Below are 72089 nucleotides of genomic sequence, written 5' to 3'. Positions count from 1 at the left end.
ATGGTGCACACTGACCACACAGACCCATTCTCTCACATGTGGGCCTACCAGCTTTCTCCTGCTTGATTTGAAGCCGCTAGAATTTATGAGTATATATACGTCAAACACGGTACCTCGTAAGACGTATATATACGGCCGCAACAGTCAAAGGGTTAAGTGATGAACATATTCTCTTACAATAGTTAAATAACACAGGATGACCAATTTCGAAGATATAACACACCACCACTACCACCCTCTACCACCACCACTACCACCCTCTACCACCATCACTACCACTCTACCACTACCACCACCACCCTCTACCACCGTCACAATCACTACCACCCTCTCAACCATTGCCACCCTCTCAACCGTTACCACTCTACCACTATCACTACCACTCTCCCACCATCACAATCACTACCACCATCACTACCACTACCATCACTACCACCCTCTACCACCATCACTACCACTCTCCCACCATCACAACCACTATCACTATCACCCTCTACTGCCATTACTACCATCTTCTACCAAAATCACTACCACCCTCTACCAACATCACTACCACCCTCTACCAACATCGCAACCACTACCACCCTCACAACCACTACCACCTTCACAACCACTACCATCCTCTACCACCATCACTACCATCCTCTACCACTACCACTCTTGTACTTTGCTACAATTTCTTTCTTAAATTCCATTGTGTTTCTCACTTTCTTTACCAAAAGAATTTTACTAGGAACTTTCTTTGGCGGCCATGGTTACTTATTTTGCAATTGCATTAATAATTAACCACCAAAAACAATGGATTATGAGCAGAAGCTTCCGCACTCACCCAGAGACACAGTCAGACTGACCCGCAGGCTGCCGGTGGCGGTGGGTTGATGTGTCCCATACGACTGATAAGCGAAATAACGGCTGATAACCGGAAGCCAAAAAACTGGCCAATAATCGAGTTGGCCGATAAGCAGAATGGCCGATAACTGAGAGTCCACTGTATACAAGATATGATATAGCACGTATTGAAAGTAGTTTTAGATTATGTATTGGTGGATAAAAAGTTGGTGGGTAGGCTTCAGGATGTACATGTTTATAGAGGAGCAACGGATATATCGGAGCATTATCTTGTTGTAGCTACAGTTAGAGTAAGAGGTAGATGAGACCAGGGGAAAGTGGCAACAGTGAGTGAGTGAGAGGTGAATGCTTATAAACTAAGTGAGGAGGAAGTTAGGATGAGATATAAGCAGCTATTGGCAGAAAGGTGGGCTAGTGCAAGCATGGGTAGTGGGGGAAAAGGTTGAAGAAGGATGGGATACTTTTAAGAATGTAGTATTAGAATATGGTGCAGAAGTTTGTGGCTATTGAAGGGTGGGTGCAGGAGGAAAGGAGTGATTGGTGGAATGATGAGGTAAAGGTTGCAATAAAAGAGAAAAAGGTAGCTTATGAGAGGTTTTTACAAAGCAGAAGTGATATAAGAAGGGCAGAGCATATGGAGAGCAAAAGAAAGGTGAAGAGAGTACAGGAAGAGAGCAAATGATAAGAGTGGGAGAAGCAGTCAAGAAAAGGTTGATGGGTAGGCTCCAGGATGTACATGTTTATAGAGGGGCAACTGATATATAGGATCATTATTTAGTTGTAGCTACAGTTAGAGTAAGAGGTAGATGGGAAAAGAGGAAGGTGGCAACAACAAGTAAGAGGGAGGTGAAAGTGTATAAACTAAGGGAAGAGGAAGTTCGGGTGAGATATAAGCGACTATTGGCAGAAAGGTGGGCTAGTGCAAAGATGAGTAGTGGGGGGGTTGAAGAGGGTTGGAATAGTTTTAAAAATGCAGTATTAGAATGTGGGGCAGAAGTTTGTGGTTATAGGAGGGTGGGGGCAGGAGGAAAGAGGAGTGATTGGTGGAATGATGAAGTAAAGGGTGTGATAAAAGAGAAAAAGGTAGCTTATGAGAGGTTTTTACAAAGCAGAAATGTTATAAGAAGAGCAGAGTATATGGAGAGTAAAAGAAAGGTAAAGAGAGTGGTGAGAGAGTGCAAAAGGAGAGCAGATGATAGAGTGGGAGAGGCACTGTCAAGAAATTTTAATGAAAATAAGAAAAAATTTTGGAGTGAGTTAAACAAGTTAAGAAAGCCTAGGGAAAATATGGATTTGTCAGTTAAAAACAGAGTAGGGGAGTTAGTAGATGGGGAGATGGAGGTATTAGGTAGATGGCAAGAATGTTTTGAGGAACTTTTAAATGGTAAGGAAGAAAGAGAGGCAGTAATTTCATGCACTGGTCAGGGAGGTATACCATCTTTTAGGAGTGAAGAAGAGCAGAATGTAAGTGTGGGGGAGGTACGTGAGGCATTACGTAGAATGAAAGTGGGTAAAGCAGCTGGAACTGATGGGATCATGACAGAAATGTTAAAAGCAGGGGGGGATATAGTGTTGGAGTGGTTGGTACTTTTGTTTAATAAATGTATGAAAGAGGGGAAGGTACCTAGGGATTGGCGGAGAGCATGTATAGTCCCTTTATATAAAGGGAAAGGGGACAAAAGAGACTGTAAAAATTATAGAGGAATAAGTTTACTGAGTATACCAGGAAAAGTGTACGGTAGGGTTATAATTGAAAGAATTAGAGGTAAGACAGAATGTAGGATTGCGGATGAGCAAGGAGGTTTCAGAGTGGGTAGGGGATGTGTAGATCAAGTGTTTACATTGAAGCATATATGTGAACAGTATTTACATAAAGGTAGGAAAGTTTTTATTGCATTTATGGATTTAGAAAAGGCATATGATAGTAGATAGAGGAGCAATGTGGCAGATGTTGCAAGTACAGTGGACCCCAGCATAACGATTACCTCCGAATGTGACCAATTATGTAAGTGTATTTATGTAAGTGCGTTTGTATGTGTATGTTTGGGGGTCTGAAATGGACTAATCTACTTCACAATATTTCTTATGGGAACAAATTCGGTCAGTACTGGCACCTGAACATACTTCTGGAGTGAAAAAATATCGTTAACCGGGGGTCCACTGTATATGGAATAGGTGGTAAGTTATTAAATGCTGTAAAGAGTTATGAGGCTAGTGAGGCTCAGGTTAGGGTGTGTAGAAGAGAGGGAGACTACTTCCAGGTAAAAGTAGGTCTTAGACAGGGATGTGTAATGTCACCATGGTTGTTTAATATATTTATGGATGGGGTTGTAAAGGAAGTAAATGCTAGGGTGTTCGGGAGAGGGGTGGGATTAAATTTTGGGGAATCAAATTCAAAATGGGAATTGACACAGTTACTTTTTGCTGATGATACTGTGCTTATGGGAGACTCTAAAGAAAAATTTCAAAGGTTAGTGGATGAGTTTGGGAATGTGTGTAAAGGTAGAAAGTTGAAAGTGAACATAGAAAAGAGTAAGGTGATGAGGGTATCAAATGATTTAGATAAAGAAAAATTGGATATCAAATTGGGGAGGAGGAGTATGGAAGAAGTGAATGTTTTCAGATACTTGGGATTTGACGTGTCGGCGGATGGATTTATGAAGGATGAGGTTAATCATAGAATTGATGAGGGAAAAAAGATGAGTGGTGCGTTGAGGTATATGTGGAGTCAAAAAACGTTATCTATGGAGGCAAAGAAGGGAATGTATGAAAGTATAGTAGTACCAACACTCTTATATGGGTGTGAAGCTTGGGTGGTAAATGCAGCAGCGAGGAGACGGTTGGAGGCAGTGGAGATGTCCTGTTTAAGTGCAATGTGTGGTGTAAATATTATGCAGAAAATTCAGAGTGTGGAAATTAGGAAAAGGTGTGGAGTTTATAAAAGAATTAGTCAGAGGGCAGAAGAGGGGTTGTTGAGGTGGTTTGGTCATTTAGAGAGATTGGATCAAAGTAGAATGACATGGAAAGCATATAAATCTATAGGGGAAGGAAGGAGGGGTAGGGGTCGTCCTCGAAAGGGTTGGAGAGAGGGGGTAAAGGAGGTTTTGTGGGCCAGGGGCTTGGACTTACAGCAAGCGTGCGTGAGTGTGTTAGATAGGAGTGAATGGAGACGAATGGTACTTGGGACCTGACGATCTGTTGGAGTGTGAGCAGGGTAATATTTAGTGAAGGGATTCAGGGAAACCGGTTATTTTCATATAGACGGACTTGAGTCCTGGAAATGGGAAGTACAATGCCTGCACTTTAAAGGAGGGGTTTGGGATATTGGCAGTTTGGAGGGATATGTTGTGTATCTTTATATGTGTATGCTTCTAAACTGTTGTATTCTGAGCACCTCTGCAAAAACAGTGATAATGTGTGAGTGTGGTGAAAGTGTTGAATAATGATGAAAGTATTTTCTTTTTGGGGATTTTCTTTCTTTTTTGGGTCACCCTGCCTCGGTGGGAGATGACCGACTTGTTGAAAAAAAAAAATTGGAGTGGAATAAACAAGTTAAGAAAGCCTAGAGAACAAATGGATTTGTCAGTTAAAAACAGAGTAGGGGATTTAGTAGATGGGGAGCTGGAGGTATTGGGTAGATGGCAGGAATATTTTGAGGAACTTTTAAATGTTGATGAATAAAAGGAGGCAGTAATTTCATGCACTGACTGTTGAGGTATAACATCTTTTAGGAATGAAGAAGAGCAGGATGTGAGTGTGGGGGAGGTGCGTGAGGCATTACGTAGAATGAAAGAGGGTAAAGCAGCTGGAACTGATGGGATCATGACAGAGATGTTAAGAGCAGGGGAAGATATCGTATTGGAGTGGTTGGTATTTTTGTTTAATAAATGTATGAAAGAGGGAAAGGTACCTAGGCTAGGAATTGGCAGTGTGTGTGTATAATTCCTTTATATAAAGGGAATGGGGACAAAAGAGATTTTAAAAATTCTTCTTTCAACAAACTGGCCGTATCCCACCGAAGCAGGGTGGCCTGAAAAGAAAAACAAAAGTTTCTCTTTTTTTAACTCTATTAACCCTTAAACTGTCCAAACGTTGATCTACGTTTTTTCAACATTTGAAAGTATAGTATGTAAAAAAATAGATCTTTTTTTTTTTTGTTTTTTTTTAATGTTTGAAAACGTGTAAAAAAAACTTTGATCCACGTTTCTTTTTTTTTTTTTTTTTTTTTTTTTTTTTTTGTTATATTTGAAAATATGTAAAAAAAAGTAGATCTACTTTTGGAGCATTACGCATATGAATGTAGATCTGATTGGACAGTTTAAGGATTAATGTATGCAGGAGAAGGGGTTACTAGCCCCTTGTTCCTGGCATTTTAGTCGCCTCTTAGGACACACATGGCTTACAGAGGAAGAATTCTGTTCTACTTCCCCATGGAGATAAAAGGAAATAAACAAGAACCAGGACTAGTAAGAAAATGAAAGAAAACCCAGAGGGGTGTTTATATATACACTTGTATAGTGTGACCTAAATGTAAGTAGAAGTAGCAAGACGTACCTGAAACCTTGCATGTTTATGAGACAGAAAAATGGACACCAGCAATCCTACCATCATGTAAAACAATTACAGGCTTTCGTTGTACACTCACTTGGCAGGATGGTAGTACCTCCCTGGGTGGTTGCTGTCTACCAACCTAGTACCTATGAAGGGTGTGTAAAAAATTATAGGGGAATAAGTTTACTGAGTATGGTAGTAGGTTGGTAGACAGCAACCACCCAGGGAGGTTCTACCGTCCTGCCAAGTGAGTGTAAAACGAAAGCCTGTAATTGTTTTACGTGATGGTAGGATTGCTGGTGTCCATTTTTCTGTCTCATAAACATGCAAGGTTTCAGGTACTTCTTGATACTTCTACTTATACTTAGGTCACACTACACATACATGTACAAGCATATATATACACACCCCTCTGGGTTTTCTTCTATTTTCTTACTAGTTCTTGTTCTTGTTTATTTCCTCTTACCTCCATGGGGAAATGGAACAGAATTGTTCGTCTGTAAGCCATGCGTGTTGTAAGAGGTGACTAAAATGCCAGGAGCAAGGGGCTAGTAACCCCCTTCTCCTGTATATATTACTAAATATAAAAGGAGAAACTTTTGTTTTTTCTTTTGGGCCACCCCGCCTTGATGGGATACGGCCGGTGTGTTGAAAGAAAGAAGTTTACTGAGTATATCAGGCAGAGTGTATGGTAGGGTTATTATTGAAAGAATAAGAGGTATGACAGAGAGCAGGATTGCAGATGAGCAAGGAGGCTTTAAAATGGGTAGGGGATATGTGGATCAGGTGTTCACATTGAAGCATATATGTGAACAGTATTTAGATGAAGGTAGATAAATTTTCATTGCTTTTATGGATTTAGAAAAGGCATATGATAGAGTGGATAGGGGAGCAATGTGTCAGATGTTGCAAGTGTATGGAATAGGTAGTAAGTTACTTAATGCTGTAAAGAGTTTGTATGAGGATAGTGAGGCTCAGGTTAGGGTGTATAGGAGAGAGGGAAATTACTTCTCAGTAAAAGTAGGTCTTAGACAGGGATATCTAATGTCTCCATGGTTGTTTAACATATTTATAAATGTGGTTGTAAAAGAAGTAAATGCTAGAGTGATGGGGAGAGGGGTGGGATTAAATTATGGGAAATCAAATACGAAATGAGAGTTGAGACAGTTACTTTCTGCTGATGATATTGTGCTTTTGGGGGATTCTTAAGAAAAGTTGCAAAGGTTAATGGAAGAGTTTGGGAGGGTGTGTAAAGGTAGAAAGTTGAAAGTGAATATAGACAAGAGTAAGGTGATGAGGGTATCAAATGATTTAGATAAAGAAAAACTGAATATCACATTGGAGGGAGGGAGTATGGAAGAAGTGAATGTTTTCAGATATTTGGGAGTTGACTTGTCAGTGGATGGGTTTATAAGGGATGAGTTAAACCATAGAATTGATGAAGGATAAAAGGTGAGTGGTGCATTGAGGTATCTGTGGTGACAAAGAACGTTATCCATGGAGGCAAAGAAGGGAATGTTTCAGAGTATAGTGGTACCAACACTCTTATATGGGTGTGAAGCTTGGGTTGTAAATGCTGCAGCGATGAGACGGCTGGAGGCAGTGGAGATGTCGTGTCTAAAGGCAATGTGTGGTGTAAATTTTATGCATAGAATTCATAGTGTGGAAATTAGGAAGAGGCATGGGGTTAATAAAAGTATTAGCCAGAGTGCTGAGGTGGTTTGATCATTTAGAGAGAATTGAACAAAGTAGAATGACTTAGAGAGCTTATAAATCTGTAGGGGAAGGAAGGCAAGGTAGGTGTCATCCCCAAAAAGGTTGGAGGGAGGGGGCAAAGGAGGTTTTGTGGGCTAGGGCTTGGACTTCCAGCAAGCATGCGTGAGTGTGTTAGATAGGAGTGAATGGAGATGAATGGTTTTTGGGACCTGACAAGCTGTTGGAGTGTGAGGAGGATAATATTTTGTGAAGGGATTCAGGGAAGCTGGTTATCTGGACTTGAGTCCTGGAAATGGGAAGTACAATGCCTGCACTTTTAAGGAGAGGCTTAGGATATTTGCAGTTTGGAGGGACGTCTAAACTGTCATATCTGAGTGCCTCTGCAAAGACAGTGATTATGTATGAGTGATGATGAAAGTGTTGAATGATGATGAAAGTTTTTTCTTTGTTTTTGGGTCACCTTGCCTTGTTGGGAAACGGCCGACCTGTTAAAAAAAAATTTAGGGCGACTGCCTGGAACTTGTCAATGTTCGATCAGGGGTTCAGAGTTCACCTATACCTTAAGAAAATTGCAATAATTTATTATGGTTCTTCTTATGCATTGATTTAGGGGCCAAGAGGAAGATATGATCATAAATATTTTTGGGGTGAGAGAAATGCTGTAAAAATCTGTAGTTGGTGATGCAGTTAGTCACCTGTTGACACAACCTGGAAAGAAGATTGTATCTCTCAACTTAGTAGTTGATGTGACACTAGTGAATTCCTGATAAGTTTGAAGCTCACCCATTACTTGAAATCATAGACTGTGTTCATGAGACACACCTACTGTATTCTTGTATTTATCTTCCTATCTCTTTCTACCCATCCCCCTCTACTTTCCCCCAATCACTACCCTCTCCCTACCACTATCCCCACCCTCCACTACCACCCTCCACTACCACTCTCCACTACCACCCTCCACTACCACCCTCCACTACCACCCTCCACTACCACCGCCCTCTACTACCACCCTTCATTACCACCACCCTCCACTACAACCATCCTCAACCTCCAGTACCACTACCCTCAGCCTCCACCCACCACCCCCACCCTCCACTACCGCAACCCCCACCCTCCACTACCACCACCCCCACCCTCCACTACCGCCACCCCCACCCTCCACTACCGCCACCCCCACCCTCCACTACCGCCACCCCCACCCTCCACTACCGCCACCCCCACCCTCCACTACCGCCACCCCCACCCTCCACTACCGCCACCCCCACCCTCCACTACCACCACCCCCACCCTCCACTACCACCATCCCCACCCTCCACTACCACCATCCCCATCCTCCACTACCACCACCCCCACCCTCCATTACCACCACCCCCACCCTCCATTACTACCACCTCCACCCTCCATTACCACCACCCCCCACTACCACCATACCACCCCCACTACCACCACGTCCACCATCCACTACTACCACCCTCCACTACCACCATCCCCACCCTCCATTACCACCACCCTCCACTACCACCACCAACACCCTCCAGTACCACCACCCCCACCCTCCATTACCACCACCTCCACCCTCCATTACCACCACCCCCACCATCCACTACTACCACCCTCCACTACCACCACCCCCACCCTCCACTACCACCACCCCCACCCTCCATTACCACCACCCCCACCCTCCATTACCACCACCTCCACCCTCCATTACCCCCCACAACCACCACCCCCACCCACTACCCCCCCCCCCCACCCCCACTACCACCACCCCCACTGCCACCACCCCCACCCCCACACTACCACCACCCCCACCATCCACTACCACCACCCTCCACTACCACCACCCCCACCTTCCATTACCACCACCTCCACCTTCCATTACCACCCCCCCACCCCCACTACCCCCACCCCCTGCTACCACCACCCCCACCATCCATTACCACCACCCTCCACTACCACCACCCTCCGCTACCACCATCCCCACTCTCCATTACCACTACCCTCCACTACCACCACCCCCACCCGCCAATACCACCACCACCACCCTCCATTACCACCCCCACCCTCTGCTACCACCATCCACTACCCCCCCCCACCATCCACTACCCCCCCCCCACTACCACCATCCCCACTCTCCATTACCACCACCCTCCACTACCACCACCCCCACCCTCCATTACCCCCACCCCACACTACCCCCACCCCCTGCTACCACCACCCTCCACTACCACCTTCTCCACCCTCCATTACCACCACCCCCACCCTCCATTACCACCACCCCCACCCTCCATTACCACCACCTCCACCCTCCATTACCACCACCTCCACCCTCCATTACCACCACCCCCACCCTCCATTACCACCACCTCCACCCTCCATTACCACCCCCACCCTCTGCTACCACCACCCCCACCCCCTGCTACCACCACCCCCACCATCCACTACCCCCCCACTACCACCATCCCCACTCTCCATTACCACCACCCTCCACTACCACCACCCCCACCCTCCATTACCCCCACCCCACACTACCCCCACCCCCTGCTACCACCACCCTCCACTACCACCTTCTCCACCCTCCATTACCACCACCCCCACCCTCCATTACCACCACCACCACCCTCCATTACCACCACCCCCACCCTCCATTACCACCACCCCCACCCTCCATTACCACCACCTCCACCCTCCATTACCACCACCTCCACCCTCCATTACCACCACCTCCACCCTCCACTACCACCATACCCACCTTCCATTACCACCACCCTCCACTACCACCACCCCCCCCTGTCCACTACCACCATACCCACCCTCCATTACCACCACCCTTCACTACCACCACCCTCCACTACCACCATCCCCACCCTCTATTACCACCACCCTCCACTACCACCACCCCCACTATCCACTACCACCACCCTCCACTACCACCACCCTCACCATCCACTACGACCACCACCCCTGTCCACTACCACCATACCCACCCTCCCACTACCACCATCCCCACCCTCTATTACCACCACCCCCACCCTCCACTACCACCATACCCACCTTCCATTACCACCACCCTCCACAACCACCATCCACTACCACCACCACCCCTGTCCACTACCACCATCCTCACCCTCCATTACCACCACCCTCCACTACCACCATCCCCACCCTCTATTACCACCACCCTCCACTACCACCACCCCCACCCTCTACCACCACCACCCCCATTATCCAGTACCACCACCCCCACCATCCACTACCACCACCCCTCCTGTCCACTACCACCATACCCACCCTCCATTACCACCACCCTCCACTACCACCACCCCCACTATCCACTACCACCACCCACCACAACCACCCCCCCCACCATCCACTACCCCCCCCCCCTGTCCACTACTGCCATACCCACCCTCCATTACCACCACCCTCCACTACTACCATCCCCACCCTCTATTACCACCATCCTCCACTACCACCACCCCCACTATCCACTACCACCACCCCCACCATCCACTACCCCCCCCTGTCCACTACTGCCATACCCACCCTCCATTACCACCACCCTCCACTACGACCATCCCCACCCTCTATTACCACCATCCTCCACTACCACCACCCCCACTATCCACTACCACCACCCCCACTATCCACTACCACCACCCCCACTATCCACTACCACCACCCCCACTATCCACTACCACCACCCTCCACTGCCACCACCACCACCCTCCACTACCACCATCCCCCCTGTCCACTACCATCATACCCACCTTCCACTGTCAACTGTGCCAACAAGGAAAATTTGTATGTTTTCCATATAAGATAAAGGATAATAGAAAGCAAAACTAAGGAAGAGCTAGTAATGGCTATGCTAGGGTAAGAAGGTAATCAGATAAACTATGCTTCGTGGCTGATGCATCTAATGCACATGATGGATCCCTGTAAAGTTAGGCTTTGTACATGTAAATGTCTCAGTTCCTTAACATAATAAACTTGGATTCTGAGTAAGTTCCAAGGCAGAATTGTAGCTGATGCATTGTCACATTAGATGAAAATTGACCATAAAAGATCAGGTAATAAGACTTTATGAAGAGCTTAGTCATCTGACAGTGAATAACAGTTATTGTAGGTGTTCACTGAATTCTGTATGAAGGGGGTGCAGACTTTACTCCTGGTCCTGCATCCTAGACAACTTTGATCAGTATTATAGATTTCTGGTTTTTGGGGACCTTATCATATCTATTCTTGAAGCTGTGTATTGAGCTTGCCTTCACCACTTCCTCATTTAACTCTACCTTTCAAACACTCTAAGATCAAGGAAGTATGTCAAAACATCCCTGTGGCTTCCTCTTATTTTTTTTTTGTACTCTATAATGTCTCTCCTAATTCTTCATTTAGCACTTATCTTGATAATGATGATTCCCTCTGCTATGGCAGTCAGGTTGTTACTGCACCCTCATTGCAGACCTCTCAGTTCTGGAAATAGTCTCATTGCAAACCTTAAGACATTTTCAGACTACTACATGTGCTTGATCAAGTAGACTTCATACTGAAATTATGTAGTCCATGATTGGCCTATGTCTTGTACAAAGCTTTAAAGGATTCTTTACTCGGGTTCTTGAATGCTGTATTGATATTTTCTAGTTTAGTGCATGCCACTGAGGTTATCCAGTGTATATGTATCTCTAGCAGCATGCTTACCTCCAGGTCCTTTTACTTTGATGTTTACATCCTCTGCCCTCCTACGCTGTACTTCAGTCTGTGTTACTTGTATTTGTTTGGACTGAAGATCCATCAGCTGCTTGCTGAACCTTATCTGTTGCCTTTCCAGATCTTCCTGCAGCTTGTTGCTTTCCTCTCCTTTTCCTATATTTCTCATTATTTTTACATTTTCAGCAAACAGACACAAAAGACTTCCTACCTTCTGGTAGGTCATTTACATATGTAGTACTCTGTTATTAACAATAGAATCCCTAGTGCTCATCTTTGCAGGATCCCATTCATTACTTGCCTAGCCTTACTGTTACTCTCTCCCACTGATTAGGTACTCCATTCTTCACAAAAGTGCTACCCTTCATTTCTGTCATTTTGAATTTCTGGACTAATCTCTGATGCAATACTGTTGCCTTTTTTTTTTTTTCAGTTCAGTTCAATTCAGCGGCCTGGTCACAGACCAGGCCACGGGGGCGTTGACCCCCGGAACTCTCTCCAGGTAAACTCCAGGTATCAGTCTCTCACATTGTATCATTTTAGCTTATAAAACTCCAGCAAGTTCATAAGACAAGATCTCCTATAACTTTGTTATATCTTTGATAAGTTGTGATTTTTTATCTACTGGAGCCCAGCCTTGGGCCAGGCTTGTTTGGTGATTGCTTGGTCAACCAGGCTGTTGCTGCTGGTTCACATATCCATCACAGTCTGGTTTACTCTTAAGAATCTCACCAGATACTCCAATATCCTTTAACTTAAAAGTTTCCCTAAATTTTTTATAATATACATGTTAAAGATACTGGCTTGTAAATTGTCAGGACTGGTAACTTTTTATGTGAGGGAAAGGCATTCATTTTCAATATGCCACCTCAGTTTGAGGCATGGGGACAAGGTAAATTTAATTACTTGTACTCGCCTAATTGTGGTTGCAGGGATCGAGACTCAGCTCCTGGCCCCGTCTCTTCACTGATCGCTACTAGGTCCTCTCTCTGCTTCCTGAGCTTTGTCATACCTCGTCTTAAAGCTATGTATGGTTCCTGCCTCCACTATATCACTTGCTAGGCTATTCCACTTCCCGGCCACTCTGTGACTGAAGAAGTACTTCCTAACATCCCTGTGACTCGTCTGAGTCTTCAGCTTCCAATTGTGACCCCTTGTTTCTGTGTCCCCTCTCTGGAACATCCTGTCTCTGTCCACCTTGTCTATTCCATGCAGTATTTTGTACGTTGTTATCATGTCTCCCCCGACTCTCCTGTCCTCCAGTGTCATCAGTCCGATTTCCCTCAACCTTTCTTCGTAGGACATTCCCCTGAGCTCCGGAACTAGCCTTGTTGCAAACCTTTGTACTTTCTCTAATTTCTTGACGTCTCAGTAGTACCAGTTACCAGTAGATGACTACCAACCGTCTGTGTGAATCACTGACTGTTATTCACGTTGCTGCTGACCATAGCATATTTTTGAACGCCGCTCACACGCTAGGCACTGGTGGGTCAGTCTGAGAGAGCAGAGAGAGATAACTGGTTACTGGTAACTGGTACTACTGAGAGACCTGCTCAACCAATTGTGGGTTCCAAACTGGTGCTGCATATTCCAGTATGGGCCTGACGTACACAGTGTACAGTGTCTTGAATGATTCCTTACTAAGGTATTGGAACGCTATTCTCAGGTTTGCCAGGCTCCCATATGCTGCAGCAGTTATCTGGTTGATGTGTACCTCTGGAGACGTGCTCGGTGTTATGGTCACCCCAAGATCTTTCTCCTTGAGTGAGGTTTGCAGTCTTTGTCCACCTAGCCTATACTCTGTCTACGGTTTCTTTGCCCATCCCCAATCTTTGTGACTTGGCATTTGGCAGGGTTGAATTCGAGAAGCCAGTTGCTGGACCACGTGTCCAGTCTGTCCAGGTCTCTCTGTAGTCCTGCCTGATCCTCATCTGATTTAATCTTTTTCATTAACTTCACATCATCTGTGAACAGGGACACTTCAGAGTCTATCCCTTCCATCATGTCATTCACATATATCAAAAATAGCACTGGTCTTAGGACTGACCCCTGTGGGACCCTGCTCATCACAGGTGCCCACTATGATACCTCAGCTTTTACCTTGACTTCTTGTTGCCTCCCTGTCAAGTGCCCTTCCTGTTATACGTGCCTGATCCTCCAGCTTCTGCACTAATCACTTATGAGGAGCTGTGTTGAAGGCCTTCCTGCAGTCCAGAAAAATGAAGTCAACCCACCCCTCTCTCTCGTGTCTTACTTCTGTTACCTTGTCATAAAACTCCAGAAGGTTTGTGTGACACAGAATTTCCCTTCCATGAATCCGTGCTGGTTATCGTTTATGATCTTGTTCTGTTCCAGGTGCTCCACCACTCTCCTTCTGATAATCTCCATGACTTTGCTTACTATACACATCAGAGACACTGGTCTGTAGTTTAGTGCCTCATTTCTGTCTCCTTTCTTAAAAATGGGGAGTACATTTGCTGTCTTCCATACCTCGGGTAGTTGCCCAGTTTCAAGGGATGTATTGAAAATTGTGGTTAGTGGCACGCACAGCATCTCTGCCCCTTCTCTAAGACCCATGGGGAGATGTTCGAACCCCTCACCTTTTAGGTATTGAGGTCACTTAGCAGCTTCTGCACCTCCTCCTCTGTTGTTTGTATGTCATCCAGCACCTGTTGGTATATTCCCTGTTGGTGTTTCCCTCTGTGCTGTATTCTCAGAGCCCTTCCTGTCTCTACTGTAAATACTTCCTTAAAACTCATGTTGAGCTCCTCGCATACCTCGTGATCGTTTCTTGTGAGTTCCCCGCCTTCTTTCCTCAGCCTGATCACCTGGTCTTTGTCTGTTGTCTTCCTCCTAATGTGGCTGTACAACAGTTTCAGGTCAGACTTGACTTTCAATTCTGTTATTTTCATACTGTCGCTGGGCCTCCCTCCTTACCTGTGCATGCTTGTTCCTGGCTCTTTGACTAATCTCCTTATTTTCCTGTGTTCTTCACCTTCTGTACTTTTCCCATTCTCTATTGCACTTAGTTTTTTGCCTCCTTACACTGTTGGGTAAACCAGGGGCTCGTTCTGGTCTTCCCATTATTTCTGTTGCCCTCAGGAACAAACGTTTCCTCTGCCTCCTTGCGTTTTGTAGTTACATATTCCATCATTTCATTTACTGACTTTCCTACCAGTTCTCTTTCCCACTGAACCTCTTGCAGGAAGTTCCTCAAACCTATGTAGTCCCCCCATTTATAGTCTGGCTTTGCCCATTCAACTCCTGTTACCCTCTCCACTTGTAACTCTACTGTGTATTCAAAGCACAGAACCACGTGGTCACTAGCTCCTTGTGATGATATTCTTGTGTCATACTCAACTAGTGCATCATCTCTGTCAGCCCCAACACTGGTCTGCTCATACCAGTTATCTCATGCATGGTAGTTAAAAGATGAACTCCATAATATTAATAAGAAATAATATAGGTGATGTGTAATATTATCTTACATAAAGGTACGTATAATACAATACACAGCATATATTATTGCCTAAATCACTCTTATTTACATATTAACAGGTGTTAATATTGATCTTCCCATCCACTTCTGACACACAATTTTATTAAATTTCACGATCCAGCCAGTAAGAAGTCCTTGGTTCCTGGTGTGTGTATGTCTAGGCTTACTTTGCTTGCTCTAGCTCAGGCTTTTGCATCACTTTGCTCACCTCATCCAGCATATCACCTGCACCAGACTCAATATACCACACAAAAATACAAAATTGCTCCTGTAATGTTATTCTTAATGTATTTTGCTACATAATACTTTTTTTTTTTTCCCTCTCCAAAATCTGACCCTCAAAAATCACCCTGCATCCTACACAATGAGGGATATATTTCATGCTAAATTTACATACCGTTATATGCCCCAAAATATGACATGTACATCAGAGATTTGTCTTCGTATTCTAAGTAGTTTTATTTTTTATTTTTTACATAGTATTTGCTATTATGAAACCTCAAAAAATTTAAAATGTACAATTGCAAATTGTACATGGGATACATTTATACAACATGTATCGTGTCTTACTCTCGTGATTACCAATACTAGTAAAACCTCTTATTAATGAACTAGTGTGGGGGAAGCAGGTGTTAATGCTGATTGTCTGCAAATCCATCCTTATTAGCATGCAAAAATCCTGGCAGCAACATATTTTAAGCTTAAGATTATAATGTTTTCAGTTTTGTCAGAGCTAATTGCATCAGGCACTTGTTCCTGGTAATTTACCACATATATTCATAATACAATTGGATAGCAAGAGGCTAGTAACCCCTTCTGTATAAATTACTAAATTTAAAAAGAGGAACTTTTGTTTTTCTTTTCAGGTCACTCTGCCTCAGTGGGATATGGCCAGTTTGTTAAAAAAAAAAGTCATAATACATATACAGCGGTACCTTGATTTATGAGTTTAATTCGTTCCATGACCACGCTCATAACTTAGTTTGCTCGTATATCACTTCAATTTTCCTCATTGAAATTAATTGAAATGCCATTAATCCGTTCCAGCCCCCAAAAAAACAGCCCAGGGACGGGAGAAAATACTTCAATATAACACTAATATCAACTCTGTCTTATTTATCTATCAGAATTGATCTAATATGACATAATAAACGCTATAACATAGAAACATGATATATATAGTAGACCCTTCGTTTTCATCATTAATCCGTTCCAGAGAGATCAGCGAAAACTGAAATCGGCAAAAACTGAAACCATTTTCCCCGTAAGAAATATGTAATGTAAATCCAATTAATTCATTCCAGACACTCAAAAGTATTAAAAAAAAATTTTTTTTAGGTTAAGTATAGATTTACATGCAGAAAAGAATGAACATTCAGCATGACGCTTACCTTTATTGAAGACTCTTGGTGTATGGAAGACAGGGAGGAGGGGAGAGGGAAGAGAGGTTATTCTTTAGAAAGGAAATCCCCCTCCATAAGGACTCTTAAAGAGATGCCAGAAACAGCTCTGGACCAGTTTTTTGTGCGACAGGGGTCCAGTGACTCTCAAGCTGGTCCTAGTGGTAGTAAAAGACAAAGAAGGGAAGTGACCCCGGATAAGGACTTGGTACTTAAAATTTCCCTAAAATGGGACATGGCACTGTCATTGTAAAAGTCGCTGGCACAGATTGCAACAGCTTTCTCAGGGTGATGTTCCTCCACAAATGTTTGCACCCTACTCCACATTGTACAAATCACTACCACCCTCTGCCACCATCACAACCACTATCACCCTCTGCCACCATCACAACCACCCTTTACCACCATCGTAACCACTACCACCCTCTACCACCATCACAACCACTACCACCCTTTACCACCATCACAACCACTCAACCACCATCACAACCACTCTCTACCACCATCACAACCAGTACCAACCTCTACCACCACCACTTTCATATTTTCTACAATATTTTTCTTCAATTCTATGGTGTTCCTCACTTTCTTTACAAAAGACTGGCACTAGGAGCTTTTTGGGCCCATGGTGGCTTATTTAGCAGTCACACACAATAAACAAGTGCCAAAAACAATGGATTATTATGAAATGCTTTGTTTGACCTCGCAGGATATGTTCACTCTCTGAGAAACAACACGAGACTGGCTGAGAATGTGTGGGGGAGGCAGCTTTGTGTGCGCGCTGGACACTGGACAGGTTTCGTACCATTGACGAAAACGGAGGCAATATTTTGACGAAAAAAAGTTGCCGAAAATTGGCCATAATATGGCGAGTGTCCAGGACCAGGCCGAGCATATAAAAACATTCCTGTTCCTTCCTATATCATGTTCTTTGGTCCTGGATAAGAGAAAACAGAGCTTGTGAGAGGCTAACTGCACTAGATCATTAGTGCAGTGATATTTGAATATCTCAGAAGTAAGTTATTGACTTATTTCATGAAGCCCACCATTTATTACTGAAGTAAATGCAATAATATTGACAGGAATCATAAAAAAAAATGATTGTTCTACAATTGGCTTGTGGAATATTGGAAATATTCCAAATATTTTGGGATTTGTGTGGAAGTAAAGGGTAAGATTTTTTGCAAATGTCAAAAAACTTAGCAACTTTATTTTTTTTGTACAATAACTAAAGATAATTACACGATTATCTCCAGTGAGAACATCGCGTTAGCATTGTTTTATGAGTACCAAGTCCCAAAACTACCTTTCATTGTGCCATTTAGGCCAGGGTTCTTGCCAGATGTCATTTTCAGTAATTTTGCTTTTTCGCTCATAACTCGGATTTTGGCTCGCAACTCGAAGCAAAAAATCGACTGAGCAACGGCTCGTAACTCGGAAAACTCGTAAGTCAAAGTACCACTGTATGTAGAAACATCAATGTGTAAAGATATTGCAGTACTTTTACCAAGGTAAACCTTGTCCTTACCCTCTCCTACCTTGGTGTACCTTCAGACTTTATTTATTTATTTATTTATTTATTAACAATTTGAGCACACATACAGAGGTATGGTAGGCTCTTTGCATACTTTTATGTCATTAACTGTTAGAACCTTTTTTTTTTTTTTTCTTTTTTTTTTTTTTTTTTTTTTTTCTTATGACTTGGTCCTTGATAGTCATTTCTTGTGGCTGCATTGTATCTGTGGTTCAGTTTTAGATTTCTGTTCTAAAGTACATAATTTTTTAAATGTCTTTCAACTTCCCTTTTTTTTTTTTTCCAACATGCTGGCCATCTCCCACTGAGGCAGGGCGACCCCCCCCCCCAAAAAAAAAAAAAATCACCATCACTCACACATATCACTGTCTTTGCAGGGGCATGCAGATACAACAGTTCAGATATCACTCTCAATAGCAAATATCCAAGTGTAGGCATTGTATTTCCCACCTCCAGGATTCAAGTCCAGCTAACTAGTTTCCCTGAATCCCTTCACAAAATATTACCCTGCTCACACTCCAACAGCTCATCAAGTCCCAAAAACCATTCGTCTCCACTCCTATCTAACATGCTCACACATGCCTGTTGTATGTCCAAGCCCTTTGCACACAATGCCTCTTTTACCCACTCCATCCTTTTCTAGGGTGACCCCTACCCCCTCCTCCTCTCCTCTATGGATTTACATATTCATTCCTAGCTCTCAAGCTTTTTTTCTCTCTATTTTTGCTCTTTTATATTCTCTGAATTTCTTCTCTCTTGTACTTTCCCTTGGCTTCTTTACATTCTTGGTTGAATCTGAACTCCCTCCATTTATATCTTATTTTCATGCTTGATATGAACCTTTCCTTTTCATCTTGTCACTTTAGCTCGACACCATCCATCTTTTTTTCTGCTATACCTACCCATTCTCTCTCCCACTGTACTTCTCTGTAAGAACCTTCTTTATATTTTATGAATGTTTATTTTTCAGGTGGTAGGAGGAGTAGTGAGTAATATTGAATCTCAGGTTGCTGAAATTGAATCTGAGCTAAAACTGAGAGAGTCAGAAATGAGTGAAGAAGTACGTGGAAAGGTGTTAGCTGCTATAGGGAAGGCACGTCTTCTTGTATCACAAAAAATTCAGCAATTTCAAGGCCTCTGTCATAAGAACATTGTAAGTATTGTACTTTTTTAATACAGTATTAAGTAAACCAGAAGCTTTTATTAAAGTTATTGTTTGGTATTGGTAATATCTCTCTGTATTTGAAAAAAATTTATATCTAAATATTATTGTTACATTGGAGAGCTTTAATGAAATGTACTTGGGCTTTTGTGCGACTGAGAGCTAGATATAGCTATTTATGTTTTGGAATTTGTAGTATACTATTGCTTGTGGTATATTTAGACCTCTGATGAAAGTTGTTACAAGTTTATATTTTTATATTGAGAGTGAACAACTTTACTGAAGGGAATGAGGTCTTCATTTTATTCTTGCTTATTGTACCAGGTATGTATTAACTCTTTCTGTGGCCATCTTATAGGACTACGTCATTGAGGCCAGGGTTCGCAAGTAGTTCTGTGTCATGAGCTCGGTTCATGCAGATATGCTCTGACTGGTAAATTTTAGCCTAGATATGAGAGAATGGGGTCTGCATAGTGAGTGTACATAGTATAAAAAAATAAACTTACCCCAAACAGTGCATCATGGGAAAAGCAAACTCCGTCCATGTGCTAGGTTTAAAATAGCAACTTTTAGTTTTGTAGGATAGTTTTACTGCTCAGTATACCTGCTAGGTATACTGAGCAGAAAGAGGATATGGCTGTCAAATGTTAGTTACACTGTATTGGTGGGGAATTTCCTGTTTATGAGCAGGGCAGACACGATTGCCAACTCTGGTGATTGGAAGATTCTCTAATTTTAATTGTTTTTGTATGTCTGGGGCACATTCTGTGAAGTGTGACTGCTCAGTCACGAGGGATGATGGCAGTTTTTGGCCTGAATTGAGAGTGGAATGTTGGTGGACTGTCACTAGGTCTACCATCAATATGAATTCCTGTGCCTAGTGGTCATTCAGGTATGTTTTGAGATTCATTGGCTATAATGAAAAGAATTTAATTCATTGTTTTCTTTGGAAGGTTTGTATTAGAGGAAGAGGCTCCCAGGATGTCTTTTTCTTGCTGTGAGATCAGGGTATGCATTCAACATTAGTTTTGTTGTTTGTTATCTTTTGGCAGATAGCATGCAGATGATTTGTGGCTTTGCTGCATTGCTGGTACCAGAATAGGCAAGTCAAATGCTAGTATTGGGTTTGAGGAGCAGAAGATTGTTCAGAAGTGATTCTGATGCTGTTGTCACCTGGGGTCCAGGAGAATAAACCTTGTTAACCATGAGGTGGTGAAAAATGGGGGCAGCTCTTAGAATAAATAAAAAAGAAACCACTTACCCACTCTAAACCATAGCTAACCTTGTCATTCTTATATCCCCATGCCAAATGACCTGCCTGTGTTCCAGGAGGGCTATCAAGCACGTGTTAAAATAATCCAGTTCCCACCGGGTTGAGTGACAACCACCACAGGACTACCATGGAAGGCTGTATTAGAACAGGACTGACAATGATCTTTTTTCCTTATGCCTAAGAGCTGAATTTCAAATTTCATGATTAGAAACTTACCTATGTCTGAATCCAAATGAAGAAAGAGGAAAAGGATTGGAGGTATATAGATTTGGTCCTAGAGAGGGAACTAGAGGTCCACTTCAGATCTAGAGCCCCTCACGACTTCAAAGGACCCTCTCTGAAGAGCTCTGATAAAATAGCCTTTGTTCTACAGATGAACTACTGTAACACTTCATATCTTGTTAGTGACAAATGAATGCATCGGAAGAATTCTAGTTGATTAACTTAAAGTACGGTTTTAGAAATGCTATGTTAGTCATAAAGAAAAAAATTAAATTAACAAAAGAACATAGTAATTAGTAGAGATGATACAAAATCTCATTTGAGGCTCCTCCATATACATGTACAGGAGGGCCTTGCTTATACAGCAGGTTAAGCTCCAGGCTGCTACTGTAAAGTGATTTTTAGGTTTCAGACTGCTACTGTAAAATGAACAGCTTCTTTACACTTTCAAATACACATAAAAGCCTGATAACATTTACACTGTCATATATTAAGTAAGCAATACAACTAGTCCTAAAAAGTGAATATACAGTAGACTGTCGATTAACTTGAATTTTTTTGCACGTTTTTTCCATTACACTATTGCCAAATTGTGGCATATTTTCGTCCGACACTTTGTAAAATTTATTTTACACGTATGGTTTACGTGTGGTGGAAATGGCTAGAGTTTATGGATGACTGAATGACTTCACTGATTTACTGACTGACCTGCTGACTTGATTTGCTGAGTGACTTCACTGATTTATTGACTGACCTCACTGACCTACTGACTTGACTGACAGTACTAGCTTGACTGACTGTATTAACCTGACTGACTGACTTACTGTCTGACTCACTTGACTGGACTGACAACTGATTTACTGACTCTACTACCATCTACCTCATCCCAAGATGCCTCTCCACTCCCTTCACAATCACTACCAAACCCCAGCAACCACAATTTAAAGTAAGGAATATTATTTTTCTTGCATTTTTACCCATAAGCAATAGAAAAAACATAACATTGAACAGCAATTTGCATTACCATTTTTATTTTTGTAAGATTTGGTGACCTTAAGGAAAAAAAAGTCGTTTTGCTTATTTTGGGGGTCCCAAGAATGTAACCCTGTTTTTCCCACACGTTCTTCAGTTCCTTTAGCACGGATTCATCTAACACTGCATTTTCAGGAATGTAATTACTGTGTTAATTGATGGTCTACTCTATAGTACACACATTACTTTCCTTAAAATATTTTTGTCCTTAGCTTGTAGTAAGTGGTGAATATATTTATTGTAGGAAGTCTGAATAAATGAAGAATAAGTATAATTGAAAACCACTGCATTAGCGAAATGCTATAAATCGAAGCACTGTAAAGCAGGGCCCACCTGTAGTTCAGTTTTATGTAAAGTGATTGAAAAAGTTCATTCAAAATTGAATAACATTAATTGTGAAGGCTTTTCATGAGCTATGCAATTTTATAATAAAAATAATAACAACAATAATAATATCTTTATTTACTACAAGTACTTGTACATGGTATACAGGCCTAACTGACATCAGTGACATACTACTATATAGAAAGCTGCTTGTTGTGCAGAGCATTTAAGGCAAATTAGGTCAGTTTTGTCCCAGGATGCAACCCACACCAGTTGACTAACACCCAGGTACCCATTTTATACTGATGGGTGAACATGGTCAGCAGGTGTCTTATGGAAACACATCCCTGATATTTTCCAGCCATCTTATAGTGCTGAGTCACTAATCTGATGGTGGGTTGTGTGCTTCACTAAGAGGCTAACCCATTTTTTAGTCTAAAAAGCAGGGAGATTTCCCCGCCTGTCAGAATTTGTGACATCCCCTAATCTGTGGCTTGGAATGTGTTATGAGTATGGTTTGCAATGTAATTAAAACATTATGGCTTTGATTGTAATGATTATATTTGTAATACAATGGTATATTAATCACACTATTAGCAAACTAGTGTGAATAGCCTATTTTTAATACAGTAGGGCCCCGCTTTTCGGTGTTTCGCCTTATGGCGTTCCCCTAATACGACAGTCTCAAATTATGACCAAAACTTTTTATAGGGCAAGTGGTCTTTCAAATATGGTGTGGGCTACCCAGTTTGTTTACATTCTCCATGAGCACATCTCTATCTTATGTAATAATAATCACTCTTGGGCTCATTAAATGTCTAATTTTACATCAAAATAGACATTTTCATTAATCCATATGTGATATTTTCTTCAAAATTATATAAGAAACACATTACATAGCATATAAACATGCTGTTTATATATTATGGAGGTGTGGTTGCCGGGTGGAGGGAAAACATTACGTAATACTAATAATAATCACTCTTGGGCACATTAAATGTCTTATTTTACATCAAAATAGACATTTTCATTAACCAATCTATTATATTTTTTCAAAATTATATAAGAAACACGTTATAACATATAAACATTTTATGTTTATATACTATGGAGGTGTAGTAGCCGGGCAGAGGGAAAACATTACATCACTCCCCTTAATACATAACGCTTTTGTTTACAATTCTCAGCTTGAATTATTCATTACTTCTTCCTTTGTTTATGATGGCATCTAAGGTAGTTGTTTGAAACGATTAAACTCGGTGAACATGGTATGTTGATGGTAATAATATGGCTCTGGGCCACATTAAATATTGTGTAGTTGTGTAGGTAGGTGTAGGTATGTAGCCCAGGCGGACTACATACCTACATTATTATTATAACTGACAATTATATGTATGTACCTGTACCTAAGTAAACTTACACACTGTGCTGGCATGCAGGTACACAATAAAATCACTAAGAGTGTCTTATTAGTCATGAAGATGCCATATTAATAATAATAATAATAATCACTGAGGAGCATTAAATGTCATATAAAATGTTAATATAGACATTTTGCTTAATCCATCTAAATACACCCCACAGTTGAATAAATTAACATAAATATGAGAGGTGGTAGCCAGGCGACTTGTAGGACTTGTGGTAGCCAGGCGACTTGTAGTCCAACATCAGAGACAACGTGTACACTATAATATTACTGGGGGTAACTAGAAAATTATTCCTTTCGTATGCCTACACTCAGGGCGTCATTTCTTCTAAAAATGGTGTTACGTGAGAATGGGAGTGTTTCTCTCTATTTACTGTATTGAATCAACGTGAAGACAACTTGTACACAATGTAAAATGACCAAAACCAGACGTGTTCGTCTGGTTTGTTTACACGTGTGGGTAGGGTAGGGTGGTGAGGGCTGCCCTTCCTGGTTATCCATACTTCCTAACCTGACTTCATACAAATAAAACTCACCTCACCCTACATTAAGACTACAAAAATATTTTAAGGTAATTAATGAGTGTGCTATATATGCATTTTATCACTCTAGGGAGCTTAATGTTGTAGTAGGTATAAGTGCCAGTGGCCAGGCAGGATGCCATACCTCCCACATGACTTTCTACAAATAAATACTTTTCACCTCTCACCCTACATTAAGACTACAAATATTTTGAGGTAAGTAATGCATCTACTGTATATGCATTTTATCACTCTAGGGAGCTTTAAGCATCGTAGTATAGTATGTGTGGGTGGGGTGGCCAGGAGGGCTACCACACCTGACTTCTTAGAGTAAATACTACTCACCTTTTGCCCTACATTAAGACTACAAATATTTTGAGGTAAATAATGAGTGTACTGTGTGTGTATTTTACTTTTTAATGCCAAGTTCTATTGCTAGCTTAATATATGTTAGTGTGAACTTGTTATCTGGCATTTATATGCATTTATAAATGGAAAAAATGGAGTTCTGCTTTCCGGCAATAGCCTGGAACCTAACCTGCCGAATAAGTGGGGCCCTACTGTATAGCCAAATATTGGGAATGATGACAGGCACTAATATAATTTTTATGATAAAAGTACTGAGTAAGCAAACAATTCTAGTGGTTTGTTAATCATCCTACTTGCCCTGTGTGTAGCAAAAGCTAATACTTACAGTTTATATTACTTTCATTTTTATCTTAGGCTGGAACTATAGGCGAGGAATTTCCTACAACTTGTGAAGATCTAGCTGGGTTTTGGGATATGGTATCCATCCAAGTTGAAGATATCAAAAATTCTCTAAAAGAAATTTTGCTGCTTCGTGCCAATGGATGGAAGGAGGTAATTGAGCTGTCTTTAGTCTGTGCATTTATCTGCGAAAGTTACGTGTAGTTATTGTTGTAATTTATGTAAACGAGTCATAAAATAATGCTAATAGGATAAGACTACTTCTGATATTACTCATCTTTCTGCTACAGGTAAGCCAAGATACTACTGATGGAGTTGATAAAAATGTCACCACTGGTCATGCACGCAGGAAGCCTGCACCTAGACCATCAAGGCCAGCTAGGTCCACAAAGGCTAGCATTGAGAAAACAGAGGAGGGGAAGACTAGGGATGAAGCCCGCAAGAAGATGCTAGAAGAAAGACGGAAGGCTATGAAGGAAGCAATGAGAGCCAAGAAAGCAGAAGCTGAAGCAAGACAATCGGGAGTAGACAGTGAAGCTCCTGTGGAAATTTTTATCCCAGAATGCAAGTAGAGGAGTATGAATGTAATTGGCATTTAAGTCCTTGAAGGTTTAATTTGTGATAAGTATGCAAGTGGGTGTTGATAGTGATGAGCGTCTGTAAGTAGTACACGTTTCCTTAAGCCTGGTCTTTTTTTTTTTTTTTCTCTCTCTCTCTCTCCACTGAGTGCTACAGGTGTCAGCTTTAATGGCTATAAGCTAGCTGAATAAGTCAGGTGAAGTAATGTGGAAAATTAAGCCATTATGAGCTTGTTTGAGGTGGGTGACAATATCACACATTTCTAGAATATAGAAAACCATATTTCATCTGTGAATTTGCATCAACTCGAGAAATGTTCTTGTTTTCTGATAAATAATGGTAACTATTCAGCGTTGGAATTTTTGTTAGAAATTTTAATCTTGGGAAGAAAAAAAAAAAAGGACATGACAGTAGATGAGTGTTATATTAATAGTAGGATTTCTTTCCATGTTAAAATGTTATTACTGGCTTCAGTGCCAGATCATTTTTACACATTTAATCATAGTAATGCTGTCTTGGAACTGCATGATGTTTGTTTCCTCTGCAAATATTTGCAGATATACAACCTGCAGTGTCACCAATACACCTCTTGTTGCTGCAGTCAATTGTATACATGTCTCTATAATCAAGCTCAAATTATCTCTTGTCATCTTTTCCTTGTGGGTAAAGTGCTGAATTGAAACATAAGTTGAGAAACTTATGAATACTCAATTGTGCACTTTGGTAACACTAATTATGAAGATCGTACTAAAATTTAGGCAGATGAAATTAAAAAATTTTCTCTTGTTTAGTCAATTTTGTTTATCATCTGATTATTTCAAAAGCTTTCATTCATTATTTTTTAAATTGGTTTCTGCTTCAGATAAAAATGTTTCTGGGAATTGGTTCTAATTAACTACACAGCAACACAGCCAGTCATTATACTGGGGTCTCCAGTGAATGTGATGTGTTACTAAAGATTATTCTGTTTCCCCTTACTCATAGTATCAGAGATGGCAAGTCACAGATAGGTTTACGGCTCGCACCTGCAGCTTTGTTTTACTAACACCAATGAGGTATATTTTTGGGACTTCACTATATAGTGACCATGCAACCACATGTAACAAAATACTTCTCTTTAGGCACATAGGTTGTGAAATGGAGATTTGCATCCTAATTTCTAGACAACACACATCAAACTTCCATTCTCTGATGACCAAAAATTTTAAATATCTTGCAGAGCATACAAAGATCTTAGATACTAAAGTGAAATTTCAGTTTATTAGCTGTTACTGTTTAAGCAGCCAGAATGAAAATTACTCTGTACATAAGCCAATGCATAGTTGGCATGCATTCAAGAGTTTTGCTGTAAATCGTTTGGAGTTTTTTTTTTTTTCAAGCATACAATTAGTCGCCCATTATCTGGCAGCTTTACATCATTATTCAGTTGCTTTGATTTTATTATGCCCTAATATTATCTGGCAATCTTGTCCATTTTCTTTATATTTTTTCACAAGGCACTTTAATCAATTGAAATTTTATGGTTGATTGTCAGTTTAAGCTCATTGTGTAGCCCATACCCAAATTTGTTTAAAGTCTTTCATATGAATGTTAATATAGAGTAATAGTTAAGAGAGTATAGACTCTCATATCTGACCTAACTCATGATGTGAAAATTTTGCCCAGTGTTCTTTAAAGTCTCACACAGGCAAACTGGGAGAGGAGAGATGAGCCTATATTGAGGAAGCATTGTGAGGTGAGTCAGATGAGGTGTGTTGAAGCCTCAGCACACCTTGTATGAGTTCACCTCACTGTTCTCCTTATATATATAGGTTTATCTTTGCTCTTTCCTTAAGGAAGGTTCCTTGATGCTGGTGAGGGGCTATTGAGCAAAGGATTGTACTTATACTCCAGTTCTTTGACTTGAGCCTGGATGCTTTCAGTGGCCCCCTTCCCTTCCCAGGCACTTTATGACCCTTTAGTGCTTAATTTGATTATCATAAAGAGCTTTTGTGTGGATAGCAAGGCACAGGTTAGGGTATGTAGGAGAGAGGGAGATGATTTTTCCAGTAAATGTAGACCTTAAGAGGTGTGTGTGATGTGACCATAGTTTATTACATTTATAGATTGGGTTGTAAAAGATGTCATTGCTAGGGTGTTAGGAAGAGGTGTGGGACTGAAAGTGTGTGAATCTGATGTGGAGTGGAAGTTGTCAGAGTTGCTTTTTACCAGTGGGATGGTTCTTTTGGGAGATTTAAAAGAGAACTTGTAGAGGTTGGTAAACAAATTTGGGAGGGCATGTAAAAGGAAATTAAACATAGGAGAGAGCAGGGTGGTGAGATTATAAAAAAAAATATAGGCAATGAGAGATTGGAGGGAGGTAGTAAATGTGTTAAGATATTTGGGAATGGACGTGTCAAATGATTCTGTGAGAGATGAGGTGAACTGTAGAATTGACAAGGAGGAAAGGTGGGTGGTGCATTGAAGCATCTGTGGAGACAAAGGATTTTATCCATGGAGGAAAAATGGGAATGTACCAGAGTATAGTGATATCAATACTGTTGCATAGGTTTTGAATGTTAAAGTGGAGGCTGCTCGAGGCAGTAGAGATGTCGTGTTTGAGGGCAGTGTTAAGTGTGAATATTATGCAGAGAATTCAGTTACCAAAAGTGTTATTCAGAGGGCTGAGGAGGGGCTGTTAAAGTGATTTGGACATTCGGAGGAGAAAAATAGGATGAATAGGTCATATAAATCTTGGGAGAGGGGGGTAGGGGGTCATCCTAGGAAAGGAAGGGGGTAAAGGAGGTTTAGAGGGCTAGGGGTTTGGGTATCCAACAGACTTGTGAGCATGTTAGATAGGAGTGAGGCAAATGGTTTTCATGATTTGATGTTCTATTGTAGTGTGAGCAATGTAACATTTATGAAGGGATTTAGAAAAATTGGTTAGCCAGACATGAGTTGTGGAGATGGGAATTACAGTGCCTGCACTCTGAAGGAGTGGGTGGGGGTTGCCACTGTGATGTCAGTGCCCTCCTGGCAAGACAGCAAAAGTGTTTTCTTTGTCATGTCACCTCAGTGGAAGATGGCTGGAATGTTAAAAAAAATACTTCTGAAATCAATGCTCTGTATAACATCATGTGTAAAGAATATACAGGAAAAAAAAATAGGGTTACATTTAACAGCAGCAGCTGGCTTTTCCCCCCAAGCTATTGCAGTCCCAGTACAGGAAAATTTTCATGGCTGAGCTACCTTTTTTAAAAACTAATGTTTGATAAAAAAAAAAATTACTATTTACAAGCACGATACAAGAGTTGACCATAGTTTAAAACTCAAGTGGACTTGTGACTATCATATTATTTCTCCCTCCCTCACTCCTAGTCCCAACTTTGACGAGTGCCCATTTTCTTTTGATGGGAACACGTTAATTTAATTGAAAACCAACCATAAGATTTTGTTCAAAATATGGCCTTTGGATTTCCCACACCCACCTCTTGATTTCTTTGCTTCATCTTGTGAATGTTGATATAAAGCAGTTTGCTATAAAGAGTTGTTAAAAAGATTAGACTTGAAGATGAGAGTGAATAGTGCATTAGGCCAGTGGTTAACACAGCATCGCTTACCTTTCTTCTCTCCTTAGCCCCGTGCTCACCAACACCACTCCTTCCCTTCCCTTCCTTTCAGTCCCCATCCACCTTGTCTTTTACTTCCTGCCTCCACCCAATAACCCAACTTCCATTCCTCCCAGTCTCCATGTGCCTACTCTCTCTCTACCCCTCCCTCCCCCCTTTCCTTCTCTTCCTCTCCTCCCCTTACATACAGAACACCTAAACAAATAATGCTTAAAGTGGAAAAAAAAAAAAAATAGACCCATAAGAAATTTCATCCCTCCCCATCAGAGCTGGATAATAGGCAAGTGAATGGTATATATATTTTTTTTTTTTTTTTTTAACAAACCGGCAGTCTGCTACCAAGGCAGGATCCCTCCCCCGCCCCCCGCCAAAAAAAAAAAAACTCGCTATCATTCACTCCATCACTGTCTTGCCAGAGGCATGCCAGTACCACCCCTCCTTTAGAGTGAAGGCACTGTACTTCCCACCTCCAGGACTCAAGTCTGGCTAACCAGGTTTCCCGAATCCCTTCATACATGTTACCGTGTTCACTCTCCAATCTTTTCACTTCTAAAAATTGTAACTAAATCTATATCTACATAGAATTAAATTATCTGGTTGATAAAACTGAAGACAAAATATGCATTACTTTATACTTCAAATAAAACACAGCTTCCACCCTTCAGGTCTACTCATTGTATGAAAATAGCCTATTAAAATTTTCTTTTAATAGTAGCAATAACCACTCAACCAGCAACAAAAGTCTAGCTGTAAAATGAGATACATGAGCTCGATCCTGCCAAGTAGCCAGTGGGGTGTGTAGTTCAGTGGAACCTCTACTTGCGAGTTTAATCTGTTCCATGACCTTGCTCGCAACTGGATTTGCTCATTTGCAGAGTCAGTTTTCCTATTTAAATTAACTGAAATGCAATTAATCCATTCCAGTGGAATTCTGTACTTCAATAATTTCGCTAATATCAACTCTACGGCTTATTTATCTATCTCACTTCATCTAATATGACATAATAAACAATATAAATAACATAGAAACCTGATATATACTCTAAAATGAATAAAATGTGTCATTCATGTAGTGGTATGGGCGGTGTCGGCGGTGGACGAGAGTTTGACTGGAGACCGGGCAAAATACTTCATGAATAATTTCGCTAATATCATCTTTATGGCTTATTTATATATCACAGTTCATCTAATATGACATAACAGACAATATAAATAACATAGAAACACGATATATACTCTAGAATGAATAAAATATGTCATTATGTAACAGGTGGAGGCGGCCACAACCGCTCCCTCTTTGTTGTGGTAAACACTGCCATCTAGTGACGGCCTTTTGAAGCCATCTATTATTATAATTATTATATGTAGGACATTATTATTATATATATTATTATACATATTCTTATTATTGTATTATACTATTATTATTATTATATGTATTGTTATTATTCATATTATTATTATACATATTATTATTATACATATTATTATTATTATTATTATTATTATTATTATTATTATATAAATTATTTGTAATTTTTATTCACACAAAAAATATAAGATTTACTGTTATTCCTTATTGCAGTAATTGTATAAATATGTCAACCCATTCACGACTGCATATTGGAATGGACAGTGATGCCATTTGTTTACACTGAAACAGCCAAGCAGTGTACCATTTCTCCTAGGTTGAGCTCTATTTCAAGGTACTTTTCATCGTGAAAGCAATCAAAATCATATCTATTTCTGTAATATATCTTCCATTCTATCAAATGAGACCAAAAAGACGAGGATACAACCATAAAAACCATTCGAAATTACCACTAAGGGGTGGCTAATTGCTGAGAAGTGAACTCCATTATTTATGCTTAGATTTCTTTCATTTTTGGTGTACATTAAGAAGCATCTTTCCATCATACATTGCCCAAGTTTCAATAAGATAGTCCAACAAACAAATGAGATACAATTCCCGAGATCAAGAGCAAGATCCCCTCACCAGTGTCAAGGAACCTGCCTTGAGGTCTGCTCACTTGTGGAAATTTTGCTCGCGTATGGAAGCAGAAAATCGACCCGTCGACTGCTTGCATTTGGAAAAACTCTCACGTGGACACGCTTGCAAGTAGAAGTTCCACTGTACTATCTATGACCCTGTAAGCATCACTGAGACAGCAGCATTACTTGCTCTTGCCCTCAAAAAAAAAAAAAAAAATTAAAGCTCTAAGTAAATGTTCTCTAAAATTAAGTTTTTCATGTTTGCTCATTTTCAGTACCTCATTCTGTAAAAAATCTTTGAGGTTCTTGCAAATCTTCTAAATTTTTGTAACATGCTATACATATTAGTATCGTGGAGCAGCACTAAATCCATAGGGATTATACGGAACCTGTGGAGGATAAGGTGGAAGGCATTCAAGCTTAAGTCAGGGAATTGGAGCGGAACCAATTCTCAGGATCAAGATCCCCTCACCAGCATCAAGGAAGCACTCTTGAGTAGGGGGATGGTAGCATGCCATAGACCCCCTAAATTCTTGACAGTGACTCCAGTGAGAACAGCTGTCCTAGAGGAAAAAATAATCAAATATTATTAGACAAACCTTGATTTTTAATATTTTTGTATCCTGGTACATTGTAACAGCACAGAGAGAGAGAAATGCGACTTTTAAAACGTATACAAGTTAGTTTTGTAATTATCCAAAATGTATATACTATATTAGGCCTAGGATGTTAATAGGTTCCTGTTAATTGTTAAGTTGTCAACCGAGTCACACTTTCTCTAGATGTAACATGTATAGGTTGGCCATTACAGTACTAAAGGGTGAACTTATGGCCAAGTTAAAACACTGCTTGTACATGGAGTCTTCAAATGAAAAATAGTTATAATTGACACACAATTCAGTGGCATCAATGAATCTTGTGCATGTAGAGGCAAATCAAATTCGTGAATACTTGCAAGAAGTAAGTCAATCAATGGCTCGAGTGGTGGGCACTTTAGTTAACAAGGACATCATGTCGAAACTGAATTATTTCTCATTCCTTATCCTTGATACTGTAAAGATCTCCAGTGTTTTTTAGGTGGACTGTGCTAATAGTTTCCAATTATTGTAATCAAAACTAGGTGCTAAACCACCGATGTCATACAGCTAATAGTTCCCAAGAGTTGTAGAATAGACCAGCTAGTTGATGTTGATTGTATTATCATAATCAAGTACTAAACCCACAAGAGTCATACAGTGCTGTAGTTGATGTGGAACACTTCCAATATCTGAGGTGGCAGGTCTCATTGGGATGTCAGGTTTGTCTTTTTAGGAAGACCATATGTGTGTGCTGGTCTGGGATTATTATTATTATAATCAAGGGGGAAACGCTAAACCCATAGGAGTATACAGGGCCTGTTGGGTATTCAGAAGGTATTTAGGCTTATTTCAGGGAACTGGAGCACAGATCCAATTCCCTAGATCAAGGAGCCTTCCTTGAGGGGTGGTCTGGGATTAAAAGGAATCACATTAAGTATTTTTTCCTGTTCAGATTTCCTAAGGATAGATCTGATATCATGCAAAAAGTGTTTGGTGTGATATTCCTATGCGGTTTTAGAGATGGGTTCATTAAGTATCTTTACACCAAGTAGGATGTTTATTTTGTGTTGAATTGGTAGTGTTCATGATGATGACTTGACCTGCTAGACTCAACCTGGTAAAGATGCTCAAGATGTCATTTGCCATTTGCTGAGGTCAGTGGTCACCTGCTGTTATACCTGCCTAAGTTCTTGGGAGTTAGCGTGGGCTGTTACCAAGCACCATGGCTTGTTGTAGTGTTTTAGAATCTCAGGTTCAGGTGTTGAAGGAGATGATTCTACTTCAGGAGGAAAATAGGAGGCTGAAGCTTCGCATAGATGAGTTTGGGAGCGAGTGTGAGAAGGATTTAGCTGGTAAGGAAGGAATGGTCGCCAGCAGTGATAGTGGCAGCCGCTCTAAGTGGCAAGTGGTTCACAGTTAAGGAAGATAAGGAGAGTTAATAGAGAAGATGTGAAGTTAGGAAATCGATTCTCTGTTCTCCAAGACGAGTGTACTTCAGTGGTTAGTGAGGTTGAAGGTACCACTGATTCCCCTGCTAATCAAGGTAAGAATATTTTAATAGTAGGCGATTCTCAGGTAAGATATATGGACCGTGCATTTTGTAACAGACAGAAAGGTCAGGCAGTGTGTGTCTTCCTGGAGCTGGTGTTGGTGACATAGTCAGCAGGTTGAATAATATTATGGCAGGTAATGTGAACAAGCCCATTATCTGTCTTAGTGCTGGGGGTAATGACATTAGGAAGGGCAGGAGAGAGGAGCTGCTGGGTAAGTACAGGTCAGCCATAGAAGTAGTTAGGTCTAAAGGAGGGATCCCAGTCATATGTAGCATCTTGCCTAGAAAGGGAGTGGGCAATGAATGGATGTCTAGAGCAATTGGTATAAATTGCTGGCTAAACAGGTACTGCAAGGAACTTGCAATCCCATTCATTGATAACTGGGACCTATTCTTTGGCAAACGTGATATGTATGCAAGGGATGGGGTTCATCTCTCTGGGGATGGAGTGGTTGCATTAGCCAATTCAATTGAGAGGGTAATTGATGACTTGTCTAGGAATTTAAACTGATAGAGGTTTGGGCGTTTGTGGGAAACAATCAGGCTGCAGCATTAGGGTTGAAAACAGCAGTTATTACCAGGATACCTCAGGGATATGTTTAAAAGACAATATTCAAAATAAAGTTGCTAGTAATGGCAAACCAATTGATCAACAAACAAAGAGGGATAGTAGAGGGCAACGAGTGACTAGCTCCCTTAAGGTTTACTATACAAATAGTAGGAGTCTAAGAAATAAGATAGATGAGCTAAGATTACTTGCAAGTGCAGGTAATATAGATATTATTGGTATAACAGAGACCTGGTTCAACCTGAAAGATAGAGAAATGCCTTCTGAATGAAACATACAGGGTTATAAACTATTCCACACTGATAGGGTCAACAGGAAGGGTGGTGGTGTGGCGATGTATGTCAGACAAAATTTAAATTGTTGTCTTAGACATGATATAAGATTAGAAACATCGAACACAATCTGTTTGGCTACAGTTTCTCGAGGGACATGACAAATTAATTCTGGGTGTGATTTATAGGCCCCCAAACCTTGATAGGGAGGGCACTAAGCTGTTATGGGACAAAATTCATAAGGCATCTAGATATGAAAATGTTGTGATAATGGGAGATTTTACCTTTAGACGAATTGATTGGAACAATATGTCAGGAAATCTTGAGTCTAGTGACTTTCTTGATACGGTTCAGAATTGCTTTTTAGAACAGGTTGTGACAGAACCAACTAGAGGAAACAATCTGCTTGACTTGGTTCTTGCCAACAAAGATTCACTAATTAATAATCTTGAGGTTAATGATGAGCTTGGGGAAAGTGATCACAAATCACTTAGTTTTAATATATCATGGAATTACCCAGATAACTGCAATCAAATCTGTCCCAGATTTTCGTTTGGCCGACTTCATGGGACTGAAAAATTACCTGGGTGGGTTAAATTGGGATGTCCTGACTATGGGTCAGGTAGGTGATCTTGGTTGCCAATATGACATTTTTCAGAGCATAGTTCTAGCTGCCCAGACAACTTTTGTTCCGAGTAGGGAAATTAGATCTAACAAAAATGATCCCAAATGGATGAACAATAGATTAAAACATCTCATTGGTCAAAAGAGAGGCATATATAGGCGTATCAAAAGAGGGGATGGGCAGTTAAGAAATCAATATATTCAATTAAAGAAAGGAATAAGAAAAGCAAAAAGGGATTAAGAGGCTAAGGTCGCAAGGGATTCAAAGACTAACCCAAAAGGGTTCTTTCAGGTATACAGAAGTAAGATTAGGAACAAGATTGGCCCACTTAAGAGTAACTCTGGTCAGATCAGTGATAAGGATGTGTGAAATTCTAAATACCTACTTCCTCTCAGTTTTCACCCAGGAAAATACTAGCGATATTCCTGAAATAATAGGTTATGTAGAACAGGATGATGATAAACTATGTATGATTGCAGTAACTAGTGACATGGTCCTCAGGTTTTAGTTTCTCTATTTGTCTAACAAATCCCCAGGTCCTGATGAACTGTTTGCAAGGGTGTTAAAGGAATGTAAAGAGGAACTTAGCATACCTTTGGCTAATCTTTTTAACATATCACTACAAACTGGCGTAGTGCCTGATAAGTGGAAAATGGCAAATGAATACCTATTTACAAGGCAGGTGACAGGTCCTTGGCTTCGAACTATAGACCAATAAGCCTTGCCTACATAGTGGGAAAATTTATGGAATCAATAATTGCCAAAGCAATTTGTAGCCATCTTGACAGGCACAGATTGATTAATGATTCTCAACACGGTTTTACAAAGGGGCGTTCCTGTCTTATGAATTTACTAACTTTTTTCACTAAGGTGTGCAGCGCTGTATAGCCCTTGTGGCTTAGCACTTCTTTTTGATTATAATAATAATTCACTAAATTGTTTGAGGAGGTAGATCATGGTAATGAATATGATAGTGTATATGGACTTCAGTAAGGCTTTCGATTGAGTTCCACACCAGAGGCTATTGAGGAAACTTAAGGCACACGGAATAGGAGAATTTTTTTCCTGGGTAGAGGCATGGCTGACAAATAAACAGCAGAGAGTTTGCATAAATGGGGAGAAATCAGAATGGGGGTACATCACAAGCGGTGTTCCTCAGGGGTCAGTGTTGGGCCCGTTGTTGTTCACAATTTACATAAACGACGTAGATGAGGGAATAAATAGCAACATAAGCAAATTTGTTGACACCAAAATAGGCCGTCCAATTCATTCTAATGAGGACACGAGCACTCCAGAATGATTTGAATAGACTGATGCAATGGTCGGAGAAGTGGCAGATGCAGTTTAATATTGACAAATGCAAAGTTCTAAATGTTGGACATGTAAATAACCATGCCACATATAAACTAAATAATGTAGATCTTAATACTACTGATTGTGAAAAGGATTTAGTTCTGGTTAGCAGTAATCTAAAACCAAGACAACAGTGCATTAGTGTTTGCAATAGAGCTAACAGAATTCTTGGCTTCATATCTAGAAGTATAAATAATAGAAGTCCTCAGGTTATTCAACTCTATTTATCCTTGGTTAGGCCTCAGACTATGCTGCTCAGTCCTGGTCACCGTATTACAGAATGGATATAAATGCTATGGAAAACGTACAGAGGAGGATGACAAAGATGATCCCATGTATCAGAAATCTTCCCTGTGAGGGTAGACTGAGGGCCCTAAATCTGCACTCTCTTGAAAGGCATAGAATTAGGGGGGATATGATCGAGGTGTATAAATGGAAAACGGGAATAAATAAAGGGGATGTAAATAGCGTGCTGAAAATTTCCAGCCAAGACAGGACTCGCAGCAATGGTTTAAAGTTGGAAAAATTCAGATTCAGAAAGGATATAGGAAAGCACTGGTTTGGTAATAGAGTTGTGGATGAGTGGAACAAACTCCCGAGTACAGTTATTCAGGCTAAAACGTTGTGTAGTTTTAAAAATAGGTTAGATAAATACATGAGTGGGTGTGAGTTGGACCTGACTAGCTTGTGCTGCTGGGTCTGGTGCAGTGCTCCATCCTTGGGTGGAGAGGATCAGACTGGGTGGGTCATTGGGCTAATCTGGGGGGGGGGGAGTGTCATTGGTCTAATGCGGGGGGGGGGGGGACATGGACCTGCTACGCATGGGCCAGTAGGCCTGTTGCAGTGTTCCTTCTTTCTTATGTTCTTAAATTTTCCAGTGCTTTGATGTATCTCCATGGGATAACACTGTTGTTAGGTTCAGAAACAGCTTCAGTAATTAGGTCTTGAGTACATCCCTTTTGGGTTTTGCTGTCTTAAGACCTGTAATTTTTTATGATGCTATTTAGATTAGTATATTTCTTGTGTATTTCACTGGAAAACTTAAAAGTCAAGGCTGAGAGCTTGTCCAGTGCTGGATAGGAGGCAGATGATGATGATTATTCTGGAGTGTCCTATCCTTCTCCATGGGCCGTTGTTGCATAAAGTTTGTAACTTTCTAGTTAGTCGAGGTAATTTTGCTAACACTGTGTTATTGTAGACAGGCATTGATGGTAGGACAGCAAGCTTATGAGAGAGTTTCTTGGCCTGTCTGGAGAGTTCGGTGGCACTTGTCGATAGTTGAAGTGCTGGAGGGAAGGAATGTCTGGCATTGAAGAGATGCAAAGTCATGGATTTCAGGGTAACTTTTTCTACACTGCATTCTATTAAGAATGTCTGTTTCTGAAGCTGTCTCTTGAGTAGAATGTTGAAGTTTTCGCTATACAAAATGTCCATAATGTCATTCAGAATGGTAATACAATGGTAGGTTTATTTACTTACTGTCTTCTGTTGTATTACCTTAGCCATTCATCACACTTCTATGAGTAACCCCATCTCTCTTCTGCCCAAGAGGTCTTGTATTCTTTGACAATTGTGCACGTGTTACTCCTGAGGTTTGTAAGTGTTTTCATTAACTATAATGCCTCATACTGCTCTCCCAGTTGACTGAGAGGTAGTCGAATATTGGCCCTTAAACAAGACACTGTTTTTAGTTGGTGAATGGTTCATACGACGATATGAGGGAGTATTGCATTTTTGATGATGGAATGGGTTTTCCCTTTGACTAGTAAATGATTATTCAACTCCTGGCAATGATTACACACATAGTCAGTGTAGTTCATACCTCAGAGAAGTGCTGTATTATTAGTTTGCATGTTGCTTACCTGCATGATCAAGACGGTTGAGGTATGCATTATATGTATGTATGTATATATATTATACACTGCTGAGGGCTTTCAAAGAGAATCATTGTACATTTTGACCTTGTGATATTTCTGATAATAAAAAAAAAAAAAGTTAAAGGTTAACCATACTAATCCTCTAATACTTATGACTTCCTTTTTGTCTACAACTGCCACCTCTAGATGTGGCATTCTCGGTACAATTGTGCGACTTATAAAAACCAATTCCAAAGCATTTTTTTTTTTCTTTTGTGTGTAGGGGTGGGGGGAGAAGTGTTGATTTGATGACCTATGGAAAATGCCACCTACCTATGTCAGCTGAAATATTCTGGGTCCAAAAAGAAAAAAAAAATTTGCTGAATGTTTTCTTAAAATTAAGTTGAAAGGAAATTGATATAGAATTATGATTGTGTTTCTACACAATATACCATCAATTCAGTTATTTATAAGCATTACAGGGAGATTTTTCTGGTATTTTAGGGGTATTGTGCATTTAATAAGCCGAGTTCCTGTGTGGTTCATCGAACCAATCCTATTGTGTTGTACTGTATTATTCAACTTAGTTTGAATAGTGAGTAACATTTAAAAAAATATCGGTTTGTATATGAACATTTACCAGCAGTTCTACCAGCTACTTGTCACTTATTGTTTGTATGGTTAGTATTTTATGAAAAAAAAAAACTTGCACTTTCCATTTAAAGCTTAAAAAAGGTGTACACACACAAAACAGTTATATTTGCCTTGGCTCATTAGTAAAAAAAAAAAAAAATCAACCGTGCTTTCTGGTTCTAATGCAAAGCATTTAATACCTAGTTCCATTCATGCAGATGCTATCCCAAAATGTGTTTTAATATTACACAAGTTTTTTAATGTTTGGTACTTCATATTGTATATAGTTTTGAATTTTTTTACCAGTTTTATTTGGTAATCAATTTGATTCCTATAATGCATTTAAATTTTATATTAATATTTAGGAGCACAAGTTTTTCTTACTATATTTAGGTAATGTATACTGTATTTATCTGCTATTTATTGTAGGCTTTAAATTTTATAATGGTTACTTGTTTTTAGCAGACCTACAGCTCCCTGACAGACATTGATCAATTAAATTTGTTTTAGCTATTAAGATTCCTGGTAGAGAGTGAGTTCTCCAGGAACTGCTAATCTATTCACTATCACATTTCTTTGTTAATGAATTGCAAGATTGTACCTCACATTTACAAAGCATTTAGCTGACACTCGTTTTGTATGTATGTATATTGCAAGAGTGTACCTCAAATTTATAAAAGAATCAAGCTGACCCTTATATTTATTTTTGGACAGGCATGGCTTTGGTTACTCGTTAGATTGTAAACTTGTTGCTGTTTCTTTGTACGGGAAGAATTTGTTACGTAATGAATATTAGAAATGTTCCTTGTATCTGCTTCCCACTTGAACATTTGTTTTAACAATGTATTGATATATCTGTTCATCATTGTATGCAGTAATTGTACAATTAGGCAGCTGTTGATGTTTGTCTGAACTTTTATATGTCTAAAGTTTTATATACCAAAATGTTAAAATTTTATTAACTTAACAAAAGTGATTAATTACCATATATAATGGGTCAGTGAAGTGTCAGAACAAATAAATTTTAAAAAATAATTTATCTTTATGATGTACCTACTTGTTTTAGACCTCTTTCAAATATTTACTTAACCACCCCCTCCCCACCAGGGGTGGGGGGGGGGTGAAATGGAAGGCATTCAGGGAATTGGAGCACAGGTTCAATTCCCTAGATCAAGAGCCCCTCACCAGCATCAAGGAGTAACATCATTAAACCCCTCAAGAATTTGATGATGATACTCCTTCCTCTTCAAGGGAATGTCTTGATGTTGGTGTAAGGCTAAGTAGAAAATAATCTAGACACGTGTAGTGGCAGGAAACTTTAACTAAGATGCATTTTGCTCATGGTTAAGAAAAAAATTTGTGTGTATATAACAGATCTATTGGGAAGAGGAACAGATTTCTTCCTCCCTAAGCCATACATGTCGTAAGAGGCGACTAAAATGCCGGGAGCAAGGGGCTAGTAACCCCGTCTCCTGTATAAATTACTAAATTTAAAAAGAGATACTTTAATTTTTCTTTTTAGGTCACCCTGCCTCAGTGGGCTATGGCTGGTTTGTTGAAAAATGTATAATAGAATAAAGGACAGGTCTAGAGTAGGTGGGGTACACCAAATGGGTGAGGCAAGTAACATAACTGAATATCAAAGGTATAATATGGGTACAGTGGTACCCCTGAGTTTCGGCCATAATTTGTTCCAGAAGGCTGTTCGAGTGCTGTTACCGAACGAATTTGTTCCCATAAGGAATAATGTAAATAAAATTAGTCCGTTTCAGACTCCCAAAAATACACGTATGAAAGCACTTACAATAATGCACTTACACAATTGTTCGAGTTGGGAGCTGTACGAAACTCGGGGTACCACTGTATATGTACTAACAAGTACAGTGGACCCCCGGTTATCGTAATTAATCCGTTCCTGAGAGAGTGACTAAACCCAAATCTGACAATTTCTGAATTCATTTTCCCCATAAGAAATAATGTAAATCCAATTAATCTGTTCCAGATACCCAAAAGTATTAAAAAAAAAATTTTTTACATGAAATATACATTTACCAACACACAAAACAATGAGACAATAATAAAATGACACTTACCTTTATTGAAGACTTGTTGATGTATGGAAGACGAGAGAAGGGAAGAGGATGGAGGAATTACTGTTGTTTGGAAGGGGAATCCCCTTCCATAAAGACTTCAGGTACCAAGTCTTTTTCTGGGGTTACTTCCCTTCTTTGTTTTTTAATGCCACTAGGACCAGCTTGAGTCACTAGACCCCTGTTGCTCAAAAAGTGTTCCAGAGAGATCTGTTTCTGGCATACGTTAGGAATTGTGGCGGCGGAGGAGTGTTGGGAGAGAGACAGGACAAGATAGTCCTTCAGTATGACACAAATATCAACTCGACAGCTTATTTATCAAGCATAATTCATCTAATATGACATAATAAACAATATTAATAACATAGAAACATGATATACTCTAGAATGAATAACATACGTACATGTATTATGTATGCAGCGAGTGATGGTGTGTTGATGCTGTTGGGTGTATAAGGGCCACTGAAAGATAAGCCTTACATGGTGGTGATAGCGGCAGCAGAGACGGCGGTGTTCTCAGTAGCCCTATATACCTCCAACAACATTAGAGGAGTCAGTTCGTGCTGTCCTTTTTCTATCGATTAATCGCTTAACTTGCTACACGTTATTACTGGCTGGCGCTATAGCCTTTATCAACTCCTGCTGCTTTAGTATCGTACATATTGCAGAATCACTGAAGGCGGCACATTCTCCCCTCTCTCTCAGCCCTTTACCAAAGGGCTGGCTTGCACTTTGAACTTCCTTGGGGCCCATGGTGGCTTATTTAGCAGTTGCAAGCACTAAAAAGAACGGAATAATACAAAATGTATTGTATGAACGTGTGGGATCGTGCTCACTGGCTGATGAACAATGGCACACAGTGTGGGTTACTGTTGCTGTGCGGACGCGTTTGGGACGAATGACTATTACTGAGCTCAATGACGATCACAGCCAATATTTTGAAAGAAAAAAGTCACTATTTCCGAATATTACAAAATCCGACGACTACGAAATCCGGGGTCCACTGTATATGGAGAATACTAAAAAATTTATGGCATATACTGGACATTTCATCCCTGGTGGATGAACATCTCAGTAAATGCCACAAATTTCATATTGAGTATCTGCTGGATTGAATGTTTTCTCAGTAAAGAGCATAAATTTCATGTTGTTTTATTCATACAACTAATTTTCAACTGATGGTCGATTCTTGGTGAGCTAAGATCATTCTGCCTAAACATTCAGAGAGGCTTAAACTTCATATTCTACACTCTTTCCAAGACTAATTACTGGTGATTCTAGGCAACAATGCCTTTGTAGGCTTTCATTTTTTAAGTTGTGTCTGACCTCCAGATCATTAAATGTTTGCGACTTTTAATGTGTACAACCCAGGAAAGTGTTTCATCTTTGGTCTCTCCCACAAACTTTATTGCAATGTCCACATGGTATGACACTCCAGCCTTTGTATCAACAAGGCTCTTTGTTTTCCTAGTGAGATCCCTGATTGTGGTAGTAGCTTCCTTCAGACCACAATTAGAAAAAAAAACATTACTTGCTTCTTTGCTGTTTGGTAGCAAACCTGACTAGAGATTTTTCTGTCTTGGGGTGTTGACAATCTGTTGTGCATGTTACCTACAGCCACTGTGGAAAGGGAAAGCTCAACTTAGCAAAGATCTAATGAATGAACCTGCACTCAAGGTAAACTTACAGAATTACGCAGGCTCAAAGTTAGTGGTATAGGTGCAATTTACACCGGCAATTTTGTCCACTGAGTCGTATTTTAAGCCAATTCCATTGTTTCTTTCAACCAAATTCTTAGCTATTTCACTAGAATGCCTTCTGTTCCATCAATTGAGCACACACACAAAAAAAAATTTAACTATCAGAACTATCCTATAAAGTGTACAGAAGTCTGTAATTTGGCCAATTTTACACAAAATTAATTCTAATTTAAAAATAGAGTCCAAAGTAAACACTATAGACATTCCAGGCACTAAAACATTTCCTCTGTTCAGTAATCATGTTTCCCAAGCCTCTCTTATATTACTTTCCATTTTGAATTCATTATACACAAAAAATCAACGATTTGCCCTACTTCTCAGATAATAAAATATAACCAAGAAAGATTGGTCATGGTTTACGGAGTCCCGGTAATTAAATCAGACCTATTAAAAACCCATAAAATGGACTGGGGGGAGTGTAGGGAAGCCTTACCCATCCTCAAAAAAACTGGTAAAAATCTAATATTTCCAGTACTTCAAGCCCAATTTCAAGTTATTTCTGGTCCTCCAACCAACTAAATTCATCTCTATTTCAACAGTATAGCTTCCATTCTGTCAAATGATACCAAGAAAAAGCCACTTAATAAAATCATCCTAGAAAACACCTCAAAAGTTGCTATTTTAAACCAAACATAAGGTCAGAGTTTGCTTTTCCCATCATGCACTGCATGAGGCAAGATTATTTTTATACTGTGCATGCTCTTCACACAGACCTATTCTCTCATATCTGAATCAAAATTCACTGCACACAGTTTATCTGAGGGAGCTGTGCTCAAAATGTAGAGCTACATGAGGAACCCTTACATCAATAACATAGACCTATGTGCCAGCCACTCAGGTTAAAAAAAAAATCTGAGATGGTAGAGAATCTTTTTCTGAAGGTATTGACATAAAATGCAAGATTTGATGGAAAACTCATGAAATTTTGCAGATGCTATGTTGGAAGTCTGGGCATAATTTATGCATCAGTGATATTGCCCACTTTGAGGCTTAATTTAGGCCAATTCCACTGCTCAGACAGACCCAATTCCTGATGATTTTGCTAGTATGCCTCCCATTCTATCGACTGTGCACAACTATAAGAACTTCTTTATGAATCACCCAGAACTTGGTAATCTAGTCAGTTTTACACAGGATTCAATTTAAAAATAGGTCAAAATATACACACTAAGCATTCTGGCCACTTGAGCAATCTTTCCTCTGTTCATTAATCACATCCCAAGACCTCTCCTACATAACACTTCCCCTCCATTTTGAATCCATCACACACAAAAAAATTGAAGTTTTACCCTAATTCTAAGCTTACAAATTAAAAATACAACCCAGGATTATTGGTCATGGTTTAGGTTGTCCAAATAAGTGAAGCAGACCTAGTAAAAATCTGAACAACATACCCGAGTACTGGGGTGTTGTGGGGGACCCCACAGGAAAATCAGGCCACTTTCAATCTGAAACTCGCAAAAATCTTCTCCATTTCAGTAGGAAATCTTCTGATTTATCAGTTGACATCCAGAAACAGCTAATAAATCAGTAAGACATGCCTTAGAAAATACCTCAAAATTGCTATTTTAACCCAAAAGATCAGAGGTTAATTGTTCATGCACTTCATGGGGCAGGATTTCTTTTATGCTGTGCACATCCAGCAGACAAACCCATTCTCTCATGTCTAGGCCAAAATTTACAGTTCACAGCATATTTGAGGGTGCTATGATTAAGATATAGATCTATGTGAGCAGCAGTGGCTTCAGTGAATAAGATTTACAGTGGACCCCCGGTTTTTGTCCTTAATGCATTCCAGAAGGTCAGTCGAAATTCGAAATGGACAAAAACCGAATATTTCCCATAAGAAATAATGTAAATCCAATTAATCCATTCCAGATATCCAAAAATATTAACAAAAATAAATTAAGTTAGTAATAGAACTAGGCATTAAAAACAATAAAAAGTAAAATTCATACACAGTAATTCATTACTTACCTTAAAATATTTGTAGTCTTAATGTAGGGCGTGACGTGAGTAGTATTTATTTGTAGGAAGTCAGTGTAGGTAGCCATGTAGCCTGCCTGGGCTACACCTACTGGCTACCTACACTGCGGCCCAGAGCCATACTATTACCATTGACATACCATGTTCACTGAGTTTAATCATTTCTAACAACTACCTTTAGATGCCATCATAAACAAAGGGAGAAGTAATGAATAATTCATGCCGAGAATTATAAGCAAAAGCGTCACGTATTAACCCTTTGAGGGTTTCGACCGTACTAGTACGGCTTACGACCCAGGGTTTTTGACGTACTAGTACGCCTAAATTCTAGCGCCCTCAAATCTAGTGGGAGAAAGCTGGTAGGCATACACATGAAAGAATGGGTCTATGTGGTCAGTGTGTGCAGTATAAAAAAAAATCCTGCAGCACACGGTGCATGAGAAAAAAAAACTTTGACCGTGTTTTTGGAATAAAGCTGCGAATTTGCACTGTATTTTCGTATGGTATTTATTGTTGTATTCTAGTTTTCTTGGTCTCATTTTATAGAATGGAAGACATATTACAGAAATTGAGATGATTTTGACTGGTTTTACAATGAAAAGTACCTTGAAATTGAGCTCAAAGTAGCAGAAATGTTCGATTTTTACCAAAGTTCAAAAGTAAACAAATCATGCCAAGCGTCCAATACACGTCAACTGGTGAGTTTAATATTCTTTCACAAGTGCGCTGATATTCTTTATACCATTTCTACACTAATGCAGCAGTCTTCATAACAGTAAATCTTCTATTTTTTGTAAGAATAAAAATTGAAAGTGGAAAGCCAAAGAAATATAAGAGGGACCTGGGGATGTCACTAACGAACAGGGGAAATGTTATTTTGGTGCCAGGAATGTCTTTCTTGTTTATTCTGGACCCTTTTTGGAAATTGGCATCTTTTGAAATTTGTGTGAAATTGGCAAAATTGCTAAATTCTGACCACTGTATTGGATAGTTGAAATCAGTAAATGGGTGGTTTCTTGTACTCGTTCAATAGAAAAAATGGAGTTCTAGCGAAATAGTTATGATTTTTGTCGACTAGTACACTGGAATTGGCCGAAAATAGGGCTCAAATTGGGCAAAATCGCCGATGTGTAAACATCGTCGAGACCGCTAACTTTGCGAAAGCATAATTCCATAAGTTTTCCATCAAATTTCATACTTTTGGCATTATTATGATCGGGAAAAGATTCTCTATCTTTTCATAAGAAAAAATAATTTTTTTTTTTTAAATTTGGCCGACCCAGAGAACAAGTCTCGGAGAGGGCCTGTCGACCCTCAAAGGGTTAAGGACGGTGGCTGAGCCAATGCAGTTTCATACACGTTTCCTCTAATGCTGGACCAGAGAAAATGTAATGTTTTCCCTCCACTGACTACCACCCCTCCATAGCATATAAACATTGCATGTTTATATGCTATGTAACATGTTTCTTATATAATTGAAGAAAATATCATAGATGGATTAATGAAAATATCTATACTTTTTTTTTTTTTTAAACAAGTTGGCCATCTCCCACCGAGGCAGGGTGACCCAAAAAGAAAGAAAATCCCCAAAAAGAAAATACCCTCATCATTCAATACTTTCACCTCACTCATACATAATCACTGTTTTTACAGAGGTGGCCAGAACACAACAGTTTAGAAGTATATATGTACATATAAAGATACACAACATATCCCGCCAAACTGCCAATATCCCAAACCCCTCTTTAATTAAAAGTACAGGCATTGTACTTCCCGTTTCCAGTACTCAAGTCCGGCTATATAAAAATAACCGGTTTCCCCGAGTCCCTTCACTAAATGTTACCCTGCTCACACTCCAACAGCTCGTCAGGTCCCAAATACCATTCGTCTCCATTCACTCTTATCTAACACGCTCATGCATGCTTGCTGTAAGTCCAAGCCCCTCGCCAACAAAACCTCCTTTTCCCCCTACCCCACCTTCCTTCCCCTACAGATTTATACACTCTCCATGTCATTCTACTTTGATGCATTCTCTCTAAATGACCAAACCACTTCAACCCCTCTTCAGCCCTCTGACTAATACTTTTATTAACTCCACACTTTCTAATTTCCACACTCCGAATTCTCTGCACACACATTGCCCTTAGACAGGACATCTCCACCGCCTCCTCGCTGCAGCATTTACAACCCAAGCTTCACACCCATACAAGTGTGTTGGTACCACTATACTTTCATACATTCCCTTCTTTGCCTCCATAGATAATGTTTTTTGTCTCCACATATACCTCAATGCACCACTCACCTTTTTTCCTTCATCAATTCTATGGTTAACCTCATCCTTCATACATCCATCCGCTGACACGTCAACTCCCAAGTACTATCTGAAAACATTCACTTTTTCCATACTCCTCCTCTCCAATATGATATCCAATTTTTCTTTATCTAAATAATTTGATACCCTCATTACCTTACTCTTTTCTATGTTCACTTTCAACTTTCTACCTTTACACAATGTGCTCAAGAGTGATTATTATTATGTATTAGTATTATTACTATGGTATTAAGACTAAAGGGACACTCTTAGTGAATGAGTAACAAAGGCATGTTTATATGCTATGTAACGTGTTTATATAATTTTGAAGAAAATATCATAGATGGATTAATGAAAATGTTTATATTAACAAAAAATAAGACATTTAATATGCCCAAGAGTGAGTCACGAAAGTATGAGCGGCCCAGGCGGACGTGTCTGGTATGGACAATTTCCAAGCAGATGTACAAAACTCTGGGTAAAATTTTGCCAAAAAAAAGTGGTTGAAACCCGAATTGTATGATTTCCACACCAGACGAAATCTGGGGGCCCACTGTACATATACAGTGAAACCTCAAATTTCGAACTTATCGTTTATCAAACTCGTCGAAAATCGACCACTTTTTTCGAACCAACTTTGTCCCTATTATCAAACTCGCCCCTATTTTCGAACCGCTGGGTAACGGACCTGTCCAGCAGCCCACTCTGTCCGTGTCCCCGCGCAGGCATCGTGAGCCAGTCTGGTTTTGTTGATGCTCGAGTGAACACTAACCTGCGCTCTCATTCAAACATTTTACAATTATTTCTTTGTGTCTAGTGCTTGTGGGGCTGTGAAATAAGCTACCATGAGTCCAAAGAAACTTGCTAGTGGTACCCCTGTGGTAAAGAAAGTGAGAAACACCATAGATGTGAAGAAGGAAATAATACAGAAGTATGAGTGTGGTGTAAAACTTGAGCTTGCCAGAATGTATGGGAAAAACAAGTCGACCATCAGTTCTATCCTGGCAAAGAAAGGACAAATCAAGGAAGCTGATGTTGCGAAAGGTGTTAATATGCTAACCAAAAAAAGACCACAGACAATCGATCAGGTTGAGAAGTTGTTGCTGGTGTGGATCGAGGATAAAGAGATGGCAGGTGATAGTGTTTCAGATACGATTATTTGTGAAAAGGCAAGGAAGTTGCATTCCAGTTCAAAGATTAAGGAGATTTGTGCCAAGTGGAATGATGCCCAAATGTTTGTGGAGAAATACCACCCTGAGCAAGCTGAAACAAGCCATCTTTGCAACAAGTTCAGTGACAGAACCATGTCCCATTTTAGGGAAATCTTAAAGAGGTGCTAGAAACAGAGGACTGTGGACAGTTATTTTGTGAGACAAGGGTCCAATGACTCTCAAGCTGGTCCTAGTGGCATTCAATAAAGGTAAGTAAGAATGTTATTTTATATGTTTATTTAAATTTATTAATACATAATTAAACATTATATTTGTTGTATGTAAAACTATAATTAATCTCTATAAAATGTATTTTTTTTGTGAATATTTTTGGGTTTCTGGAACTGATTAACTGTATTTCCATTATTTCTTATGGGAAATATTGCTTCGCTTTTAAGACTTTTTCGAATTTAGAACTAGCTCCTGGAACGGACTAAGTTCGATATTTGAGGTTCCACTGTATCCAAAATGAACTTACTCAGCAGACTGTAAGAATAATTTATAATTATGGATTTAACCAACTTTGTCCTTTGCTTCTCAATGTTATCTGGCCACAGATTTTATCTGCTTAATCCAGAATCCCTTAAACTGAGGTTGTACTGTACTTTCAACAACTGACAAAAAGGCATTACCACCAGTTCCAGACCCTGATTCACAGCAATGTCATTACACATCAGGATCCTTTTCAGAAAAGACATCAGCAAATTTTCCAAATAACCTGGAATTTCTCACATTAACTCCTGCAGTTAACTGTTTGCCTTTGAGCTGTTCTTTATCCGTTACTTTATCTGCCTCTTTTATAACTTGGAATTGAGATTATTCAGAACTTCTTCTATGGGTGCTTCTTCGGCATCTTCAAACAGTTCATTTACATCTTTGTGCATATCTTTAAATCCCTCACATTCAGTACTTACCAAAAACATAATTTCCCAAGAAATTATTTAAAATATAACACCATAATTATCCTCCAGCATTTATTAATGGTTGATTGGGGCATTTCCCTCCATACCATGTTATAGTTAAGACAAGAACTCTGGGACGTCTGCCTCAGAGGTACAGTATCATTCATTGCTGTCATGAGTTCTTCCATGACCTTACATGTGTAATGGCACTTGTTATTATTCCAAATTTTTATCAACATACAAGTACTATACATAGTTGGAAAAAGAAAAAATGCAAATACTAAGACAATTTACTGGAAATGTTTTGGTCCTCAGACCTTGTTCACTGCAAATGTGTATGTGGGGTAATAAAACATAAGTGAAAATAGTCAAGAAGGCACCCAAGTGACAGTAAGGTTAAAGCCACCTGATAACTATCTAGTAGTGGATGAGAAAGCATGTTAGATTATATTGTGTGCTCACAATATAATCTAACATGTGGCAACAAGGGTTGAGTTTTAGCTCCTGGCCTCGCCTCGCATCTTGCTAGATTCACTCCCTCCTAGTCTTGTGGGCCTTATCATGGCTGCTCTTAAAATTATGTATGGAGCCTGCCTCTACCACTTCATGAGATCATTCCACTTTTTGACCACCCTAAGACTGAAGAAATACTTCCTGACATCTCTGTGACCCATTATATTTTTAAATTTCAGCTGTGTCCCCAAGTTTGTTTCTCAACATCTTAAATAGCCAGTCCCTGTTTACCTTATTCCTTGAGTATATCTGTCCTGGTTCTTCTATCCTCCAATGTTATTAAATTTAATTTCATTAGCCTCTCCTCATAACTCATGCCCCTTAACCCTTTCAGTGTGGATCCAGTTGTTATACGGCTTTAAAGCCCAGGTCAGTCCCAGAGTACTTCGCCATGAGCTCGGCTCACTCAGATAAGCTGTGAGCAGTAAATTTGGACCTAGATATGAGAGAATTGTGTTTGCAGTAAGTGTGCATCACATAAAAAAAATCCTGCGGCACGCAGTACATAATGGGAAAAAACTGCGAAAGTGGTTTTGGATTAAAACAGTGATTTTGTGGTGCATTTTCGTGTAGTTTTTATGGTTGTATTCTAGGTTTCTTCATTTCATTTGATAGAATAGAAGATATATTACAGAAATAGTTATGATTGATTTCAGGACAGAAAGTACAGTGGACCCTTGCCTATCGAACGCATCGCATAACGTTAAATCTGCCTAGCGATACATTTTAAAGCAAAAATTTTGCCTCGGCTAGCGCTAAAAAACTCGCTCAACGCGATTCGTTCAAGACGCGTCCACGTGCAGCCTGAGCCCACCTCACTTGTTCCGTGGGTGCCAGTGTTTACAAGCCAGCCACCGCGGTCGCTTCCAAGCATATGTTGGAAGTCTGGGCATAATTTATGCATCAGTGATATTGCCCACTTTGAGGCTTAATTTAGGCCAATTCCACTGCTCAGACAGACCCAATTCCTGATGATTTTGCTAGTATGCCTCCCATTCTATCGACTGTGCACAACTATAAGAACTTCTTTATGAATCACCCAGAACTTGGTAATCTAGTCAGTTTTACACAGGATTCAATTTAAAAATAGGTCAAAATATACACACTAAGCATTCTGGCCACTTGAGCAATCTTTCCTCTGTTCATTAATCACATCCCAAGACCTCTCCTACATAACACTTCCCCTCCATTTTGAATCCATCACACACAAAAAAATTGAAGTTTTACCCTAATTCTAAGCTTACAAATTAAAAATACAACCCAGGATTATTGGTCATGGTTTAGGTTGTCCAAATAAGTGAAGCAGACCTAGTAAAAATCTGAACAACATACCCGAGTACTGGGGTGTTGTGGGGGACCCCACAGGAAAATCAGGCCACTTTCAATCTGAAACTCGCAAAAATCTTCTCCATTTCAGTAGGAAATCTTCTGATTTATCAGTTGACATCCAGAAACAGCTAATAAATCAGTAAGACATGCCTTAGAAAATACCTCAAAATTGCTATTTTAACCCAAAAGATCAGAGGTTAATTGTTCATGCACTTCATGGGGCAGGATTTCTTTTATGCTGTGCACATCCAGCAGACAAACCCATTCTCTCATGTCTAGGCCAAAATTTACAGTTCACAGCATATTTGAGGGTGCTATGATTAAGATATAGATCTATGTGAGCAGCAGTGGCTTCAGTGAATAAGATTTACAGTGGACCCCCGGTTTTTGTCCTTAATGCATTCCAGAAGGTCAGTCGAAATTCGAAATGGACAAAAACCGAATAATTCCCATAAGAAATAATGTAAATCCAATTAATCCATTCCAGATATCCAAAAATATTAACAAAAATAAATTAAGTTAGTAATAGAACTAGGCATTAAAAACAATAAAAAGTAAAATTCATACACAGTAATTCATTACTTACCTTAAAATATTTGTAGTCTTAATGTAGGGCGAGACGTGAGTAGTATTTATTTGTAGGAAGTCAGTGTAGGTAGCCATGTAGCCTGCCTGGGCTACACCTACTGGCTACCTACACTGCGGCCCAGAGCCATACTATTACCATTGACATACCATGTTCACTGAGTTTAATCATTTCTAACAACTACCTTTAGATGCCATCATAAACAAAGGGAGAAGTAATGAATAATTCATGCCGAGAATTATAAGCAAAAGCGTCACGTATTAACCCTTTGAGGGTTTCGACCGTACTAGTACGGCTTACGACCCAGGGTTTTTGACGTACTAGTACGCCTAAATTCTAGCGCCCTCAAATCTAGTGGGAGAAAGCTGGTAGGCATACACATGAAAGAATGGGTCTATGTGGTCAGTGTGTGCAGTATAAAAAAAAATCCTGCAGCACACGGTGCATGAGAAAAAAAAACTTTGACCGTGTTTTTGGAATAAAGCTGCGAATTTGCACTGTATTTTCGTATGGTATTTATTGTTGTATTCTAGTTTTCTTGGTCTCATTTTATAGAATGGAAGACATATTACAGAAATTGAGATGATTTTGACTGGTTTTACAATGAAAAGTACCTTGAAATTGAGCTCAAAGTAGCAGAAATGTTCGATTTTTACCAAAGTTCAAAAGTAAACAAATCATGCCAAGCGTCCAATACACGTCAACTGGTGAGTTTAATATTCTTTCACAAGTGCGCTGATATTCTTTATACCATTTCTACACTAATGCAGCAGTCTTCATAACAGTAAATCTTCTATTTTTTGTAAGAATAAAAATTGAAAGTGGAAAGCCAAAGAAATATAAGAGGGACCTGGGGATGTCACTAACGAACAGGGGAAATGTTATTTTGGTGCCAGGAATGTCTTTCTTGTTTATTCTGGACCCTTTTTGGAAATTGGCATCTTTTGAAATTTGTGTGAAATTGGCAAAATTGCTAAATTCTGACCACTGTATTGGATAGTTGAAATCAGTAAATGGGTGGTTTCTTGTACTCGTTCAATAGAAAAAATGGAGTTCTAGCGAAATAGTTATGATTTTTGTCGACTAGTACACTGGAATTGGCCGAAAATAGGGCTCAAATTGGGCAAAATCGCCGATGTGTAAACATCGTCGAGACCGCTAACTTTGCGAAAGCATAATTCCATAAGTTTTCCATCAAATTTCATACTTTTGGCATTATTATGATCGGGAAAAGATTCTCTATCTTTTCATAAGAAAAAATAATTTTTTTTTTTTAAATTTGGCCGACCCAGAGAACAAGTCTCGGAGAGGGCCTGTCGACCCTCAAAGGGTTAAGGACGGTGGCTGAGCCAATGCAGTTTCATACACGTTTCCTCTAATGCTGGACCAGAGAAAATGTAATGTTTTCCCTCCACTGACTACCACCCCTCCATAGCATATAAACATTGCATGTTTATATGCTATGTAACATGTTTCTTATATAATTGAAGAAAATATCATAGATGGATTAATGAAAATATCTATACTTTTTTTTTTTTTTAAACAAGTTGGCCATCTCCCACCGAGGCAGGGTGACCCAAAAAGAAAGAAAATCCCCAAAAAGAAAATACCCTCATCATTCAATACTTTCACCTCACTCATACATAATCACTGTTTTTACAGAGGTGGCCAGAACACAACAGTTTAGAAGTATATATGTACATATAAAGATACACAACATATCCCGCCAAACTGCCAATATCCCAAACCCCTCTTTAATTAAAAGTACAGGCATTGTACTTCCCGTTTCCAGTACTCAAGTCCGGCTATATAAAAATAACCGGTTTCCCCGAGTCCCTTCACTAAATGTTACCCTGCTCACACTCCAACAGCTCGTCAGGTCCCAAATACCATTCGTCTCCATTCACTCTTATCTAACACGCTCATGCATGCTTGCTGTAAGTCCAAGCCCCTCGCCAACAAAACCTCCTTTTCCCCCTACCCCACCTTCCTTCCCCTACAGATTTATACACTCTCCATGTCATTCTACTTTGATGCATTCTCTCTAAATGACCAAACCACTTCAACCCCTCTTCAGCCCTCTGACTAATACTTTTATTAACTCCACACTTTCTAATTTCCACACTCCGAATTCTCTGCACACACATTGCCCTTAGACAGGACATCTCCACCGCCTCCTCGCTGCAGCATTTACAACCCAAGCTTCACACCCATACAAGTGTGTTGGTACCACTATACTTTCATACATTCCCTTCTTTGCCTCCATAGATAATGTTTTTTGTCTCCACATATACCTCAATGCACCACTCACCTTTTTTCCTTCATCAATTCTATGGTTAACCTCATCCTTCATACATCCATCCGCTGACACGTCAACTCCCAAGTACTATCTGAAAACATTCACTTTTTCCATACTCCTCCTCTCCAATATGATATCCAATTTTTCTTTATCTAAATAATTTGATACCCTCATTACCTTACTCTTTTCTATGTTCACTTTCAACTTTCTACCTTTACACAATGTGCTCAAGAGTGATTATTATTATGTATTAGTATTATTACTATGGTATTAAGACTAAAGGGACACTCTTAGTGAATGAGTAACAAAGGCATGTTTATATGCTATGTAACGTGTTTATATAATTTTGAAGAAAATATCATAGATGGATTAATGAAAATGTTTATATTAACAAAAAATAAGACATTTAATATGCCCAAGAGTGAGTCACGAAAGAATGAGCGGCCCAGGCGGACGTGTCTGGTATGGACAATTTCCAAGCAGATGTACAAAACTCTGGGTAAAATTTTGCCAAAAAAAAGTGGTTGAAACCCGAATTGTATGATTTCCACACCAGACGAAATCTGGGGGCCCACTGTACATATACAGTGAAACCTCAAATTTCGAACTTATCGTTTATCAAACTCGTCGAAAATCGACCACTTTTTTCGAACCAACTTTGTCCCTATTATCAAACTCGCCCCTATTTTCGAACCGCTGGGTAACGGACCTGTCCAGCAGCCCACTCTGTCCGTGTCCCCGCGCAGGCATCGTGAGCCAGTCTGGTTTTGTTGATGCTCGAGTGAACACTAACCTGCGCTCTCATTCAAACATTTTACAATTATTTCTTTGTGTCTAGTGCTTGTGGGGCTGTGAAATAAGCTACCATGAGTCCAAAGAAACTTGCTAGTGGTACCCCTGTGGTAAAGAAAGTGAGAAACACCATAGATGTGAAGAAGGAAATAATACAGAAGTATGAGTGTGGTGTAAAACTTGAGCTTGCCAGAATGTATGGGAAAAACAAGTCGACCATCAGTTCTATCCTGGCAAAGAAAGGACAAATCAAGGAAGCTGATGTTGCGAAAGGTGTTAATATGCTAACCAAAAAAAGACCACAGACAATCGATCAGGTTGAGAAGTTGTTGCTGGTGTGGATCGAGGATAAAGAGATGGCAGGTGATAGTGTTTCAGATACGATTATTTGTGAAAAGGCAAGGAAGTTGCATTCCAGTTCAAAGATTAAGGAGATTTGTGCCAAGTGGAATGATGCCCAAATGTTTGTGGAGAAATACCACCCTGAGCAAGCTGAAACAAGCCATCTTTGCAACAAGTTCAGTGACAGAACCATGTCCCATTTTAGGGAAATCTTAAAGAGGTGCTAGAAACAGAGGACTGTGGACAGTTATTTTGTGAGACAAGGGTCCAATGACTCTCAAGCTGGTCCTAGTGGCATTCAATAAAGGTAAGTAAGAATGTTATTTTATATGTTTATTTAAATTTATTAATACATAATTAAACATTATATTTGTTGTATGTAAAACTATAATTAATCTCTATAAAATGTATTTTTTTTGTGAATATTTTTGGGTTTCTGGAACTGATTAACTGTATTTCCATTATTTCTTATGGGAAATATTGCTTCGCTTTTAAGACTTTTTCGAATTTAGAACTAGCTCCTGGAACGGACTAAGTTCGATATTTGAGGTTCCACTGTATCCAAAATGAACTTACTCAGCAGACTGTAAGAATAATTTATAATTATGGATTTAACCAACTTTGTCCTTTGCTTCTCAATGTTATCTGGCCACAGATTTTATCTGCTTAATCCAGAATCCCTTAAACTGAGGTTGTACTGTACTTTCAACAACTGACAAAAAGGCATTACCACCAGTTCCAGACCCTGATTCACAGCAATGTCATTACACATCAGGATCCTTTTCAGAAAAGACATCAGCAAATTTTCCAAATAACCTGGAATTTCTCACATTAACTCCTGCAGTTAACTGTTTGCCTTTGAGCTGTTCTTTATCCGTTACTTTATCTGCCTCTTTTATAACTTGGAATTGAGATTATTCAGAACTTCTTCTATGGGTGCTTCTTCGGCATCTTCAAACAGTTCATTTACATCTTTGTGCATATCTTTAAATCCCTCACATTCAGTACTTACCAAAAACATAATTTCCCAAGAAATTATTTAAAATATAACACCATAATTATCCTCCAGCATTTATTAATGGTTGATTGGGGCATTTCCCTCCATACCATGTTATAGTTAAGACAAGAACTCTGGGACGTCTGCCTCAGAGGTACAGTATCATTCATTGCTGTCATGAGTTCTTCCATGACCTTACATGTGTAATGGCACTTGTTATTATTCCAAATTTTTATCAACATACAAGTACTATACATAGTTGGAAAAAGAAAAAATGCAAATACTAAGACAATTTACTGGAAATGTTTTGGTCCTCAGACCTTGTTCACTGCAAATGTGTATGTGGGGTAATAAAACATAAGTGAAAATAGTCAAGAAGGCACCCAAGTGACAGTAAGGTTAAAGCCACCTGATAACTATCTAGTAGTGGATGAGAAAGCATGTTAGATTATATTGTGTGCTCACAATATAATCTAACATGTGGCAACAAGGGTTGAGTTTTAGCTCCTGGCCTCGCCTCGCATCTTGCTAGATTCACTCCCTCCTAGTCTTGTGGGCCTTATCATGGCTGCTCTTAAAATTATGTATGGAGCCTGCCTCTACCACTTCATGAGATCATTCCACTTTTTGACCACCCTAAGACTGAAGAAATACTTCCTGACATCTCTGTGACCCATTATATTTTTAAATTTCAGCTGTGTCCCCAAGTTTGTTTCTCAACATCTTAAATAGCCAGTCCCTGTTTACCTTATTCCTTGAGTATATCTGTCCTGGTTCTTCTATCCTCCAATGTTATTAAATTTAATTTCATTAGCCTCTCCTCATAACTCATGCCCCTTAACCCTTTCAGTGTGGATCCAGTTGTTATACGGCTTTGAAGCCCAGGTCAGTCCCAGAGTACTTCGCCATGAGCTCGGCTCACTCAGATAAGCTGTGAGCAGTAAATTTGGACCTAGATATGAGAGAATTGTGTTTGCAGTAAGTGTGCATCACATAAAAAAAATCCTGCGGCACGCAGTACATAATGGGAAAAAACTGCGAAAGTGGTTTTGGATTAAAACAGTGATTTTGTGGTGCATTTTCGTGTAGTTTTTATGGTTGTATTCTAGGTTTCTTCATTTCATTTGATAGAATAGAAGATATATTACAGAAATAGTTATGATTGATTTCAGGACAGAAAGTACAGTGGACCCTTGCCTATCGAACGCATCGCATAACGTTAAATCTGCCTAGCGATACATTTTAAAGCAAAAATTTTGCCTCGGCTAGCGCTAAAAAACTCGCTCAACGCGATTCGTTCAAGACGCGTCCACGTGCAGCCTGAGCCCACCTCACTTGTTCCGTGGGTGCCAGTGTTTACAAGCCAGCCACCGCGGTCGCTTCCAAGCATACAATCGGAACATTTCACATTATCACAGCCTTTTCAGTGATTGCACCTGCAAAATAAGTCACCATGGACCCAAAGAAAGCTTCTAGTGCCAACCCTATGGCAAAAAGGGTGAGAATTACTATAGATATGAAGAAAGAGATCATTGTTAAGTATGAAAGTGGAGTGTGTGTCTCCGAGCTGGCCAGGTTGTGCACAAAACCCCAATCAACCATCGCTACTATTGTGGCCAAGAAAAACAGCACTCAAGGAAGCTGTTCTTGCCAAAGGTGCACCTTTGTTTTCGAAACAGAGATCACAAGTGATAGAAGATGTTGAGAGACTGTTATTGGTGTGGATAAATGAAAAACAGATAGCATCTCTCAAGCGACCATATGTGAAAAGGCTAGGAAGTTGTATGACGATTTATTTAGAAAAATGCCTGCAACTAGCGGTAATGTGAGTGAATTTAAGGCCAGCAAAGGTTGGTTTGAGAGATTTAAGAATCGTAGTGGCATACATAGTGTGATAAGGCATGGTGAGGCTGCCAGTTCGGACCACAAAGCGGCTGAAAAATATGTGCAGGAATTCAAGGAGTACATAGACAGTGAAGGACTGAAACCTGAACAAGTGTTTAATTGTGATGAAACAGGCCTGTTTTGGAAGAAAATGCCAAGCAGGACCTACATTACTCAGGAGGAAAAGGCACTCCCAGGACATAAGCCTATGAAAGACAGGCTTACTCTTCTCATGTGTTCCAATGCTAGTGGTGATTGCAAAGTGAAGACTTTATTAGTGTATCACTCTGAAACTCCCAGAGCGTTCAGGAAAAACAATGTCCTTAAGGCTAATTTGTGTGTGCTGTGGAAGGCAAACAGTAAGGCATGGGTCACTATGGACTTTTTCTATGACTGGTTACACCATGCATTTGCCCCTCACTGTGAAAAATTACCTAATTGAAAAGAAATTAGACCTTAAGTGCCTCCTGGTATTAGACAATGCTCCTGGTCATCATCAGATGTGGCAGAGCAACTTTCTGTGGAAATGAGCTTCATTAAGGTGAAGTTTTTGCCTCCTAATACCACTCCTCTCCTGCAGCCCATGGACCAGCAGGTCATTTCCAACTTCAAGAAACTGTACACAAAAGCTATGTTTGAAAGGTGCTCTAAGAGAGCTTTGGAGAGATCACTTTAATATCCTCAATTGTGTAAACATTATAGGTAAGGCTTGGGAGGAAGTGACTAAGAGGACCTTGAACTCTGCTTGGAAGAAACTGTGGCCAGAACGTGTAGACAAGAGAGATTTTGAAGGGTTTGAGGCTAACCCTGGGAATCCTATGCCAGTTGAGGAATCCATTGTGGCATTGAGGAAGTCCTGGGGGTTGGAGGTTAGTGGGGAGGATGCGGAAGAGTTGGTGGAGGACAATGAAGAACTAACTACTGATGAGCTGCTAGATCATCTTCAACAGCAAGAGGCCACACCTGAGGAAACTGCTACGGAGGAGGGGATAGAGAAATTGAGGAAGTTGCCTACTTCAAAGATTAAGGAAATGTGGGCAAGCCATGCTGGTGACTATTACACTGATAATGTTGTGAAACACTTTAGGAATGTCATAAAGGAACGGGAGGTATAGGCCTCTATGGACAGATATGTTGTGCGACAGAGGTCCAATGACTCTCAAGCTGGTCCTAGTAGCATTAAAAGAAGAAGGGAAGTAACCCCGGAAAAGGACTTGCCACCTCAAGTCCTAATGGAAGGGGATTCCCCTTCTAAACATTAACACCATCCACAGTCTCCCCTCCTCCCATCCCATCAATCATCACCAGATCTTCAATAAAGGTAAGTGTCATGTAACTGTGCATGTCTTCAGTTTGTGTGTATTAAAATTAATATTTCATGTGGTAAAAATTTGTTTTTGTTCATACTTTGGGGTGTCAGGAACGGATTAATTTGATTTCCATTATTTCTTATAGGGAAAATTATTTCGCCTAACGTTGAGCTCTCAGGAACAGATTAATAGCGTTAGGCGAGGGTCCACTGTATTTTGAAATTAAGCTCAAACTAGCAGAAATGTTCGATATTTGCCTACACATATTCCAGAGAACACAAATGATGTCACATATCCAATACGCATCCATTTGGTCAGTCTAATACGCATTTAGGAATGCACTGACATTGTTTATAAAATTATTACTATAATTCAGTAGTCTGCATAACAGTAAATATTCTATTTTGTGTGAATAAAAATTCAAAATGAAAAGCAAGTATAATATAGAAGAGGCCTGGAGACGTGACTAAGGAACAGAGGATATGTTATTTTAATGCCAATTATGTCTGCACTGTTTATTCTGGTCCCTATTTTGAAATTAGCATTTCTTGAAATTTGTGTGAAATTGGTCAAATTACCAACTTCTAATCACTTTATTAGGTAGTTGAAATAGTTGAATAGGCAGTTTCTTTTACTCAGTTGATAGAATGGAAAGCATACCAGAGAAATAGCTAAGAATTTGGTCAACTGGAACAATGGAATTAGCCTAAAAATCAGACTCAAATTGGATGAAATCATTGGTGCGTAAATACACCTACCATCCGACTTACGACCGAGTTCGGTTCCGAGAAACCGGTCGTAAGTCGAAATGGTCGTAAGTTGAACTTTACTAATGAATATCAACAAAACATTTTTGTAATGACTATTTTATTGTTTTATTTTGGTATTTCATGTTTTACTTTACTTTTTATGTTGTTAGTACTGTATTTTATACGGTAAGGTTTAGGATAAACACTATGTACAACACAAATAGTTGTTTATTTCCCAGAAATTTGGCATAAAAAACACGGTCGTAAGTCGAGTGGTCGTAAGTCGAGCAGGTCGTAAGTCGGATGGTAGGTGTATTGCTAACACAGCAAAATTCGTGAAAGTGTAATTTTGCCAGTTTTCCATCAATTTTTGTACTTTTTGTTTTATTATCTTCAGAAAAAGATTCTCTACCATTTCATAAGATTTTTTTTTTTTTTTTTTTTTAAATTTTTACCCTGAGAGCAAATTTGAGAGCAGGGGTCCCAACCCTGAATGGGTTAATTCAGGAACAAGCCTTGTTGCATATTTCTGAAGTTTCTTAACATTCTTCCTCAGGTGTGGTTCTGTGTACTCCAGGATGGGCCTGACATTATGTTGTATAAAGTGCCTGAAAAGACTGAAGGCTATGCTTCGATTTGCCAGGTGACCACTGGCTGCATAGGTCATCCTCTGGTGAAATGCTAAGGCATTATGTTAACTCCTTAAGTCTTTCTTCGAGTGAGGCTCGCAACCTTTATAGTTCAGCACTTCCTGCCTGTCTCCTTTCTTGAATATAAATACAGTGCTACATTTGCCATCTTTCAGATCTTAAGAAGCTGTCTCATTTTCATTGACTTCTCATAGATCTTAGCTAATGGTTCAAACATTGCTTTTGTTTCCTCTCACAGAATCCATGGTGACAACTTGTCACATCTCACTGCCTTTGATGTTTCCAGCTCCATCACAAGTTTCTTTTACCTCTTTCCGTGTTGGGTGTATAGTGTCCAGTACCACTTGGTGTACCCTTCCCCTTGGACTTTCTGGTATTGCCTGTTTCCACTGAGACCTTTTTGAACTGTTTGTTCAGCACTTCATAGACCACTTTATTTCCCATAAGCTTTCCTCCTCCCTTCTTGAGTCAAATTACCTGGTGTCAATACTGTAATTTCCTGTTTGTGTGTGTGTGTGTGTGTTTAATACAGCAATTAGAAGGGCTTCCTAACACTGGTGTCTGCTGGTCTGGCTTTTGGAAACTGTGAACCAGCCTAACTCATCTGGTGTCCCTCTCTGATTCTGTGGACCATGCACGCATTACTTGTGTTCCTGTTACACACGTGTTTGTTTATCCTAGTACACACACTGCTTCTCTATTTTGGAAGAAGCTTGGTCAAGATCTACCCATAGCCAGCTATGCATTTAGTAAAAGTACAGTAGGTATAAACAATGATTAGAAATTTCAGCTTTCCATATTCCCACCAGCAAAACTCATAAGTGGTCACACTAAGCACACTTATGACACAGAACTGGAGGCGAGGTATCTACAAGAAACTATCAGAGAGCCTGATGGTAGCCACAAAATCAAATGGGTGCTGATCATCCAATGCTTGCTTAACCCTTACCAAGTGCTGTCAACCAAACTAACAAGTTTGGCCCTGAGATTTGTAGGGGTTGTTTAAGTCCTGTGAATATGAATACTCAAATTCAAAATATAAACCATTAAATTTTTCTGGTTTTACCTGTACATAAAATAAACACTATATAGTAAAAAGTAATACTGTTTAGTGTATCTAACTTACCTTAGATGATGACCCATGGGAAATCAGCTAGTTGACTCATCAGTAGAATCTACTCTTTGAAGTGCTGGCTGAAAAACTGGCTTTCATGGTGGCTGAGGTGATGGCTTCAGTAGTAGCTGCAATACTGGCTGTGGTGAAAAAATATAGTGAATTCCTGCATAGCTGAAAGCTAGTCTTGATAACGAGTTCTGCAAGGAAGCGAGTCATTTATCACTGCTTTCTTGAACTTCAGACTCCTCTCCATCAGTTCATCTTCAGCTGTTATGTACAACTTGTTGCTTTAAATGATTTTGTATCAATTCTAGGTTTTTTCTCTTCCTTTCACTATTTTTTTCACTCCACACAATCCTCATTTCCTAATATAGAAAAAACTGAACTTAAATGCATCTTGACACTTCTATCAACATGCATTCAGTGTAGATACCACCTCATGATGAACCTCCCTCAAATGATTATGTAATTGACAATATTGTTACTTGCTGCTTCCCCATTTCTAAGCATGTGCACACTGCCTTGAATACTGCTTACTGTAGAGTATCCTTTGAAGACAGCAATAATCCCTTGACCTAAGGGATGCAGCATATTTGTCATTTTCACATATACCTCCATTAAAGTTATTAATCGATATCATTAAGATGGGATATAGTAATCAAGAAGGAAAATGGCTTTAACCCCTTCAGGGTCCAAGGCCAAAATCTGAATTGGTGCTCCAGTGTCCAAGAAATTTTGAAAAAAAAAAAAAAAAAAAAAAAATCTTACAGAATTAAAGAGTATACTTTTGTGAAGGTAATAAGACAAAAAAAAATTCTGATCAGTAATTACCGAGATACAGTGCCAAGAAGTTGACCCAAAATGACCTGGTGGCAGCAACATCGACGATTTCCACATACGAGCATTACTTTATTTAACGTTTTTTTGTAGTTTTTTCTTTTCTTTTCTATTTTTTTTCTTTTCCTACAAACATTTGGGACCTGAGAGACCAATACTGTATATAATGTATATATATAAACTCACTGTATTGAACACAATAACTGCACTAAAGTTATCATATTATTGTTTACCACTTTTGTTTATTACAATAAACATGCACAAATCTTGTATAATACTAATGTTCTGTCATATATTTACATATTTACAATCACTGGACATGGTTTTAGAACTGCTGGAGCTTGTGGAACTCCTTGAAACAAGGCACCATACACAGAGGCACCTTACATTCCTCACACATAAACCAAGTGTCTTTGCATCTTTGTTGCCGTCATTTTGTTTGTGCACAGACAACACATCTCTTCTGAGCAAATTTCTTCTGAGTTGAAGGAAGTTGTATTATGAAATGATCACCTTCCCTCCTCAAACGCTTGGGTATATTCTCAGGAATTCGAGGACCTTGTTGTATAGCAGGTGTTGCTACCTGGTACTTCATTATGAGTTGTCTGACAACAAAAACAAAATTCACCATACGGTGGTCTGTTGCCAGTCTTCATTTGGTACATATTATATGCACTGAGCATTGAAATGTCCATGAGATGGAAGAAAAGTTTCATGTACCACTTGTAACTTTTACGAACACAATCAACAAAGCCAATCTGCATGTCACATTTGTCAACCAAGCACATGTTTTGTGTATAATCAATCACTGTCACTGGTTTTCGAATACGTTCATTAGTCACTCGATCAACTTTGCCACTGTCTTGCATTTCGTTATGGTGAATGGTTGTCAACAATGTGACATCTCATTTGTCATGCCACCGTAATGCCATGATGTCATTGGCAGTAAACACCTGCACGTCATGACCACGAGCACCTGCGTTGAGCCTGGGCATATGTTTACGATTAGAACGCACTGTGCCACACACATCTGTCTTGTTCACTCGCAAGAAATCACTGAGCAAAGGGCTTGTGTACCCATTATCGGTATATAATGTATGCCCCTTACCAAGATAAGGTGCCATCATGCTTCTCACTACGTCACCTGGGATACCCAATAACATCTTGGTATCTTTCAATGTTTTTCTTCCCGTGTATACAACAATATCCAATACCAGGCCACTGTCACAGTCACAGAGTACAAACAGTTTTATACCAAAGCGTTTCCTCTTGCTCGGTATATACTGCTTGAATGACAGCCTACCTTTGAACAAAATCAAAGACTCGTCAATTACAAGATTCTTGAATGGATAAAAGTACGTACATGCTGAACTTTTGTTTGAGATACATAAAAGCATTTCTAATCTTGTATAACCTGTCACTTCTGTCAGGCCTGGTTTTGTCAGAGAAGTGCAACATACGTAACAGTAAGATAAACCTATTCACTGTGATGATTTCACTGAAGACCGGGGTAGAAATTAGCCGATCTGTGGACCAGTATGCTTTTATATTATGCTTATAGACATGAGGCATAAGCATTATTGTTGCAAAAAGCAAATACATTTCTGCAACAGTTGTCTTTCCACTGGTTTAGTCTTGACCGTGGTGATATCATCGTATTTGCCATGGTGTACTCAAAATACTTGTTACTTTCCCTGACAATAATTTCCATCAAGGGCTGGTCAAAGAATATTACAAAAAATTCCAGTTCATTGGCCGTGTTTCCAAGGGAACAAGTAGGTAGAATTCCACTTTGAGAGTCATCAAAGTGGCAGGGCTTGGGAACAAAATTGGGATTTTGCTGCCAATCCCAGATACAGTTTGCTGGTGGATACTGGACACCATAGGCTGGTTGTGCGGGTAGTCGTGGTTGTGGTGGGCTGGTGGCTGACGCTCCACTTTGTCCTTGAACTGCGGAGTCAGCAGCGTGGGTCACAGCCTGGGCTGGTGAGTCACGCATGGCTGTGGCACTACCATCCACTACCACCATCTACTGATGCCTGTGGTCTATCCATGCCAAGTGTAGCCACATCATCCTCACTTTCACTGTCTATTCCTGGTGTAGGGCCACGGGATGTACTCCGGGATGTATTCCGTCCCCTGGGCACTGCATAGGGTACACTACCCGAGCGCATGCGGCGGCGTACATACCGATGCTTCACTGGTGAATATGTTTCCTCACTATCACTACTCGAATGATCGTCAAGAGCAATAAAATCACAATCCACGTCACTATCATCATTACTGAAGTCAGAGGCCTGGCCACACGAAAATAGTAGTTTTCTCTTGCGTTGAGGTACAACTGACCGTGACTGAGGAGTGCCCACACCAGAGGTAGAAGGTTGAGGATCGTCAGGGTTTTCTGCGCTATTATCGATATCTTGGTCATTCCTTTCGGTCACTAACTGATCAAAGCCAAAGAATTCGTCTTCATTTCCACTTCCATCAGTGTCAGAACTATCAGATAGGAAGAGGAGAGTGAGAGCTGCCTTGCAACGAGGCATGGTGAACATGGGTAACTGAGCCGGCGTTCCCATAATGCTATGCGGGCGCCTAGATTTTTTGTTTATGGCGCACATCCACCAAGCAGACCCTTTCTCTCGCATGTAGGCCTATGAGCGTTTTCGCGCTAAATTTGACGGCGCTAGAATTTTGGCATAGATCTACGGTTTGGACACTGAACGTGAAGCCATAGATCTACGGGACGGACCCTGAAAGGGTTAAACAGAAATTTCCTCAATTGCAGATATTAGTACACAACAGGGAGAAAGTAGTAGTGACACCAGTTACAAAAGAGAATCGAGAATCTGGTTGAATCAAGCCTATACATTTGCCCTCCAAAACACTGGCAGGCACTCAATATTTTTTGGCCTTAAAAGGGTACACGAGTTGAGGGGAATATTACATTAGTTGGAGCTTCGTCATACAATCCCCTGATACGCTTAAACAGGGAAGAGTCAGTTTGTCCTTGGCTGCCTACATCCCAAAAGCAATTTTTTTCAAATCTGTAGGGGAATGCCAGCCTGCTGATCTGCAGAACTCATCTCACCAGACAACTGAACAGTTTTCAACCTATGCCTCAACACAACCTTATCCAACCAACTTTTACTAGCATTAAAAAAATAAACATTTTTGTCACTACCCTGGCTTACCAATCATATATGTAAATTGCTTACGTGGATAGAAGGCTCCATTTTTAGTCAAATGTAGTCCTGTCTCTACCTTCATTATGAACAGGTATCTCGTACAAAAGATCACACCTTAGCACCGACAGCCACACTTTTATGAAACACACAACGCTCACCACTAAAACATCTGCCAACAGCAGAGGCACTCACTCTTAGCCAATTTTAATTCCACTTTTCCTAAATTAACCTTTATATTATCAGATATCAAATTGGGGAGGAGGAGTATGGAAGAAGTGAATGTTTTCAGATACTTGGGAGTTGACGTGTCGGCGGATGGATTTATGAAGGATGAGGTTAATCATAGAATTGATGAAGGAAAAAAGGCGAGTGGTGCATTGAGGTATATGTGGAGTCAAAAAACGTTATCTATGGAGGCAAAGAAGGGAATGTATGAAAGTATAGTAGTACCAACACTCTTATATGGGTGTGAAGCTTGGGTGGTAAATGCAGCAGCGAGGAGACGGTTGGAGGCAGTGGAGATGTCCTGTCTAAGGGCAATGTGTGGTGTAAATATTATGCAGAAAATTTGGAATGTGGAAATTAGGAAAAGGTGTGGAGTTAATAAAAGTATAAGTCAGAGGGCAGAAGAGGGGTTGTTGAGATGGTTTGGTCATTTAGAGAGAATGAATCAAAGTAGAATGACATGGAAAGCATATAAATTTATAGGGGAAGGAAGGCGAGGTAGGGGTCGTCCTCGAAAGGGTTGGAGAGAGGGGGTAAAGGAGGTTTTGTGGGCGAGGGGCTTGGACTTCCAGCAAGCGTGCGTGAGTGTGTTAGATAGGAGTGAATGAAGACGAATGGTACTTGGGACCTGACGATCTGTTGGAGTGTGAGCAGGGTAATATTTAGTGAAGGGATTCAGGGAAACCGGTTATTTTCATATAGTCAGACTTGAGTCCTGGAAACGGGAAGTACAATGCCTGCACTTTAAAGGAGGGGTTTGGGATATTGGCAGTTTGGAGGGATATGTTGTGTATCTTTTTATGTATATGCTTCTAAACTGTTGTATTCTGAGCACCTCTGCAAAAACAGTGATAATATGTGAGTGTGGTGAAAGTGTTGAATGATGATGAAAGCATTTTCTTTTTGGGGATTTTCTTTCTTTTTTGGGTCACCCTGCCTCGGTGGGAGACGGCCGACTTGTTGAAAAAAAAAAAAAAATTATCAGATTCTGAAATTGTCCCATGTCACAATTTTTGAAGAAATAAGCTTCCAAACAGAATATCATTTTCCAAGTAATAAAACAAAAAATAATGAAACTGGTCAAAAACTTACAGAATAATGAAGGTGCGAAGTTGAAGGTAATGGAGCACCTGTCACCAGTAGTGGGTCTTACTACATACCACTCAGTGCTTTCCTTTCAAATATGCTTTTCTGTGCATACTGATTTGTATTATCAGGTGCTGTCACTCAAATTTACACTCGCTAAACCTTAGAACATTGCTATCTACTTCAGTATTTTACACATACAATGTGTGAGAAATTCCTCAAAACAAAAAATGAGGCACAGTGGTATCCCACAGAACTTGCACACACAGCTTGTATCCTTGTACATGACTAACATACAACCTTTTTTTTCATCCTCTTTGGAGCAACCTTGCTTTTGGCTGATTGGGTTGTATTTAGGAGCCATGAACAAAGTTAGTACAATACTGAAATCCAAATATACACACAAATGAATAATCACACTTGTGTGGGAAGATTCATTTACAACTAAAAAAAATGTAGGCTTGGCAAAAGGGCAAAAATTGTAAAGCAGCAATGAGCAGACAGTGCCTACAAAACAACTGCCCATGTCCCTAGTTTTGGCTAAACTATTCATATTTTTAGAAATCTAATTTTTTTTAACATACTGGCTGTCTCCCACCAAAGTAGGGTGCAAGAAACACTTAACATCACTTACTTCACTGTCTTGTCAGAGGCGCTCTGGTACTACAATTCAAAACTGCAAATATCCCCATCCCTCCCCTTCAGAGTCCAGGCACTGTACTACCCACCTCCAGGACTCAAGTCCAGTTAACCAGTTTCCCTGTGTTACATGCAAAGAGTATGTAATCTTTATTCGGATTATGTTCAACACACTCACATAGGCTGCCTCCCCAGCCAGCGAACCAGATACTAAGGATCTAACGATTAAACGGGGCCCCATCATCAGATCAGTATCAAGGTAGAGCCAACGAGAAGGTGGATCTGGCAATTGTGAGGGTGATGTGGTTACCACTCACATTTTCACCCTTGTCATTTCCAGTCTAGAGCTGGTTGAAGCATGGTGGTCTTTCTATTGGCTGCGATTTTTGCCTTGATTACCGTGGTGTGCACTAATACCTATTGCTGTACATAGTGTATGTAGTGTACATACTGTTGTTACACTTGATATACATAATTCTAAGTTTTTCTGCTGTCTTTATTTTGCTCCCTTTACACCCAGGATAACTGGCCTTTGAGTACCTGGGTTGTAATACCCTGAATCCTTTCACAAATGTTATCTTGCTCACACTCCAACAGCACGTCATGAAAACCACTTGCCTCCACGCACTCCTACTGAACATGTTTGCTTCATGACTATGTATTATAATCTTGAGGGAGCACTAAGCCCGTAGGATTATACAGCGCCTCTGGAGGGTGGGATGGAAGGCATTCAGACTCAATTCAGGGAACTGGGGCACGGATCCAATTCCCTAGATCAAGAGCCCCTCACTAGCATCAAGGAACCTCCCTTGAGGGGCTTCATGTCTAAGCCCCCCACATAAAAAACCTTCTTTACACCCTCTCTCCAGTTTTTTCTAGGAAGACCCTAACCCCACCTTCCCTCCACTAGATATACAGTAGAGCCCCACTTTACGGCGCTGCTTTAACATGGACGTTTTAAATTATGACCAAAACTCTCTCCCCCCACTTGACTTTCTAATACGATCACAGTGGGCCACCCAGTTTGTTTGCATTCTCCGTGAGCAAAACTCTCCATTATGTCTGGAAACTTTCCAGGATTTCAAGTGTTTTAAAGTTATTCCATATTTTATATATAATGTTAGAGTGGACCCCCACGAATTTGCGGTTCTGAATTAGTGGTTTTTCCTCAGAATGTAACTAATAATTGTTTGTGAAAATTCCCGCGAATTCGCATATTTTTTTTTTTTTTTTTTGGGGGGGGGGGGATTTTTTTTTTGGCAATATATTATTTTTTGTGTGTTTTAACACTAAACATTAAGAAAAATTAATTTAATACTTTTGTAACAAACATTACCGTAAATTCAACAAAATTTCCATATAAAACATTATATAGTGGAACCTCGGCTTACGAACTTAATCCGTTCCGTGACCATGTTCGTATCCTGATTTGTTCGTATGCAGAGTCAATTTTCCTCATTTAAATTAATTGAAAAGCCATTAATCCGTTCCAGCGGAATTCCTACTCTCAGAGGCAGGAACAATACACTTCAATATAGCGCTAATGTCAACTTTACGGCTTATTTATCATGATTGATCTACTATGACATAATAAACAATATAAACATAGAAACCTGAAATATACGTACTCTAGAATGAATAAAATATGTCATTATGTGACAAGTGGAGGCAGCCATAACCGCTCCCGCACTGTTGTGGTATCCACTGCCATCTAGTGACGGCCTCTCGAAGCCGTATAATTATTTTTATAGTACATTTTTGTTATTATATTATTATTATTATTATAATGGGGAAGCACTTGTGGAGGAGAGGGGATAGAAGGTATTCAGGCTTAATTTAGGGAACTGGAACAAAGATCCCATTCCCTAGATCAAGAGCCCCTCACCATGTACATAATAATAATAACAACAACTAATAATACAATAGTAATAAAAATAATAACAGTAAGGAGAAACTTCAAAAGGCTACCAGTAGTTAGCACCACCATCAGCAAAACACTGGTAACCACTACTTTTCACCTGTCTAGGCTTTAGTAGTCTATAGGTATTAGATTAAGTCTGCCCGAAATGCCTCAGCATGATAGTGACTTTCTTTGCTCCAATCATATTACGATATGTAAACACACATTGTAACCTTTGCAAAGAAATATTTTACAGTGGACCCTCGGCTAACGAAAGCATCGTCTAACGTTAAATCCGCCTAATGAAGCGTTTGAGCATAAAAATTTTGGCTGGGCCAACGATGAAAATTATTATTATAATAATCAAAAAGAAGCACTAAGCCACAAGGGCTATACAGCGCCAATGATGAAAAACTCACCCAACGTGATTTGTCCCGAACCTGACCGTCCAGCCTGAGTGCCTCAGCTGCCCTGCCGTCATTGTTTACAAGCCAGGGTGGCCGGTTCCATGCATACATTTGATACATTTTGTATTATTCCATTGTTTTTAGTGCTTATAACTGCTAAATAAGCCACCATGGGCCCAAAGAAAGCATCTAGTGCCAACCCTGTGGTAAAAAGGGTGAGAAATACTATCAAAATACACCTACCATCCGACTTACGACCTCCTCGACTTACGACCTGCTTAACTTACGACCACTCGACTTACGACCGTGTTTTTTATGCCAAATTTCTGGGAAATAAACAACTATTTGTGTTGTACACAGTGTTTATCCTATATCTTACAGTTTAAAATACAGTACTAACAACATAAAAAGTAAAGTAAAACATGAAATACCAAAATAAAACAATAAAATAAAGTCATTACAAAAATGTTTTGTTGATATTCAGTAGTAAAGTTCGACTTACGACCTGTTTCTCGGAACCGAACTCGGTCGTAAGTCGGATGGTAGGTGTACTATCGTACCACGGTCAGCTGCTGCTGCACCACAGACAGCTGCTGCTGATGTTGTACCATGGTAAGCTGCTGCTGCTGCTGCTGTGCCACGGACAGCTGCTGCTGCACCACCGTCAGCTGCTGCTGCACCACCGTCAGCTGCTGCTGCACCATGGTCAGCTGCTGCTGCACAACCATCAGCTGCTGCTGTACCACGGTCAGCTGCTGCTGCACCACCGTCAGCTGTTGCTCCACCACCATCAGCTGTATTACTTGAAGATGTGGAGTGTGTGTTGTTGGTGTGGCTTATCGAGAAACAATTAACCCCAGAGGGTTAGCCACCCAGGATAACCCAAGAAAGTCAGTGTGTCATCGAGGACTAACTTATTTCCATTGAGGTCCTTAATCTTGTCCCCCAGGATGCAACCCACACCAGTCGACTAACACCCAGGTGAACAGGAAAAAATGCCTGGAACTAGTGCTCATATAGGTGAATTTAAGGCCAGCAAAGGTTGGTTTGAGAGATTTAAGAATCATAGTGGCATACACAGTGTGATAAGACATGGCGAAGCTGAAAAATTCCAACCCCAACAAGTGTTCAATGACGACGAAACAGGCCTGTTTTGGAAGAAAATGCCAAACAGGACCTACATTACTCATGAGGAAAAGGCACTCCCAGGACACAAGTCTATGAAAGACAGGCTAACTCTCATGTTTTGTTGTAATGCTAGTGGGGATTGCAAAGTGAAGCCTTTACTCATGTATCACTCTGAAAATTCCAGAGTGTTCGAGAAAAACAGTGTCTCATCACTCATCAATACTCTTCAATAAAGGCAAGTGTCATTTTAACATTTATTTATATAGTTACTGTGCATGTCTCATTGTTTTCTTTGTAGGGAAATGTATATTTCATGAAAAAATAAAAAGTTTTTTCTTAATACTTTTTGGCTGTCTGGAATGGATTAATTGGATTTCCATTATTCCTCATGGGGAAAATTAATTCGGCTAACAATAATTTCGTCTAACGATGAGCTCTCTGGAACGGATTAATATCGTTAGCCGAGGGTCCACTATTTATTTAAGGCATTTCCCTTGAGGGGTAAGTACGCGTCCTGAAATTTCATTTGTATCCAGAAGCAAAAAATCGACTGAATGGCGGTTCGTATCCTGAAAGTTCACATGGTGGGGCGTTAGTAAGCCAGAGTTCCACTGTATAGGTCTCCCTCAACATTCGCGAGGGTTAGGGGAATGTTTGGTGCCCCAATATATTGTAGGGAAATGTAATACAATACTGCTTCCTTAACTTGTTGAACCATGAACAATCATAAAAAACATGAAAACATTGTAAATTGTACTAAATACATACATGTTATGGTTTAATAACATGTTATTAAATACCACTGCCTGCACCACTGCCTCAACCACTGCATGTCCCTATCACCCTCCTCCGAACCCCGCAACTGGCAGCCAGCCCTCCCATCACTGTGTGGTGAGTGTTTTGTTTGTTCATTATTTGCTATTAAACTACAGTATAAATAATGTCAACCCATTTATGACTGCATATTGGAATGGCTATACGGACAGGTATTGGAAGGTGACATCATGTGTTTACTCTTGAACACAGCAAAGAATCAAACATTTCTGCTACTGCTAATAACAATAGTAGTAGTAGTAGTAGTACTAGTAGTAGTAGTAGTACTAGTAGTAGTATTACTAGTAGTAGTAGTACTAGTAGTAGTAGTACTAGTAGTAGTACTAGTAGTAGTAGTAGTACTAGTACTAGTACTAGTAGTACTAGTACTAGTAGTAGTACTAGTAGTAGTACTAGTAGTAGTACTAGTAGTAGTACTAGTAGTGGTAGTACTAGTAGTAGTAGTAGTAGTACTAGTAGTAGTAGTAGTAGTACTAG

General features: G+C 39.9%; 1 protein-coding gene across 1 annotated transcript; it reads left to right on the top strand.

Moving 5' to 3' along the window:
• The first annotated feature begins 19192 nt into the window (after nucleotides 1-19192).
• Nucleotides 19193-39578, top strand: LOC128695670 (disks large-associated protein 4). The gene is made up of 3 exons (XM_070093397.1): nucleotides 19193-19412; nucleotides 24943-25080; nucleotides 25218-39578. The coding sequence occupies exons 1-3, from the start codon at nucleotides 19215-19217 to the stop codon at nucleotides 25497-25499; spliced, it is 618 nt and encodes a 205-aa protein (XP_069949498.1). The 5' UTR covers nucleotides 19193-19214; the 3' UTR covers nucleotides 25500-39578.
• Nucleotides 39579-72089: the final 32511 nt, after the last annotated feature.

The sequence above is a fragment of the Cherax quadricarinatus genome, chromosome 42 (assembly GCF_038502225.1).
Source record: "Cherax quadricarinatus isolate ZL_2023a chromosome 42, ASM3850222v1, whole genome shotgun sequence".
Lineage (NCBI taxonomy): Eukaryota > Metazoa > Arthropoda > Malacostraca > Decapoda > Parastacidae > Cherax > Cherax quadricarinatus.
Note: the sequence above shows the minus strand (reverse complement) of the source record. Positions and strands in the feature narration are given on the sequence as shown.

Excerpts from the sequence above, each read along its gene's own strand:
- LOC128695670 (XM_070093397.1), top strand. The coding sequence starts at position 19,215 with ATGTTTATTTTTCAGGTGGTAGGAGGAGTAGTGAGTAATATTGAATCT. Across the intron at positions 19,413-24,942 it reads GCCTCTGTCATAAGAACATT|GCTGGAACTATAGGCGAGGA; the intron begins GTAAGTATTGTA and ends TTTTTATCTTAG. Across the intron at positions 25,081-25,217 it reads GTGCCAATGGATGGAAGGAG|GTAAGCCAAGATACTACTGA; the intron begins GTAATTGAGCTG and ends TTTCTGCTACAG.